At 46.2% G+C, this 71,497-nt stretch overlaps 2 protein-coding genes and 1 pseudogene across 2 annotated transcripts; 1 reads left to right on the forward strand and 2 right to left on the reverse strand.

The window, feature by feature from the left end:
• Positions 1-4,549: 4,549 nt before the first annotated feature.
• Positions 4,550-10,210, forward strand: RAX (retina and anterior neural fold homeobox). The gene is made up of 3 exons (XM_039840426.1): positions 4,550-5,906; positions 6,211-6,464; positions 9,256-10,210. The coding sequence occupies exons 1-3, from the start codon at positions 5,618-5,620 to the stop codon at positions 9,763-9,765; spliced, it is 1,053 nt and encodes a 350-aa protein (XP_039696360.1). The 5' UTR covers positions 4,550-5,617; the 3' UTR covers positions 9,766-10,210.
• Positions 10,211-29,756: 19,546 nt separating this feature from the next.
• GRP (gastrin releasing peptide) lies at positions 29,757-40,226 on the reverse strand. The gene is given in 4 exon segments (XM_039840440.1): positions 29,757-30,033; positions 35,189-35,254; positions 35,256-35,413; positions 39,989-40,226. Coding segments are annotated over 4 exon segments (396 nt in total). The 5' UTR covers positions 40,128-40,226; the 3' UTR covers positions 29,757-30,000.
• LOC120590431 (uncharacterized) lies at positions 36,540-36,658 on the reverse strand (annotated as a pseudogene).
• Positions 40,227-71,497: the final 31,271 nt, after the last annotated feature.

The raw sequence follows: 71,497 nt of genomic DNA on the forward strand, positions 1-71,497 counted from the left end.
TCACAGCACACCGGTGGCTAGGAATATCAGCTGTTTGCTAAGAAGCCCTGCAAATCTATTGCCAAGGGATTTTTTTTTTTTCTCTTACATAGAGGCTGCATGGATTGGCATCAACTGCAAAAGCAAGCTCAGGAGTATGGTAACAGTGTTGGTAAATGATTGGGGAGTCATGTGAAGAGTAATTTCATTGTGCTGTACAACAAATATATTTCTCTGGATTCATATACAGACTTATGCTAGGAACAGGCATGGGACATCCAAGTGTAGGATGGCGAAGCCACAGCAGCTTAACGGAGAGTCGGGGAGTCCAAGCCCTGCCACAGACATTCTGTCTCATCTTGGGCAAATACCTTAACTTCTCTGCGCCCCCATTTCCACATCTACAAAGGGAAGGTGGGGGCTAGAGGTGAGCGAGCAGACAAGATAATCTCCAAGGTTCCCCTTCCTACGGCTTAAATATACGATCCTTTGAAATAACAGAAAACTAAATCGGAGACTAGTTTTACGACATTCTCAAAAATATCCTGATTGAGAAACGGTGGGAATGCCGAAGGAAGAGAGACCTCTTGCTAATTACTGGATGGTCTGCAAATAACTGTGGCCCCTGTGCTTATACAAAAGGAAGTCTTTCAAATACTGTGTTACTGCCAGGAAACACAACAGCTCTCCGTTTCATCTTGTGATCAGAAGAAATGTCTGTCTCCACATGCCCATCCAAGAAGAATCTCAGTTCAGCCAGAAAAGTCCCGTATAGTCCCATCTCTTCATCGATTTACGTATTTTAGCCACAGTTATTCACTGCACCATCCTTTTATCAACACTTACTTCAATTTAGTCTGAAAATGTTAGAGAATATTCCTATTGTCATATAGACTAGTAAACTGGTGTGTAGGATGTATGTTTGTGCCAATTTTATAAATGTGGCCAAGGATATTCATTATTAGTTGTCTATTTGTAAAAAAAAAAAAAATTATCTTTCTGATAAGCTTCTCAAGAACATTTTCTTGATACCTTCTTTGATGCCGCAGGTAGGAAAATATTTCATCGATCAGGAAGATTTGGTAGTGAGAGATGAACAAGCATAGTGTATTTTATCCCTGGACTCACTGTCAGTATTGAATAAAGAATTCAGCTATTGATTTTTTTTTTTTTGCAGCCATTGTCAGCAACTTGCGTATCTTGCCCATGGCATCCAATACACAGTATAGTATATAGGAGAATTCCTAGCATCAAAGGCAGACACTTTAAAACGTATTATTTACAAACCACTGAGAGTGAATTGGAACTCTGGGAACAGAGCGAGACTTCCCTAAACTTTATAAGACAGCCTTAGGAAATTGAGTGGTATACCTAAGCATATCTGTCGTCATCATAATTGACCAAACAAATTATAGACTGCCCGTCACTCCCATATCACTCAAACTCTAAACCATATTATTCCTGGATCCTTTGACTCTCAACTTTTCTTACCTTATCTCCTAGGTCTCTTAAAGCTACAGGAGAATTAACAGTACAGATTACACCTTATTGGAAGGTGGTAAACATAGCAAACATTCCTGAAAAACTACCTGGGTTCAAGTCCTGGATCCACCTGAAACCAGCTGTGTAACCTTTGGCAAGTGGCTTAATCTCTCTGTGCCTCAGATTCCTTATCTGAGTGTAGATGATAACAGTGTCTACCTCATAGGGTTACTGTGAGAACTGATTAGGCAATTCACTCAAAGTACTAGAAAGAGTGCCCGCTCGCATAGAGTTAGTATTCTATAAAAATAACTGGCATATATTGTTTTTAACTCTAGACAATGGAATTTGTTAAACTTTAGTGTGTGTAGGTGTGTAATGATTATATGAGTTGTGTTTTATTTTGCCTAAAACTAAAGCTAAGTTGCCTACTCTGAATGAACATGGATCAGCTAGTGGTTTTCCAGTGAGGTATGAGACAGGGGGAGTTATTCCAGGATTAAACTACATCTACTGAGGGGATAGTCCACATGCAGATAGTCAAGTTGTTTTATACATAGGCCCTTAAATAGACATTTTACACCCAAACCTAAAACATCACTTCAAGGGGAAATGATTACCGGCTGTGGAACAAGACCTTGCCCACCCGATACACAGGGAACTCATTCCATAGATGCCCATTTCTCTAAAGTGTTGTGGGTAAAGCAATCCACCTGGAATACTTCCGGAAATGGGATTTCCTGCACACATCCAAGAGAAAAGGGTCACCTTGTGCTATAACTTTACGTAATTGCGTAATTGCTGCTGATGGTTACACATTGTTCTGCTAGGACTAAGCAGTCCCTGATCTCTTTCTCCCCCAACTTCAGTTGTAGCTCTGTATTGCCCTTCCCACAGCACACAGAGCCTCCCTCTCTTAAGACACCCCCACGCTCAATCACCCCATTCTCCTTACTTCTGGAAATGTTTCTCAGAGTCACGCCGGGTTTACAGGGGCTTTCGCTGTGTCTTAGTTCAGCCCATATGGGAAGCAGGAGGGCGGGGAGGCCAAGAGGGGGGAGTTTTCTTTGATCCACCTAATGAATTAATGAATTAAACAGAGGTGGAGTTCAGAAGCCAGGCTCCTTACTTTTGCTGAAGCCGGGCTGATTAGGAGCTTGCGTAACTGCTGGAAAATTGCTGCTTCTTGCTAGAAGAATTAGGGACATGGCCCAGGCCATTCATCTTCCCTAATCGAGTTCTTGGGAAATACACATGTAGATTAGCCCCTAACAATGACCCCCGGCTGATTGCTTGGAGTACCCTCCACCGTGCCCACAATAGTATTGACTAGCTCTTTATGTCTTGCACAAAGGAAGCTCCAACCTCCCCTTGTCCCGCTCTGCCCTGTTTCCCCCATCGTCCCTCACCAGTGGCTGTTGAAGTCTTTTCTGCTTTTCTCCCAAGACTCTGAAATAAACAGTAAATAAAAGCTAACCTCACCTGGACCTATTAGGGAGAGCTGGGCAGTTCCAGAGGGAATTAACTTTGGAAAACAAGGCCATAAGCCCCTTAGCGTGTGGGCAGGAGCTTAAGAAAACGCTGCCAGTCTTTGTTTAGCGGTGATTATAGAGATCCATTTAATATTGGAGAAGTTTACATAAAAAGCATTCTCAGTCAGAGGAGAAACAACAAACACCAATGAGTTATCCCTAAGGCTGCCCTCTGGTTACGAAGTAATCAGCACCCCAGCCACCTGATCTACGTACGTAACTGGTACGTGGGACCTTGTGGGGTGCCACCAGGTGGAGGCAATGCCTTTGGCAGCCTAGAAAGTCTGAGCGGAACCTGGGGGCAGGCTTCTTCACCTGGACTGTGGCAGGAACCTCCCCAGAGTTTGTTCAGTCCTCCTGGATGCACCCAAAGGTCCAAAGGCTTCTGCCCAGGGACTCTGTCTTCACTTCTTTCCATCTTAGCTTCTTAGGATTCAACCTCTGGAAAGAATGCCGGCTAAGAAATGCTTCGATCCTTTTCAAAGCATCACCCTCTACAATAATAATTACAAATGAGCCATAGCCAGAAAACACTGGATAAGAAGTCAGTAGATCTGAGTTCTAGTCCTGACCCCTTCACTTAATAGCTGTATGTATCACTTTGAGCCTCAGTTTCCTCTTCTCTAAAATGGGGACAAATACATTTGTCCTGCTCAACTCACGGGGCTGCGGGGATCAGATGATAGAAAGAATGCGAAAAGAGTCTGAAAATTATAAAGTGATCTGCAAACACTATAAAGCATGTATTGATTTTTCATTAATTTAGCTTTTTATTAAAATTAAAAATAATTTCACTTGAATCTGTAATTCAATTTCTATCTGCTGCAAACTCACATGATTGCTATTTTAATTTACCTGTTTATGGTTGTATTAAAAATAGATCTGTTCATGTAATGACCACAATCCCCATGTGCTCATCACAGAAAATTAACCATTTAAAGATCCTTGGAATAGTCACATGTCATTTTTGTCCCTCTGACATCAATTTAAAGGTGGTAGATCCAAAGATACGTGTTTTTCTTTTGTTTCTTCTTTTGTCTTGTCTCCCAGGCTGGACCTTAAGCTCCTCAAGGCCAGTGGCCCTGGCCTTTCTTTTGTGAGGCTGACATGACCCATGTCAGAGCTGGATCCTCAGAAAGGACGTAGTAAACGTCCTTTGAATGTAAAGGGGAATAAACGGGGGCTGCATGGATATCAATAAGGTGCCTGCTGCAAAGATTTTAAGAATCTGTAGGTCCTTTCCTAAAAGTCCTAGACTTTTAGGGAATTATTTCGGTTCAGAGAAGGCTGGGTGCCCGCCTGGGTTCCGGCATCAGATCTGAGAAGTGCCAGAGATCACAGTGCTGTTCACAGCACTGGGGGATGTGAAAAAAACACTCTCCCGTGGAAATCGTCTTTCCATTTGGCCTATGAGTCACTCTGGGCCACAGAAGCCTCGGGGTGTCCCCAAAGGGAAAAGAAGTGCAGGCGCGCGTTACGCCCGAAACCCTGGAAGGAGCTCCAGGCCTCTCTGCCGCCCTGACCAAGGCCCTTCCCCAGTCAGCCTGAGGCTGGGTCATCTCCTCCTCCTGGAGAATTGTTCGGTGGGGAGGGTTCCCGCAGGACACAATCTGTGATAGCGAGGAACCCTGGCGGGTCTCCCATCCGGCCTGAGCCCACCAGCAAGTAAGACTCGGACATCCCAGACTGCAGGGCTCTTGAGGTCACCGGTCCTGCGGGCACAGAAGGCCCCACCGCCTCCTGGGGCGGGCGCTGGAGTGAGGGAGCCTGGCCGCACGCCCGTCCGAGGGGACAGAGACAAGCAGTTAAAACAGATAGACACAAAGCAAATAAGGGCGGAATCCGGGGCTTCGGACCACGGACCGGAAGGAGGAATGCCCGTGGGCGCGAAAAGAGGGACGGAGAGAGGAAAATTCAAACTGGGAAGAAGTATGGACTGACTTCCAACGCCGTGGAGCCAAGAAGCCTTTCCGAGGGCCGCCCGGGGCGCTCAGCCCTGCAGAAGAAGCGAGCCTGACGGCAGGGGCGAGTCCGGGGTGGGGGGACAAGCAGGGGAATGGGAGCCTGAGGATGACGGCAAGTCCGAGGGGGTCGATGAGACCAGGGCGTCGGCCCCACTGAGGCAGGACCCGGGGGCGCGGACCTCGGACCCGGGTCCCCAGGCCTGTCGAACACCTCGCCGCCGGTCCCCGGTGTGTGTTTGGAGTGTTTGAAGCGGATCGAAGGTGGGAGGTGGAATCTTCGGAGCGCCGGCCCCGCCCGGGGTAGCAGGGCGAGGACCCTGAAGCTGGGCGAGCGAAGACCCGCCCCGCCGCGGGGGGAGGGACGGAGAAGTAGAGGCTGGGTCCGGGGCCAGGGGGGAGGAGCCGGGGGGAGCGGGCTCGCAGCCTTTAGCGCCCGGAGCCCCAGCTCCCCGGACTTGGAACTTCCGACTCCTGCAGTGATTCGGGCGGCCGCGGCCCGAGCGCTCGCAGCCGGAGCCAGTGTCGCCCGCCGAGTTTGACCTTGGATCGGAATCGCTCGCTTCGCACGGCCGCACCCGGAAGCGCCGACTTCGAGCCTCTTCTCCGTCTCCAAGCGAACGGCGCTACCGAACGCGCGGCCCCCGCCTCCCGCGCTCCCCCATGCACCTGCCCGGCTGCGGCCCCGCCATGGCCGACGCCAGCTTCTCGCTCGCCGGCCACCTGCTCCGCAGCCCTGGCGGCAGCACCTCGCGGCTGCACAGCATCGAAGCCATCCTGGGATTTACCAAGGACGAGGGGATCCTCGGCTCCTTCCCGGTGGACGCAGGCGCCCAAAGCGCAAAGGAGCGGGAAAGGACGCCCGGCGCGCGGGCCGCCTGCACCAAGGTGCCGGGGGGAGGAGCTGAGCCCTCCCAGCAGCCCGCCCCGGCTCCAGCTCCCGAGTACGAAGGTGAGTGCGCATTCTCCGCTGCTGCGAGGCCCTAGACCGCCCAAACTTAGTGGCTCTGCGAGAGGAGGGAGCCCCTGACTTAACTTTTACCCAAGCACCTGGGCGCGGGGTTGGGCGCTGTGTGCATAGCAGGAGCTTCCAACTTGAGTTCAGAGAAAAGCTTAGGGGGCCCTCGCAACCCTCACCCCGACCTCCCCGGGCCATCTCCCGAGCACGCGTCGTTCTGCCAGGGTTCAGGTGGGCGGGGTGATCCCAGTGATACTCCGGGGAGTGTCTCTGACCGTCCGGGGCCCCGTCGTCCCAGCCCCTCGTCCCTACTGCCCTAAGGAGCCCGGGGAGGCGCGACCGAGCCCCGGGATGACTGCCGGGCCCGCCTCTGGCGACGCGAAGTTATCCGAGGAGGAGCAGCCCAAGAAGAAGCACCGACGGAACCGCACCACCTTCACCACGTACCAGCTGCACGAGCTGGAGCGCGCGTTCGAGAAGTCCCACTACCCTGACGTGTACAGCCGCGAGGAGCTGGCGGGCAAGGTCAACTTACCCGAAGTCCGGGTCCAGGTAAAGCGCCCAGATCAGTCCCCGGGAGGGCCCGAGGCCAGTTGCAGCCAATGCTCCCTTGAATCCCCCGGCGTCCACGCATCTGTGATGGCACTTTTCCTGTTGGCCTTCCTCGCTTTGCTTGGCCCAGAGCCCCGAAGGCACGTTACAGATCTTCCATGTACCCCACGCACTACCCTTCTCACATTCTGTTCCAGTTTGTAGTATCATCTCCCCTTTGGGGTCCTCCTTTTCTGAGCTAAAAAGAGGAACTGGAAATGGCTGGCAAGGTGAAGAAGCGACAGCTCATTAGATGCAGCCAGGATTGGGGCAGGGGATCGAGGATAGAGGGAATGTAGACAGCAGTTGAGGGTAACTGGACCCGGGCCCCAAATGCCACCCTAGTCACCAACTGCGTGCACCGTGCTTAAAAGGAAAACCCTGTCTTCTTGCGAGGGGCCTGGAGCCTGGCAGTTGAAACTTTCAGTGGATTTGTTTAAGACGCTGACTTTTGCTTCTCTGGTGCACATCCAACCAAACTTCCCGCTGATGCAGAGGCCTTTTTGTTGTTGTTGCTGTAAAGGGGTTTTCGCTTTAATTAAAGCTGAATTATCTTTAATCCCTGATCATTAAAATATTTGAAAGCCTTAAATATTTGCTAGTCATCTGTGAAAAATCTGGGAGGATTTCCAAATTGGGAGAGTTTACAGAGTTCTGAAAAGGAGTCTTTGGGAACCAATTTCACTACATCTGAAAGACAGTGGAACGGAGATGGGATTTTTGTGTCTGTTTAATGAATTAGATTTCCAGGAAGTGAGATATTCAGATTTTGGGGGCTTTCAGTCTTGTCTTAAAAGTAAAAGGAGACAAGCTCTTGCCTTTGTCTTTTCTACTTAGTTTGGGGGTTTTAAGTAATGAGTAAATGTCATGGTTTTAAAATATGGTTCCCTAATGTGTCTCGGGATTAACTGCCAAGGACAGTTCAATTTCTCCTAATTTGGGGCAGTAAAGCTGCCATGATTTCATTGAAGGGGTGGACATATTAGCACTTGCTCTTCAGAGAGGGAGGCTGGGGTAGGGAGAGGAAAAGCAAACAAGCGAGAGTTGATGAAGAAAGAGGACAGGAAAAGGCTTCCCGTGCCCCTGCAGAAGAGAGGCACAGCCAGCTCAGGGGATGCCTTCATACCTGAGGCCACCTCTGTCCCACATTCTTTCCTCCCTCTTTACTTGTTCAGGGATTTTGGCTTCTCCTCTACGTTGTGAGCTTCTTGAGATCATTGTCTCTGTGAATTCTCTGTGACCACAGGGCCAGCACAGCACCCAGCATATAACCAGTTCTTAACACACAGCTGTGATATGGTCAGACGAAGGGGGCGGGGGCCGGGCAGGGTCTCTAACCGTGTTGAGGGCAGCTGACTTTAAGAGCTGACTTTCCTAGTCTTTCGCCCTCTGACTCTGGATGCTAAATCCTATGACTATAGCTGATATTTTCGGGGGGATGAAATGAAACATGCAGAGAAACGGAGGTGGCAGGGGGGTGGAAGCCCTCACCCAGGCCAGTGTTTCTCTTTTCTCTGTTACCCGCAAGTATCTAATATTTCTGTGAAAATCAAGGCCTCAGATATGTCGACGGATCTTTTGTGGGAAGGGGTCAGGGGAACTCGCATTTTAGTTCTTTCTCTTTTTTTCTCAAACCCCAGCCTCACACACACTTGCCCTGCTCAGCTCAGGTGCCCGGGGTTCTTCTCCCAGCTTAGTCTGAAGTCGCAACTGTTCTATTTCCCTTCACGAGTACAACCTTGAAACGACCAGTTTGGCTAAAGTTCTTTCAAGATTCTCCACCAAACTAGACCAATTCTCTCTGTTCTGTTTCTGACGGTGGGAACTTGGTGGTAGAACCCTAACTACACCCTTTCTTGTGCTTTTATCGACTCAGTAAGTGAAGTTTCATTGTTAAGAGCAGACTTCACTCTGGTGTGGACTTTCTACATGTAAAGAAAAAAAAAAGAAAAGGAAAACTTGAGCTCATTGAATTCATCTTAGGGTGATAATGTCAGAACTAACTTCATAAAGTAAAAGCAGATGTAATACACTCGAACTATCGTAACCATTGAAAGCCATTTATAAGACATATTAGGAATCCTAAAAGGATATCAATGAAATAAAAACGAAAATCTTATTAAAGCGGCAATTCAAATGTTTGGTATAAAATAAACCCACTTTATTTTATTCGTTATCATAACCAGTAATTCGTGGAAATAGCTGTATTTTAACATCCAGTGTGGCCAGTTACAGTACTTAGAGTATTTGTTTATACACGTTTATGATCGAGACAAAAGGTAGGTAAACCACAGAAAGTCTGAGAGAAAAACGTGGCCACTGAGAGCCGTACCACGACAGTCTAAACTGAAGTGTCAGGAGGGGCAGGCAGCCCACCAGCAGGTAAGACAAATTTGGGGAGATCTGGTTTCGAGAGCCCTACCGTCTCATTCCAGGGTTCACTTCACTTTTTTTCTGAGCACCTGCTCCGTGCCAGGAGCTGAAAACAGAACCACAGCTGTCGGTGAGATAAACAGGGACAAGGGTGGGAACGCCAGGAAGGACAAGGATGGGACAAAGAGACACAGAGGAAACAAGAGGGAAGGAGGGAAGAGACGAAAAGGAGAAAACGGGACGGAAAAGAAAGGATGAAGCGCGTGGGGGCGGGGCGAAAGGAGGAGGTGTGAAATAGCCGAGCCCCAGTTTTGCTTGGGGATGGGGGAGTCGAGCTGGCTGGCCTGCAGCCCGACGGCCGCTGTGCTGCCTTTCGCAGGTGTGGTTCCAGAACCGACGCGCCAAGTGGCGGCGGCAGGAGAAGCTCGAGGTGTCGTCCATGAAGTTGCAGGACTCGCCCCTCCTCTCGTTCAGCCGCTCCCCGCCCTCCGCGGCTCTGGCGCCCCTCGGGGCGGGCCCGGGCGGCGGCGGCGGGCCAGCGGGGGGCGCCCTGCCGCTGGAGTCGTGGCTCGGGCCGCCGTTGCCCGGCGGGGGCGCCACAGCGCTGCAGAGCCTGCCGGGCTTCGGGCCGCCGGCGCAGAGCCTGCCCGCCAGCTACACGCCGCCGCCGCCGCCGCCGCCGCCGCCGCCGCCCTTCCTGAACTCGCCGCCGCTGGGCCCCGGCCTGCAGCCTCTCGCGCCGCCCCCGCCCGCCTACCCGTGCGGGCCGGGCTTCGGGGACAAGTTCCCGCTGGATGAGGCGGACCCGCGCAACAGCAGCATCGCGGCGCTGCGCCTGAAGGCCAAGGAGCACATCCAGGCCATCGGGAAGCCGTGGCAGACCCTCTAGGGGCACCGGGGACCAAATCGAGCCAGACGACCCTTCTGGGAGCGGACCCCGAGCCACACGCGCGCGTCCCTTCTCCCCGGGTCCCCCCACTCGGCCACTTCTTCCCTGTACCTCCTGAAGCTGCAGCCAGGCTTGGGTGTTGGACACGCGTCTGCTCCTGACTCACCGGGGAAGACTGACCCTCATGCCCGCCAAGACCCCCTGGCCTCCCACAGCCCCCACGGATCCCCAACCCTGCTGCCGGAGGTGGAGAGGTGGCCCAGCGCCACTGGCCACGCTGCTCCTGCCCCCGCGGGCGCCGGAGCCTCCAGGTTCAAGGGACCCAAAGCTCTTGACTTCAGATAGCGACAACTGAGGGTAAAGGGAGGCGGAGAAATAGTTTGAAGGACTGTCTGTATACCTAGTTTCAAAGTATTTGGGAGGAGAATTAAACATTTACTTGTTTTGGTTTGACTCTGGTTAAGCGCGCTCGGGACTGCGGTAGCTGCAGGAGGAAGGTGTGTGCGTGAATGGGGGTGCGGGAGCGGCTGCGGCGCCGGATCGGGTGGGTCAGAGAAAGCACAGGGCTGTGCAGAGCGGGGGCTCCCTCCTGCGAGTCCTCCTGGAGGGCGGTTAGCTGTAGCGGACGCTGTGTCCCCATCCCGAACGCTGTGTCCCAATTCTGGATGCTACGGCGTCCTCGACCAGAAGCGCCCCTTCCCCGGCACGTGTGGGCGCTTGTGACTGTGTGCGGTTCGGGGGGATTTGGAGCCTCAGGCTCAGATACCCGTGCATTCCCAGTCCCCTAAAACCCCAACAGCTGAGCTGCAGCTGCTGCTTTGAAGGATCGACCCCAATAGAAAGCGTCTACACCACCTTTCCCAGGGCGAGAGCTGAACGTCCGAAGCCCTTGGCCACTCGGCCGCCCTCTTTCCAGTCTGCCACGGCCCAAGGCCCCTCTCGGATCATTGTCCAGGTCCCCAGCTCGGTGCCAGCCCCCTGCTACCCTGGGTCGATGACATTAGTTCTCCAAAGACTGGGACAGGGCGACTTTTCTTTTTCTGAGCCTGTGCCTCTCTCACCTCCCCAACTCGCTCCTCACCCCGCAACCCAGCGGTCTGGTTAATCCGTGACGGGTTAGCCGCCGCGCTCTGCCCCGCGGCACTTCCTCGCGGCGCCTCGTGAGCAGCATCTGCAGGTCTCTGGCGCCGGCTCTGGGGCGGGGAAGGCATGCAGAGAGGTCCCCGCGGGCTCCAGCAGCTCCCGAGGTGCTCGCGGAGTCCGCGGTGGGGGAGACCCCGTGGCTCCCCGGAAGCCGGGTGGCGGCGGGAATAAACCAGATTCCCGCGGTGCTTGTCGTCTGGCCCCCTCGCCACTCGTGCTCCCGGAAGACGCCGCTAGAGCCTCAGCATCGACTGGCTACCATCTGTGGGGTGGTTAGCACGTTTGTGGACTAGTCAGCACCCTTTCCTTGTCTAAATAAACCCAGTGCCCTGGAGGTGGGAAAGATGGAATCCGATCACCTGTAACGGCTTTGCGTAAACTGTCAGTGACCCGGCATGAGGCCACACACGCTGTGATCCTCTTTTCTGATTGCGCAGCACCCCAGCACCGCCCTTGGGTTCCTGAAACCTCTCTGGGAAACCGGTGACTGTCCCAGGGCTGCGGGTAGAGGGAGTGTCATCACAGGATTCACGTCTTGCCATTGGGGCCCTGAGAGGGCTGTGGCAATAACCAAGGATGTGTCCCCTAGACCCTCATCTGATGCCTTGCACGTGGCAGGCTGGTCAGTAAGCATTTACTCACTCGGTTATTTTCCCCAAGAGGTAGGGAGTAATACCTGTGCTTTCCCTCACAAAGATGTTCGTGGAATAATGGATGGAATGGCCAAGTGATATCAGCTGTTGGCAAGAAAAAATAGGCAAACTCAAGAAGAATGCGTAAGTAAGTTTCTTGCAGTCCGTCCTGTCTTCTCTTTGGTCCTTTAACACCCTCGTTGTACTAGGGATGATTTATTCAGAGAACTACCAAGTTCACGGGCTCAGAGTGAGCGCCGCACTCGCTCTGCCCCCTTTCTCCCTACTACATGCAGTTCTGGGCGCTTTCGACCTTGCCCTTCGCAGCATCAGCATCTTCACTTAGATCATTTCCACGCTTATTCATTTTGTCTCCTCTTTCTGCCGTTTTTCTTCCTATTCTTTTTTCCATCTGTGGCTTTCCATCACTTCTCGCTCCTCTTTCATTATTTAGTGTAGTCTGAGAATGAATATTCTAAACCAACTCTTTAGGCAGCAATAGAGTGAGGCATACCTGGATTTCAGGGTGAAGTCCCTGGAAAATTATCAAAGTACTAATGACTAATGATGATGACTGAAAGCTTACTGTGTGCCCCCACGCTTCTAAGCAGTTTACATCTGTTGACTTATTTAAGCCTCACGACGACCCTGCCAGGAAGATACAATTAGCACCGTTAAATGAGGAAACTGAGGCACGGAGAGGTTGCCCCACTTAAAATGCTCATAAGGGTTGGAGCTGGAACAACCAGAAGTTGGGGGTAGTTCACCTTCATAATGCATGCGCTGGAAACTGTTTGCTAAATAAGCGCTCCTTACTTCAATTCTCAAGAACAGCTCTTCAGGCCACTCGGGAATTGAGATCCTGAGGGATGGGAGCTAGCTGTGAGTGTCTTCCTGAGTCTCCTGGGAAGGGCTAGGTGAGGAATCAGCCCCAAAGCCTTCCCACTCCATCCCCAGGGCTGCCTAGAAGGGCAGCCCTAAGAGCCTGGGGGCGGGGGGATTCATGCTGCCGGCTCCAGGAGAAGGAGTGCAGGTCAGGCGGGAAGCCAATTCTTAACTTAGAACGGAAGTGATAATGGCTTGTGATACAGAGCATTAGAGCCCTCAGGCGACCCTGAAAACACGTGGAGCCGCGACTCTAACTCACGGCTACAGAAAACACTTCGCTGAGGCGCCGGCCAAGGTGAGACACAAGCTTCCCAAACCAGACTGTGCCGGCTCTGATCCGGGGCGGGCACGCGCCTTCCAGGGACTCCGAGGGGCGGGGGAGGCCTCCCCGAGAAAGCCCGCATCACGGGAAATGGTTCTTGAGTCTTCCATGATGAGCCTGAGGGCCGATTGAAGCGGAACGAGAGCCAGCTGGGAGTGGTCCAGGGTTCCGAGAGGAAAGACTGTGCTCTCGCGCGCACAGCAACCTAGAGGGAGGCCTTGACTCGGGCTGACTTGGATCCAGTCCATCTAAGAGGGAGTTCTTAGGGACCCCCTCCTCCCCAGAAAATGACTTCTGCTCTGGCCGGCCGCAGGAGGGAAGCAGGTGAGTCAGTAGAACCACAACTTTGGGGGCTCCTGAGAAGCGGTTGAAAGCAGGCCGAGGCGGGGCGCGGCGCTAAGACTGCGGGGGCGGGCGGGGCTCAGTCAGGCGAGGTCCCCAGGGGGGCAAGCGGATTGTCCCCAACGCTGTGGAACCCCTGCTGAGACCCTCCGCTGTCTCAGTGATCCCTGAGCTGCGCGGAGCAGGCCACCTCCTCCCCCGTTCCCACCGGCCTCCATCAGTCACCGCCCTCTCCCCGCTGGGAAGCAGCTTCAGGTTTTGCGTTTTTCCCCTTGTAGAGGAGTCTCTTCCTGCCCACGAGGGTTTAGTGTCCACGATGCACGCCACAGCTCTCGGCCTCTGGTGGCGATTTCTCTCTCCCGCGGGGACGCGGGGGACTTAGGGCTCCGCCTGTCTCCGGAGCCACGAGATCCAGAGGCGGCCGCAGCCCCGCGGGGCCCTCCTCGCTCTGTGTTCTGGGGCCCCAGGTCGGTCCAGGCTGTTCATCCCTCGTGGGTTTCCCGCTCCCGGAATCCGGTTCTGTCCCTTGCAGGCAAGAGCTTCCACCTCTACTGCTCCGCAGGGCGACCGGGGCTGGTGCGGGTGACACTAGGCGGGAGGACTGGGAGAGGCCCCCAGGGAGGGACCGGCTTTGCCAAAGTCAGCAACTGGAAGAGGCGGCCCCACTGTTTTTACTGATCTCAAACGTTTAGTTATTATTTGGGGAGATGGGACTCGTCGAATCAGGGAAGACCATCTCTAACCGTCCCTCACCGCCGCCTCAGCTGGAATCCCACGAGGGGAGGGAGAGACTCGCGGTCCTGCCGGATCTCCGCCAGATACGTCGGTTAATCGAGAGTCTTTGCAGAGCCCGAGAGCCCGCGTGTGAGAAGCGGGGACAGCCGCGTCCTCCCGCGGACGGTGTGCGTAGGGCCATCACCATGCGGGCCCAGCCGCTCCGGAGGCTGCAGCATTTGTCTGGTGTGTTGTCTTTACACCACTCATGACCCCCCCCCCCCCCCCCCCCCACCACACACACACACACCTCCGGCCCCAGCCTCAGCCCCAGGAGGCCGCCAGGAAAGACTTTCAGGGATGATAAGATGACTGAGAAGTTGGCACCTCCTCTGCGCTCAGGAAGCGCGAACCCCGCATCCGCCAGCGTCCTAACCCGCCTGGGAAACGGGAGGCCGACGGTGCGCTTTGTGCCAATGTCGTCCCCTTAATTGGGAACTGGCTCTAATAATCTGGCCTCAGCTCGTTAACTACATTAGTGGGCAGAGTTAATGACTCATTAGTGATTAATTCCTTAACTGTGCTTTAATTGCTCACTATAAAAGCCCTTTCGTAAAACTGGATTAAATCATCTAGATCCTTGGCCAAATCTCACAGCCCTGGAGGACCCCGGCGGTGCTGGGTTCCACCCCCACCACTTCTCATCTTGGGGAGGTCAGCCTCATATGCACAGGGGTCGCGTCAACCGTCAGCCTGGAAATCGAAAAATCTGTGGTCTAGTCGTGGCTGTGGCATTGCCTGGTCCTGTGACCTTAAATGGGACCCTCTGTAAAAGCTAGATCTCCAAGATCTCCCCTTCTCCCTCATCACCCCACCATTAACGCCTGAAATCTAACACCTCATCTTGGCATCCGCTTTCCTCTGCACTGTACTAGGTATCAGCGTGTGTTTGTATTAGTAGGTCCTGAATGAATTGTGTACAAGGCTGCCTTCCTGTCAAAAGTTGTCTGATAAAGGCTCTTTCCAGTCCTAACAGTGGCTGGGTTCTACAGTCTTTCCATTTGTACTTAAAAAAAAAAAAAAAAAAATTGGCCCTTAGCTTTTTTTCACCTTCTTAATTTCCTTGTGATCTTTATCCATTCTGGAGACTCACAAGGCCTGGTGGGCGTGTCATGATGGATAAACACGAGTCTCCACCCTGAGGAGCATGACCTAAGTAGAAGAAATAAGGACACAACCGTGCATATGTTTTCAAATGCCTACTGGCTTTCTCCACCTGGTCCCATATCCACCAAAACTACATGTGTTCAAAACAAAACGTATTAGTCTTTACTCTATGGCTCCCTGAAAACCTCCTTTAAACTCTTTTCCCTCTTTCTGCATTCATATTCACCCAATGGATATGATAAGAATCATTCTTGACCCCTTGAGGCAAGTTATTGTCCAATTTCCTTTGTACCTTATTCTTTGTACCTTTGTACCTTATTCAGCCACATAGCTTCCAAATTTCAGCTGATCACTTGGCTGCCCAGAGTGAAGTCACCTCCCAGCCTTCCTTTCAGTTAGATATGACTAAGTAATGACCAATGTCACATAAGGGGAAACACTTCTAGAAAGTAAGCTCTTAAAAGATCCCAGCATGCCCTGCTCTTGTCCCTATCCTGCAGTCTGGTGACTACAAGGCAGGTATGATGGTGGTACTGGAGCACCCACTCCGGACCATGTCACGAAACCAAATACGTTAAGTAACAGGATAGAAGGGACCATACGTGGCAAGTCCCTGACACTGGAGCAACATACTAGCTCTGGACTGCTGTCTGGGCTCTCCATTATAAGTCTAATTTTTTGGTCGCTGTCAACCAAACCTAAACCTAATTCACTTGTTCCTTTCCTTCAACCCTCTATATGTAGTTAATTACTTAGCCCCATCGAGTCGTTTAGAATCTCTTAACGTCATCTATCCCATCTACCTGCCAGTACTCTAGTTCATCTCTCACCCATGCTGCATGACCTCCCATGGCATACAGTGCTTTTCATATGCCACTTACATCAGATCCCCTTTTATGGTTATTTCTTCAATGAATGATTCATTTACAACCATTTACTGAGTCTCTTCTCCCTCCCTCCCCTCTCCTTTTGCTAAGCTCTGGAGCTATAAGATATAGCTTCCGTATTGGTCTCCTTATCCCCTCAATCCTTCCAATCTATCTTTCACACTACAGCCATAATTAGGTGCCTCAAACAATTCCACTGTTTAAAACAATTCCTTATGGTCTATGGGGCGAAAGCCAGGCTCCTGATGTATATGACATCTGAGGCTTTCTGAATCTGACCCATCTTTACAGGCTTATCTCTGGCATTGCCCCTCACCCCTCTTCTCCTACTCACCCTCTGTTCAAGTGACACCAGAATACTCAGCATTTGCTGATCCACCATGTGCCTTTTAAGATTGTGGCTTTGCGTATGAATATTCCTTCTTCTTGGAAGGACTTTCCACCCTCCCCCTCACAGCAGACTTCTTCAGGGCCTGGCCCAGGTGCCACTGCCTTCTGTGCAGCGAGCTGGTCCGTTTTCCTGCAGCAATTTCTTGACCTCCACCCCCGCCAGCCTCCCTGTCCCTGGCTCCCACCCCCAGCACTTTGTTGTTATTTACTTAAGAGCTATTCCAGAACTTAGCCAGTAGTGTTGTCTGTGACCCCCAGCGAGACTGTAGGACACGGTTGTCTGATTCTTCTCTGCATATTTGGCACCAGACCCAATGAAAGCGTTCAGTGACTGACTGCAATAACTAAGAAAGGGGTATGTGATTCCCAGAGAAAGTACCACATTCTATAAAGCTCTTAATAAGGAACCCTGCCCTAGCCTGCAAGTCACAGAAGACTTCCCTGAGGAAGTGATACTCAGAATGAGCCCTGAAGGGAACACAAGTTAGCCAGGCCAGAATTGTGGGGTGAGGGAAGGTCACCACATATGCAAAGGAGGAATGAGCAGGACCCACCTGAGGCTCTGAAACAAGGCTGGTCTGGCACAGGCCAAAGGACAACTTGGAGAAGCCAGAGCCTGTACATGGCTAAGAAACAATTTCAGAAGGCAGGTTCAGCATCCAGCCAAGACTCATAGAAGGGGAATTCTTCAAGCTAGGAAGGGTGTTCAGGTGCTGGACAGTCAAAAACTAATTAATATCTGCTACAGGTGGTGACATGACCATCCCAAATAAATCATTCTGTCTGCAGGATGGTGAAGAGCTTGGAAAGAGGTAAGAGAGCATTCTAGAAATATTTATATTTTATGTTGTATTGTATTGTATTGTATTGTATTGTATTGTATTGTATTGTATTGTATTGTATTGTATTGTATTGTATTGTATTATAGTATATTATATTATAGTTAGAAGGCCATTGCAGTAATTGAGGGAAAAGGCCAGGGAAGCTTGGTCTCGTGTGGTGACAAGGAGACCAGGTTTGAGGTTGAATGAGGAGATTGTGAGTTTGTGATGACGTGGACGCTGAGGAAGGAGAGTTTCAAAAGGGAAGAATGGGCGACAAAAATTGTTACTTAAACTCTGAAAAATTAGCCAGTGATGACACAATGAGCTATAATCCTTGCTTCCTACAGGGGGCTGCGATGCAGGCATTTTGGAGACACATCTAGTGTTTCCTGCCACCTGGAAAGTCATCTCAGTGGTGGCCCAATCCCCAGCAGCCACTTCTCCAAGACCGGAGGCCAGGGCAGGAACTGCCCAGACTTTGCCAATTTTTGTGTTTGCAATGACCCTATTCCTGTCCTTCCTGCTAAAGTTCCTCCATCTGTCTTCTGCGCCTACAGAAAGCCACTCATGTCACATCTAGGAAGAGAGTGAAATAACACAGTAGTCCTAGAAGTGGTAACTGACCATCTGAAATCCATTCCGCATACACTTTTTAGTTCTTTACACAATATGGCTCCAACGTACCTTTTTCCATCACTCAAACTCTCTGCCTCTACCCTCTACTCCTGCCACATTCAACTCTTTGCCAAACTTGCCCCACCTCTATGCCTCTACCCAACCTCTTCCTTCTATCTGGACTACCTTCTCCCACAGAGAATACTTTAACATGAATGAAAAGGAAGATGCAATATACTAAACCTCATGGGATGCAGCTAACGCCATGCTTAGAGGGAATTTTACAGCTGTAAATGCCTATATCAAGTCACTAACCTAAACTTCTACCTTAAGACGCTAGAAAATGAAGATCGAGCTCAACCTGAAGTGAGCTGAAGGAAGGAAATAATAAACATTAGAGTGGAAATTAATAAAATAGAGAATAGAAAAACAATAGAGAAAAATCACACAACAAAACACTTGATACAATGAGTCATTAGAAAAATGAAAAACAAAACCACAATGAGATATCGCTCCACACACATTAGAATGCCTAGAATCAAAAAGTCAGTAGCAAGAAACATTGGTGAGAATGTGAAGAAATCAGAACCCTCACACACTTCTGGTAGAAATGTAAAATGGTGCATCTGCTTTGGAAAAAAAAATCTAGCAGTTCATCAAATGATTGAATATATAGTTATGGATGATTGCACATATCTTTGACTACACTAAAAGCTACTGAATGGGTGAAATGTATAGCATGTGAATCATATCTCAATAAAGCTGTTAAAAAATAGCCTTCCCACAAGCTCTTGCAGCTTTCATCCATTTCAGGTACTCACATTGGAATAATTTTCCTATGTACCATTTCCATCATGTTGCTGCTCTCATGCCAGGTGATCCTTTTCAGAGTCAATAAAAATGTATCAATTCAGCTAACGTATACTGTGCACCTACTGTCCTAGGCACAGTGATAAACACATCCACACCATTTTTCTGCTCTTTCAAATCTCAGCTCCCCTTTCTGCCTTCAGGGCTCACCTGCATGACTTGCTCACCCACTTCCCTTCCCATTGACCTTCTCAGTAATAGAGACCCCTGCTCTAAACGACTGATTTTAACAGCGTCTCGATCTCCCCCATCACCTCCTGTATATCCTTGCTCAAGGTGGACGACATCTTTTTATCCAAAACGAGAAACCAGCCTAAAATGCCAGCTCTCCTGGGAAAAAGAACCAATCGCTTAAATTCACGCCGTGATGTCAGAACGCGGCTGGAGAACCTTTTGGGCCACTGATAGTTCAGTGAGGTGGGGATGGGGAAGGGGCGTTCCTGTGGAGCAAGTATGAGAAGAAAGAGGCCTCAGGCTGAGGGAAGCTGGGCTTTCGTGCTGCTTGCATAGGACCAGGCCTGCTGCAGTAGTGGGCTTGTTCCTGCTATTTCACGTGGGTGTATAATACACATCCTCTGTCCAGGTGGCTTTTCCTCTTCTCTTTGAAGCTTTCTTTCCCTAATTCAAAGCTCATCAACTCCCATATTTTCTCACGGTTTCCCCTACTCAGTGTTTTCTTACTTTTCCCAGATCAGTTCATGAATCCTTCAATTCCTGCCGCCATCTCCCACTATTTTTTTTTTTTAGCGCAATCAAAACCTCAGTATATGTGACTACCTGATAGTTGACCAACACTGCTCAAAGCTCAAGGGTTAGCCTGCAAGACGCTGTATTCAGATTGAAACAGCAGCCCTTCTGTCTTTTCTGTATTTTGTTTCATGGTGGGTAAGGAACACTCCTTTCAGATTACTATCATAGAGAGGCAATCGGATTCCGTGTCAGAAGATCACAGAAACCTCAGTTCTGCCACCAACTTGATATGTGGCTTCAGGCAAGGTAGCCTCACTCTGGCTGAAGTTCTTCGCCTGTAAAATCAAGGGGCAGGACCAGAGTACCATTCACAGCCTCCCCGCTGCAAAATTCTGATCCAGCCAATAAACTGATTCAGTAACTTGTCTGAGAGTGCCACCTGATGGCTGACTTCAGAACTTCACCTGCCGATTGTGCACTGGGAGTTTCCTAGTAGAACCCTGCTTCCCAGAATCGCCCTCGGTGAATGAGAAGGGTCTTTCCTCTGCCCAGTAATGCCCTCCTCCCAAGTTCAGGGGCTTTACACTGCCTTTTAGGTGGAAAGCCCCTCCTTTTCCACTCCGATTCGCCCCCAGGTCAAGTCAACCCGACCACGGGGATTCTTGGCCAAGGAAGCTTCTGCTTTTACCTTTTCAGGCCCCTCCATACTTGAGGTTAGGAAGGAATGGGTTCTAAATTCTGTACATGAATCAAACTGTGACTGATTTAACCTCTTAACCCTTTCATGAAGAAACATTTGCATTTTAATAAAATGAGCCTTAAAGTTGGCAATTCTTAATTCATAATTAATTTAAAAAATTCTACTAAGGGTAGAATTTTAGATGCCTGGGCAATACAAATAGTTGATACATGGTATTTCCTTCCTAGTATCCTTCAAATTACAGCAAACAGGTGATATATTTAGACCTTAGGTAGCATATGCTGTGGGATTCCCACTCAGGTCAATCTCTAACTTCAATACCTGATATTTATACTAAGGTATTAATGACTTAAGTATTTTAATACACAACCCATCTAGAAATATTTACATTTTGAAAGTAAAGTCCTGAGGATGTAATGACCATCCTAAAGAATAACTTTCCAATAGTAGAATTTAGGTGAGTGAGAAATCTGATGGGAAGATACTTTGGGGCTCGGTGACCCGTATAACCACCCTCCAATTAGCACACGAGAGACCGAGATGCTGGTGAGGCTTAAGGCTCAAAGGCAGGAAAGGAGATTAAGAACTGCTCTGTTTATTTACTTGCTCCATAGAACAGACACTAAATTGTCCCAGGAAGAAAATTATCTTTTTGATTCTGGGGTATTTGTAGGAGACGGCTGTAGTACAGTAAACTAGAACTTGCCTGGAAGTTAAAAGAATGGGTTTCTTTCCTGTTGGTTTTTTTTTTTTAATATTTATTTATAAGCCAGGTGCCCCTGATCTTGTTTTTAAATTATGTAACTCAATTTACCAATCTGTATAATTTGCATAATATCTATCTTAAGGGTTGCTCTGAAACAGTAAGTAAAATAATTTATTTGGAATTTCTAGATCTGACTTCTGTTCATGCTAAAGTGATATCTGCTCCTGTGTTATAGGAAGAGTCAAAGGCACATCTTTCTATCCTCTTTATTAAAGATTCCCATCAATTGTTCAAGTATAAACAGTTTTATGAGACTGTACCTTCTCATTTCCTCTTTACTATTCCTGGACATTATGCAAAAGAAGCAAAACCCTCAAATGCCAATGTCAGTAATACTAGAAGATAGTTATGACTTGAAGCTGAACAGAAAAAATGTATCAGTGCTGCCTAAAATTGCCGAGCTTGTCATGGAAGCTGTGTGGACAACTGAACATCTTTAGCATACTCAAGAAAAGATTTTGACTCCAGGTGGGCTTTCCTTCAAGAGCAGAGGCTATAGAGAAGTAGTTTTAGACAAGCAGGAATTCAGAGAATATTAATCCTTAAGAGCCCTTCTTAAGATAACTATTCTGGGTGGATTTCAGCCAATCAAGAGATAACTAAGGACACCACAGCAAAAGAATTGTGGACGAGCATTGAATATATGCTATCTACAGAACAGTGATGAAGCAAATGCGAGACTCAGTGTGACAGAACAGAAAGCAGATGTTATATGTACTAACAATATAGAAATGATGCAACCAATCAAAAAAAAATGAGAAATGAAGAAAAAGATCAGAAATAAATTTTCTGTGTAATAGCTCAAAGTCAAATAATACCACTTAAAACTGATAAATAAAAAAAGAAGTGTAAGTATACTTAATGATACAAAGCTAAATATTAAAAAAGGTAACTTTATTGACTAATATTGGATAACAGGGTAAAGAGAAGGAAGAAGAGGAAATGACAGTACCATTATTCAGAGTAGAAAATGACTAAATTGCCTATAAAAATAGATGTCTAAAGAGACCATATAGAGGTACAATTTTTAAAGGTAACCACTAAAACAAAAATACTAACTTTCCTTAATCTCTGAAAACTATGTGCACACAGGGAAAACACAAACAAAAAAAGATCCCACAGTGTAAAACTTTCAGAAGCAAATCTCAAAAAAAAAAAAACCTCCACAAAAACAAAAAACAAAAACCACAAAAGGGGGATTTATAATGTTAAAAAGAAAAATTCACCCTAAAATTTTTTTTTGAAAATCTTGTTTGAGATCTGCTACAAACTAAATCCATATGTCACCTCAGCAACAATGTCACCGCCCCGAATCTCCTTTCCTTGGTGGCACTCTGTAAACCCCAAGCTTACCCAGCAGTGCCGGAAATGAGGCAGGCTCAGAGAGCACAGTGGGCATCTTGTTGTCACCCGACTTGCAAGTATGCCTGTAACACAGTCCTTACAGTTTAAAGTATAATAACTTGCTTCTTGTTTAAGTGGCAGGTGCTTGGGATTGCATAGTTTGCTTTTGGCCAACCCCAAGTGAAGAAAGTCAGCCCACATGGTCCAGAGGAGAGGGAATACAACAAACATGAAGCCCAGCCCCTCGGCAAGCAGGTGAGGGAGGCAGGGAGGCCCTGTGCCCACCACCAGCCCACCAAGGTAGAGGTTGGACAGAGACATTTATTGGTGTCTTCAAAATATGACAGAGATTCTCACTTTACATGACTACTCTCTCTCTTTCTCTCTCTCACACACAGACACATACATGCGCACACACATACACACATTTCACCTATCAAAATCATATAGAATCTCTGGAGGTCTTCATGCAAGTTCAACTTCTCAATGTCATTATCCAGAGAACCATGGAAATTTCTATTTGTGACATTAAAGTCTCTAGGTAATGATTGGTTGGATCTGTGAGAACCGTGCACAAACATGTAAAGTGCCATAAAATCCGATGAAGCAGGGCAGAGAGAGATCGAACTGGGGTTTGATCGCACAGCCCGCAGGAGTTCAGCAAGGTGCTACTGGCGATCTGTTTCTTGGTTTGTTTCCAGAGACAGTGAGAGCTTCAGCAGCATTCTGCACTAGAATCCACTCCAGCTCTGTTCTCCAAGAACTGCTCACCAGGAGCTTTTCGGAGTCAAGGGCGCTACCTAGCAATGTCACCTCTCCTTCACCAGGCTCCCTTCCTCATTCCAGTGACCAGATGGGGAAGGAGTGAATCTTCAAAATTAGCTGGGAGAGCAAATATTATGTGACAAACACCCTTCTAACACATTGCACACACAACTAGAGTCACAAGCGTGAGTGGGAATTTAAATAACATTGTCGAACAAACTGCGGAGTAGTCCCCTCGCCCCTGCCATATGTAACCGTTCAACTGGCATCATCAACTCAATGCTTAGAGTTGAGTGGCAGGTAATGTAAACAAATACAGCAGGCAGGGGTGGACCCGAGGGTGGGGTGGGCGCCGTGGCGACGTGGAGCCTTTGAGCCCCACACAGGGACAACGCCAGGCACTGGTCGTCATCAGGAAAAGCAAGCCCAGTAGCAGGTCTTTCGATTTTGCAAATGCTCGCAACCTGGATTTGTATGTGAAATCCCTTGATTTCTAAGTGCCTGTGACTAATTAAAATTTTCAAGACACCGCCCAGGCAAGGAGTGCCTCTACAGGCAGCATCTGACCAGCAGGCTGCCGGTTCCTGACTTCTAAGATAAATGGTTTTCCACGTTATTCACTTTTCTTTTCTCCCTCCATCCCCAGGAATTCAGTGGGAAGAAAGGACTACAATGTGGTGTAAGCTTTTTTTTTTCCCCAAGTCCATCCCCCAGCCTGTCCATTTAGGCTGTCTCTAGCTGAGGCATCTTGAGAAATTGCCAGGCGGAGGAGAGCTCAATTGGAAACTCTCTATTATTTCCTTTACATCTCTTTATTTCAGCAGTGGAGTCAGAGGAGCGATTATGTCGTTACAGTAACAGCCACTAGTTTTCCAACGTGAAGAAAGGAGAAAGGATGAGGGAGGCCCCAACAAGAGAGGGGCAGCCTGCCAACTTCAACCACAGCATCGGCGCTTGGAGCAAGAGAAACGGACAATTGCTTTTTCTTGAGGACTCAGAATCTTAAAACTGTCAAAAGGACTTTATATGAGTATCTTAGAATTAAATAAAACCCAGCATGTTTACGCTTAATAGCAGTGACTAATTTTTGAAATTGCTGTACTGATAGATCCGGGGTTGTTTGAGGTCACAAGAAATGACTTCCGTGCTTGCAGATGCTATGGGACGTCCGTCCCGAATCAATGCCACACTCCTTCCCTACTGAGAGAGCCCTGATTTTGCTCAGGTCTCTGTCCGCCTTCCCACATGACTCATTGGTAAATTCTAATCAGGTGAGGTCCCAGTGGTCTGATTCTTTCATTAGTTTAGGACAAGCCTGTGACTTACCTGGTCATTGAAGTGTAAGAGGTTTAGGGGCCTCTGGAAAAGGACTCATTACCGTTAATAAGGTGAAACCTAAAAAGAGGTGACCTCTCTTCTTTCTTTGAATGTTGTTTTGTCTGGATGTGATACCGAGAACTCCAGCAGCCTTCTTGTGACCATGAGAGAAAAATCTGAACCAATGTTGGGAAGACAGAAAGACCATAGACTTGAAGATACATTTGAGTTCCTGAAATAAATCGAACTAAACAATCCTGGATCCCCCCTCCTGCTAGATTTCTTGTATCTGAGACAGCACATTTTTTAAAAATCTTCTATTCTAATTTGAGTTGAGTGTTTTCTGTTACTAACAGCCAAAGGTAGCCTAACTCATATAATGTGTATTCCTGAAGGTCTATAAAATAGTCTGTTTTCTATCCAAATGACGTTTTGGTCAACTATGGACCATATGTATGACAGTAGTGCCATAAGATTACAATGGAACTGAAAAATTCCTATCACCTTGCAACATCATAACTGTCATAAAGTCAAAGCATAACACATTACTCACGAGATTACGGTGGTGCTTGTGTTAACAAACCTACTGCACTGCCAATTGTATAAGAGAATATTACATACAATTAGGTATAGTTCATAACACTTGATAGTGATAATAAATGACTACATTACTGGTTAATGTATTTACGATATCATATTTTTTGTCATGATTTTAGAGTATGCTACTTCTACTTATAAAAACAAAGTTTCCAGTAAGATAATATCCCAGGTTATACCGACAACAGCCTCATACATCTCGTGTTTGCCTCGTCTCTTGATCGCATCATTTTCTCTTGTGCTTGATTTAATCTTGTGTTGTTTGAGGCAGGAACGTGCTGTACAGCTTTGTAGCTGAGGAACAATAGGCTGTACCACGTAGCCTAGATGTGTAGTAGGCTATTCCATCTAGGTCTGTGTAAGTGCCCTCTATGGTGTTCACAGAACGATGACATCCCATAATGACGAGTTTCTCAGAACGTATCCCCGTCATTGATAAGTAGCACATGACTGTGTTCAGGAGATATCACAACTTGTGTTTACTTTTAGAAATGAAAGATGACATCCAATGAACAAAACACGATCTCTATTGCAGTCCCTTGTTTTCGAATATGAAGGGTAGGCGAGGCTATGAAGAAAGCATACTGTGTATATCATGGTTTTCTGTCACTCAACATTCAGAAGGGACACGGGGAAGAGAAACTCATATTGAATTGGAGACTAGTAGTCTAGGAGTCTTCCAGTCATGTCAGGTTAAGACCGCCTAGGTCCAGCTTGATTCTTTCCCAGATTCAATCTTGTAGTAGATGACATGGCAAACACTGCCTATCCGGCATCTATCTTCTTATTATTAAGAAAAACATGGTTTTGGGGAGAAGGTATAATGGAAGGGGGGATGGTTAGCAATGTCCCTAGCTGTAAATGCCTCAGCTTCTTTTGCTGGTCATGTGACACAGTGTGACACAGTTCTGACTAAAGGACAAAGACTATGGATTTCTGAGAAAGTTTGCTTTCATGATATGGGTAGGCCCATCCTTTTTTGTTTGCCTTTCTTTTTTCTGGATGAAATTGGGGTGTGTTGGCTGGACTTGCAGCAGCCATCTTGTGATTGATTACTGAGGAATATTTAAGAAAATCATAAAGATCTTGGCTCAGAATCCTTAGATCACTGCATTGGCACTGGACTGCTAGCCCCCAGACTTCTTATGATATGAGGGAAAATTCAATATCTATCTTCCTCAAGGTATGGACATTTTATTTTGTTCATTACATGTATCTGAGTGCAATCACTAGTCAATATAGATACAACTCACAAGTACCCCATTTTCCCAAAGGGGAGTGTCTATTTTGTCTATCATTGGTATAAGCCAATAGGGAAAATCCCACATTTGGAAGTAATAAACTAAATAATTAACATCAGAGTAGATTTTTATATTTAAAAATACATGTTAAGAAACTCTTAGAACTAAGTAAGTTAGGAGGCAGAAGAGAATTTTTCAAAATATGAGTGGTGTAATAATCATGCTCAAAGTATAATTTTACTTTTATTTAAATATCTCTTACAAGATGAACTAAAAAAATCCAGACAACACTCTCAGGAATGACAGAAAAGAGCTAGAAAAATAATGATTTTTAGCTGGATTACATTGAAGAAGCAACAAATATCATTGTTCCTATTTTAGGAATGAAGAAACTAAGAAACCAGAAAAGAGATGAATCAACACTTATAAAACACATGCGCTTAGAGAACAAAAATCCAGCTAATTGACCAAGGAGAGCAAAGCCTTTAAGATAAAGAAGAAAAGACCCAAGAAAGAACCATTTGCTATTGCTCCTCTGGTTGTATAAACATTTCCCATGTGGATACAAGCTCTGTTTTAACAGTTTGACAACAAAATAAAAACAAGACTTAGACTCTCTCCTTCCAGCTGATTTACAAATTAATCTACGTGACTCCATGGAGAACTCTGGTCTTTTCAAGGAGAGAGCAAGGATGGAGGCTAGTATGAAAGAGAAGGGCTCTTTTAGGCTCTCCTACATTTTGCACCTTGATAGATGGCCTTCCGTGAACCCGGGTGACCTCAATTTCCTTGTCTGTGTCCACTCAATCCCCATTCATGATGATAATTTTTATGCCTTGTTTGATTTCACCAAGTAAGCCAAAAGTGGAACATTCACTAAGAGTAATTGAATGACGACAAGAACCAAACAGCAAGTCCAAATATCAGGGAACATGTGTTGTGTACTCTAGTAAGACAGCCACTGCGGAAGTGTGAGAGAGTGGCTTCTGCTCCTACAAGGAGCAAGAGAGCAGCCTGATCCGGAGAGGAGAGGCCACCCCTGAGGGTGTCTGGAGACAGAGCTGTGGGAGAGCCACCTGGTGGAGAAACCAGGGCAGGGCGTGGTTACTGTGTCCAAGTGGAAGGATGAAAACACGCCCGTCTCTTGCTGGAAGCTCCTTCAATCCACCTGCAGTGAGATCTATCTCTTTTGTCAATCAGGCTACACATTATATGGGCCAAGCAGAGTGGAAGAAAAATGAGGAGGGAAGTAAAGAGATGTTTCTGTGAGTCTAATTAAGGAGGTGACTAATTGAAAGAGCATTTTCAGTGCACGCAATGACCGTGGCCTTCTGCTCTGGGAATGGCAATAGATCATCGTTGTGGGATCCCCTTGAAATGCTATTTCACAGAGTCGGATTAAAGCAGCCTGTGGCTGAGAAAATGAATAATGTAAATCTCACGTTTTACTTCTATTACTCTCCACACATTGGAGCTGGGTAAAAAATGCTCTGTGATCATCAAATATCTCCAGCAGGAACAAAACGGTGGGAATTATGGGTCTGGAAATGGTACTACAGTGCTTGAAATGCCTGCTTGGTGTGTTACCGAACCTCTGATCATAAGCAAAGATGACCAAATCACCCAAATCAATCCTCCCTGCAGCACTTATAAAAATAAAAATAAAAATAAAAAAGACTGTGCTTTTAAAATAACAAATTCAGAGGCAATTATTGCTTTCTTCCCTTTTGGATTTTCCCTCCTGATTTTCCTGCTCTGCTGCAAGGATTTCTAAATATTGTCACTTTTTAAAAGCAATCGTCTCTTTGTGCTGTATGTACACACCTGGCTCGTATGCTGTAAGAACAGACAGACACGAGGCTCTTGCTTTCCCAGAATCCCAAGCTGGATGTTAACTGGTCTCTAGAATAGGAATGGGCAGAAGTAAACAAGGAAATTCTTTTGGGGGCAAGAGGTGAAGGGGACATCTGTTATTTGTGGCTGACCACGTCTTTAAAACACCCTTCTTCTTTTTGATAGGTTCCCCTAATTTTTGTCCCATATTTCCAAAGTAGAATCTTAGAGACTACATTTCCCAGCTTTCCTCATTGCTAGATACAGACATGTGGTCTAGGTTCCACCAATGAGACACAGACATTCAAGACTGATTCGGAAGTAAGCCAAGGGCGGAAGAGTTTTCACAAGGGCATAATGCTGTGGGCACAGGTAGTGAGAGGCCCTGGAAGACAACGCCAACACAGGCAGTTGTGCAAAATGCTCTAGGGGTAGCAATGTATGCAGCTGCCATCTTATCAACCCCATCAGAGGCCTGGCTTTGAGCATTGAACCTGCAAGTTCAGCCTTGAGACCATTTCTCTGGTCTCCCCTGCCTACTATCCTCTCCTAAGGTCTTCCTTTCCTGCTTCACCCAAGGTGGATCCTGTTATTTGCAGCTAAAAGTGACCTGACCCGATATGCATACACAGATATGTGACGAGACTCCACTTGCAAACAAGGGCTCACGAAAGCTCTTAAATAAAGGGATTCTCATACTGACCTGGCCTTGATACCGAGGAACCCTGCCAGGGTCAGGAGGTTTGAGCGAGCTGCTCTGGTCTCCCGGTCAGAACTCATGGAGAAAAAGCGATTGCAGCTAAAATACAGGATCATGTCTCTCACGAGATAGCTAGGCAAGTGACAGTCTAGGTGGGGCTATTCCAGGAGCATTGTCTTGCTCTCCCTGCTGGAAATGCCACCATCGTGAGTGTCCTATCGGCAGGCAAATCCTTCTGATAGGGCTTACCCCTTTGTCATTATCTATGTGGCTGACTGTAGTTGACACAGCTCAGGATCAAGTTCTTGAGAAAGAGACCCAAGAGGGTCTCAAGAAGTGCAAGGTGGTCAAACATTGAAATACATTTCACATAGATGTTTGGCTCTGTATCAATTGTGAATGGACACGGTTTGGGAAGAAATTAGAAAAGAACACATCACATCTCATGTGGTTCTTCGACAATCAAAACAAGAGCAAGATAAATCTCTTTACTGTTTCAAATGTGGTTTCCTTACATGAAGGAAAACTAAGCATATGGCAAGAAGCTTTAAAATCTGTCAACGTGTGAATGTCATGATAAAAATGGAACTGGTGAGTGTTACGAAACGCCAGGTCACGTTCTCTGAAAATGGAAGGTGCTCTCTTAAATTCGTGTCCTTTTGCCATGAATCCGACTACATCCGACTATGGGAACTACTTCTCCTCCAAGACCAGAAATGAGATTTTGAAGACACGGTGCTACTTAAATACACTGAAAGGGAGGTTTAAAATTAGGTGATGTAGAAACTGTTAAATGCTTCAGAAAAATTGGTGACTTTGGATGTTTGAATCCTAGTTGCATCTACTATGTGACCTTGGGCAAGTCACTTGACTTCTCTAACCCTCCGTTTCCTCATCTATTAAGTGAGAATGTTTATTCTCAGTTTGTCAAACTGCTCTGAGTTGAATATCAATAACATTGGCAACTATTAAGTGATGAATAAGGCTAGCCTCTACCTTTGACTTAATCCATCTGATGGTAATGATAGAGTGAGCTTCTAGTAGTAACTTTTAGAAAGGCTGTAAGGATTCAGAGGAGAGAATTAAAACTTCAGCCTGCCTTCATCAATAAGCACACAAGTTCATTATCGAGCTGTTTGTTAATCTCTGCCACACTGTCCTCTCATTTGGACTTGAAATAAGAGAATCACCTGCCCATTGGACAATATGTTCAAACTTTTATTTGTGACTGGTAGCAGGTCGGGGACTGGAATATAATTGACAAATAGCCTAAATATAAAGAGCATTAATGGGAAGACTCTTTATAGACAATTATTCACAGCAAACAAGTTCAAATGAGACAAAGCTGCTTGAAAATCATCAATTTAGTCAAGGTTGAAAGATACAAGAATAGTTAACTATTTTGCACAAAGGAAATCTTGATGATTCTGTAGAGCTGATGCCCGTGGAACACAGCCTCTTCAAGAGGCTGTGATGGCCGCTGTCAGTTCAGCTGGAGGCTCCTTCCTTCACGTTGAGAACCTGGAGCAGAGAGATCACCAATTTAAAATATATTAGAGTTAAGCAAATGTAGCCAGCGATGCCAAAGTCCAATACTTGAGTAAATTCATTCTCAACAAACCATCAGCATCCCAAGGAGCTTGTCAGGAAAGTTAAGTCCTAGGTCACCCAGACCTACCGAATTTGAAACTCTGGGGGTGGGGGCCAGCAGTCGGGGCTTTCACAAGTCCCCCAGGTAATTCTGACTCGGCACGTTAATGCTCAAGAATCAGAGCTATCCCCAGAGAAAAATGAATTTCCTGGGTTTTTTTTTTGGTTTTTTTTTTTTGGAGCTATTACATTTTGGGGTCTTTTCATTATATTAGCTTAATTTGTATCCTGATACGACTCAGGTATATTTTGACTAATGTTGGAAATGAAATGTATTATCCCCAGGAACTTGCCACCGAAGTAGCAGCTGGGTAGGAGAGCTACTGGGGAATGTGGAATCGTAATTCTTCCTTCGCTTGTTTTGGCAATGCCTCATTACACAAATCAGAGCTAGTTTATGAATTGCACAATTACACATCGTAAACCCATGACTGTAAATGGTAGCAGTGTGAGCCACTTGCAAAGAGAAGCTAATTTGGATTCGTGCCAATTCTAAATTTATTGTGGTTTGCTTGTTGTGGCTTCTGTTCAAATTAACTAAGGCTGAAGAAAGAATGAGGAGCTGTAATTTAAAAGTACTTCTTTGTTCCCATACAGCACCCTTTACAGGCTGAGATGAGAAAACACTCTTCACCCGGACTAGAGCTGAGTCCTCTTTCCTACATTCTCTGGTAAGTCAGGTTCCCCAATATCCAGACCAGCCATTTGTTCACAATAAAGAATTGACTGATCCTCGCAGGCCAGTTTTTACCTGTTCTGTGGCACAACTGTTTCCACCAAGGGTTCATGAGGCCAGGGCCTGGGGTTCAATTCCCATAAAAGCCGATTAGCTCTGCTTTTCTCTGCAAATGCAGGTCATAAAAGGGGCCAGTTGAGGATGTGGCAAAGGGTCCATAGAAATCCCCCATTGGCTCAAAATATTGAATCCAAGCAGTTGGGTTCCAGGGAGCGGAAGTAAAGGTACAAGGACAAGAAGAGTTGTGTATCCCAGGAAGATCGAGGCCCAGGAGGCAGGATGGGGCTGCGGAGAAGCTGCATTGGAGGCGGGGCCTGACCGTCCTCTGTTCCTTCACGGAATCCGCCAGGTGGTCAGAGGAGTTTCACGTATTCTTGATTGCATGTTGCTTTTTTTTTTTTTTTTTTTTTGGAGCATTTCATGCATTAAGAAGTAAAACCTTTCTATTCTCTATACTGATTTGATGGGACAGTGAGTGAGATCAGTTCTTTAAAAGTGAGGGCGAACTCATTTCTCCTTCCTCTCCGTAACACCCTTGGCAATGCATTCCCCAGGGCCCTTTCCTCAGGTCCTCCAAATAAGAGGAAAAAACCTAAGGCTGCAAGGAAAACAAACTGGCTAAATTACAAAAGGAACCCAAAGGCCAACTTCAACCTTTATTAAAACCGGGGCCAACCACAGCCACATTCAGGATTATGGGTTAGGCCCTGGAGCAGACCCAAACGCTGTTTCGTGTTTAGAAACCTAGGATCCAAGTTCCATTAATTTTTGTAAAAAGGGTACAGTTAAAAGAAATAGTAAGGTTAACCTTGAAAATGGCCATAATTGCTGATTAAGTTCTGGAGCTTGTTTGCCATGATGTCGTAGTCTGGATTCAGTACACGTTTACATAAGTCTTTTCTGAATTAAGTCAATATGTCTGTCATCAAAACACTGAAGGATGCTCAGCGCTTCTGACTACAGCTCTGGGACAGTTGGCAACAGGACTCGCTGTCTTCTCACCGAAGTGGGAGAGGGGAGCATATGTGGACAGTTTTTAATTTTAAGAAAAGTCCTTCAGGCAAGGACGTGGAGAAAAGTGAGGCCTCGTGCATCGATGGTGGGACTGCAAATTGGCGCAGCCGCTATGGAAACCCGTATGGAGGATCCTCAAAAAATTAAAAATAGAACTACCTTATGATCCAGCAATACTTCTGAGTATTTACCCAAAGAAATCCAAAACACTAATTCAAAAAGACATATGCACCACAATGTTCACTGCAGTGCTATTTACAATAGTCAAGATATGTAAGTGACCTAAGTGTCCATCAAGAGACAACCAGATAAAGAAGATGTGGTACATATATACAATAGAATATTACTCAGCCATAAAAAAAAGAATGAACTCTTACCATTTGTAACAATGTGGATGGACCTGGAGGGTATTATGCTAAGTGAAATAAGTCAGACGGAGAAAGACAAATACCATATGGCGTCACTTACCCATGGAATCTAAAGAACAAAATAAACAAACAAAACAGAAACAGACGCATAGATACAGAGAACAAACTGATGTTTGCCAGATGGGAGGGGCATTCAGGGGCTGGGTGAAAACGATGAAGGGATTAAGAAGTCCAGATTGGTAGTTACAAAATAGTCACAAGGATGTGAAATACAGTAATAATTATAATAACTATGTATAGTGCCAGGTAGGTACTATACTAACCACGATGCCGTATACCTGAAACTAATATAAAATAATATTGAATGTCAACTGTAACTGAAAAAAAGTTAGAAAAAGAAAAGGAAAATCCTTCAGGCTTTGAAAACTGCTGCTTATTTTGACAACGCCTAGCTAAGTTATCAAACTTCTTTCTGACATCGAGAGAGATGTGGATTTCCAACAGAACTATTCTCTCAATGTGCCTTCTTTGTGAATAAGACAATCGTAAGATTTTTTTCAATTTTCATAACATATTTTCATTGAGGCAGACTTTCCAAAACAAAAGGGAGTGATAAGCTGTTTTGGTTTATGCAAATACGAAACTAACCATTGAATATAGGAAATATATTCAAAAGAACGGTACCGTGTGGGCGATAGCTAATTATTCAACATGCGATGGAATGAAATGAGATGGGCTCTCTGAACTCGTAAAAAGAAAAACAAGGCATAAAAAGACATAATAGAAAAGCAAGACCTAATTACAAAAGATGACTTCTCAAGTCACATCGAATACCGATAAATATTGTCTCCTTGGAGCAGCCGCTCTCTGTGATGGCCCACTCAGTCTATCTATGCTACTGCCACTCAAATACCTTTCTGGAGCTATTCTTTTGTAACTGCCTTCGAACTTACAGAACATTCTTCTGAATATGGTGGGAAAAATTTTGATCTTTGAGGAAGGAAGTGAATTCTTCAAAACATTCCAAAGTTATACAGAGCCAGATTTGGGGTGGGGGGAGAAAGCAACTCAAAGTGGATATTGCTATTTAGTTCAAAAGCAAGGCACTAGAGATTAATACCATGATTGCGTTTTTTTTGGGAGGGGGGGAGTATTTTGTGAATGGGCTATAAGGGTAAGTCCATTTCAGTGTTTGTAAAATGATTTTAGAGGGTTTGTGGTGGTGATTGGTGTCACTCTTTAGACGAACAGAAGGCACTGCCTGCCATTGGACAACCGCCAGCAGGAAGTCCCGCAAAGCACTTGACCGAGAAAAGGCCTGGCCAGCCAGAGGCTGAGAAGGTAATCCCAAATTTCTGGAATTCTCAGAGCTGTGTGATCCACTAACAAGAAAGGGTGCTGGTCATATGCACCGGTAACACCTACCATACAGTGTGAACGAGAGAATCACTCAGGACTTCGTACAGAGTTGGTACTTATTTCTCTATTGGTTGATCTTTTCCAGATTTTTTTTTTTTTTCTGAATAAGGGCATCTAGAGCCCTTAATCTCTCTAGGTGTTTAATGCAACAAATAAACTTTTAGTTTAGATTTAGCCTAGAGAATCTATAGTGGGCCAAAGGGCTGTGGAACACGAAGCCTCTCTCCAGAGGAGCTGCTAAGGCTTGGCAAAGCCAGCCTGATCCTCTGCGAAGGGGCCGTCGATCAAAGAGTTAACCACCATGAAAAAGTGAAGAAGCCAGCCGCTGAAGCTCTGTGAGTGAAGAGCAGTATTATCTACTATCAGAAACAGGGAGAAACGAGGCTGCTACTGCATCCTGCATCCTTCATGTTCAAGATCAATGTGGACCATTCCCCCAGAAGGTGTCTCACGGCAGCTGACTGTCCAAGGTAGACAGTGCAGGCTCTCATCCTGGTTTCACCAGAGAAAAATTATGTGATCATCTCAGTTTCCTCACTGAGAATCCAACATGGAGAGAATAATAGAATCTTCCTGAAACTTCCTTCTCAGACTGCTGTGAGCATTAACTGACAAAAGGAGGTCAACAGCTTCACCTAGGACTTGAAATAGAGTAGACACTCAATAAAACTAGCTGTTATTATTATTGTTATTCCTACCATTGCAATCATTTTTTTCTTTTATCATAAATTTCATGAAAACTTCCTAAAAGTTAAGGAGAATCAGTTCATTTTCAGCTGCCTCATTTTATTCCTATGCATTTTATTCGTTCCTTTTTCTCGTTGACTGTCTTTGTGTCTAAACAATGCCGGTTTGGTCTAATTAGTTTTCCCTATCTTCCATAAGATCATCTACAGGACAAATCAGTTGCCCTAGGATATGTTCACTTAGTTTTGAAATATTAGGATGAAACCTGAACTAAGTAACCTTGGAACAAAATAAAGTACTATTTTGCATAAAAGGTCATAAACTGAGAATGCTCTCTCCTAAAAACATCTGTGAAGAGGCCCTTCCCCGAGTGCTCGTCAAAAGTAAACATATCTGTAGACCCACAGGGATCAACTCAAATAATTTGTGGCCCTACTATCAAAATATTCTGGAAGGGCCTGGCAGATTGAAAAAGTCCATCAACGCACAATTGCTAACAAATAACACAATGGCTAATAAAACCCCTAAACTGGAGTTTTGAACCAACACCATTTTAATGTGCGAAGAAGAAAAATAATCTATGATGTTGAAAAGAAAAGAACATAGAAACTGTTGACTAATTTCCTCGGCGTGTATTGGCGTCAGCCGTGAAGGCTTATATTGTAAACAACTTCATTCTTTCCTGCTGGGCCTTCTCCTCCAACTCTCCCCAGACACCTCCCACCCCCGCTGCACCCCATCCCACCCCCAGTTCCCCGGCAGGTTCCTTGTGTCTTGAACCTACTTCATGTCTTGAACCTACATCTTCAAAGCTGCTTCTAATCTTGAAATCCCAAGTAGACTGGCGAATCCCCAGGGGATTCCCTTGGAGGTGACTGATGGCTTCTGGTCCCCTTCGCTTCTATGAGGCTCAGCAAATTCCTTGCAGCTTCTTGCCACAGAAGGTACTCCCGCAGCTGCTGCCTCAGGCTCCCTCCCTCGTAAACATGTGGGGTCTCTCCTGTGCTCTTTTTCCCCATTAAGTGCCCTGTAAAAAAACAAAAACAAAAGCAGAATGTCACAGACTTAACCCAGAGGAATGAATGAATGAGAAATTTGAAAGGACCCCAATTATGTTTCTGCTGCTTCCTCCTAAATGCAGAATAGATAGCATTTTATCATTAGGAGCTAGTTCATAAATGACTGACAGATTTTGCTCTGTGTTCAAAACATTCAATGAACTGGACAGAATTCAGACCTGCAACTCAGAAGCCTTGGGTTTGCTTTCAGCCTCTCTGCTAACGAGCTAGGCGACCTCTGCCAAGTCGTTTAGCATCCCCAGTCTTCAATTTCTCAACTATAAAGTGAACAACTTGGAATAGATGAAATCTAAGGAATCTTCCATGTCTAAAATTCTATCACCAATTCTGTGTGCACCGAATTCCATTCCCAACTGAATGGTGGAGTTTAAACATCCTCCCCAACCAATTTTAAACTGCTACTGAAAAGTCTTGATGCTTTTCTTTGTGTGATTAAAAAAAAGAAGGGGTTGCTTGCCTCTTATCTGTAATACAAATGTACCAAAGGAATTTTTCATTTAAACTTCCTCAGAAAGTTTAAATTTTAGCTGAGATTGAATCTAGGAAGCATCACCTAGAAATTACAGTTTGTTAGGATGTAATAATAATAATAAAAAAAAACAGTTGAAAACAAGTTCTGACCAACAACGCTTCGCAGCCACATAAATGCAGAATTTTCTCTTGGATGTCTAAAATGATCAGTGAAAGTCTATCAGTGGCTCCAGGGATGTGCACCTGTTGTGTAAATAAATAAAAATTGCTGTGCAGAAGGCCAAACCACTGAAAACATGGACATTCAAGTATGCAAGTGGACATAGCCATAGAGTCAGAATGAGGTAGGAATTTCAAGGTCTGCGTTCTTAACACTTAAGCCCATTGCTTAAATATGCTCACATTATCTTATTTACCTTCTTCATTTGACTTTTCCCATCTCTCTGTTATTGGCTTTTACAGCATTTTCACATTTGTAATATTAATGGTGCTTTGGATTTTTATTTATTTATTTGTTTGTTTGTTTGTTTTTTAGGTGAGGCAACCTTTGGTTGACCTCACAGGTTGCAAGGACATTGTCAGCTTACAATCCCTTATTTTTTACACGTACAGCACCCGGTCTTCCTAGGTGGTCTCCCATTCAAGTACTAACCAGGCCAGACCCTGCTTAGCTTCCGAGATAAGACAGGATCGGGCTTGTTCAGGGTGGCATGGCCGTAGATGGTACTTTGGATTTAAAGCTCACAAAGAAAGAGCTCTTCGTGGCTCCAGCGTTGTCTGGCATTAGAAGTGTGGGAATGATGTTGGAGAGACCTCAGTCACTCAAAATAGAAAAAGGTCCCTTTCCAGCAGCTCTATCCACCAAGAGAAGCCCTCACTGTAACTTCGATGCTGGCATGTTTATTGCGATGGACAGTTTCCAGGATGTTTAAATGCAGATTATTTAATTCGATCCACCCTATAGTACGTTTGATGAAAATGAGACTTGCCAAGGTTAACACACACATGAGCGAAGATTCTAAGATTAAAATCAGCTCACAGCCCAGACTCTACTATATTATACTGCTTTGAAGTCTTTGAATTTCCTAAGACTATAAAGCAGTTAGAAATCATTCTGGGGTCTGGAAATAAAAGTAAGGTCCACAAAAGGCTTTCTAGTATAACTTTTTAAAACAGGGATCACATATCAGTATACCATGACTCATTATGTGACTCAGAAAATTAATTCTGTGAGTATTGGGTAGCCTTAAAATGAGCTGTTACTGCATTGCAGTGTGAACACTTGTCAAGGCACTTATGACACTCCACACAATTCCAAGAACCTGTTGAGGACACCGTCCTAACTGAAGGGTTGGAATCCTGAATGATCGGCTCCTCACTTATCTGCTTGGTCAACACGGTACCTAGATATCCACTAACTAGCCTCGCATGTAGCCAAAACAGTGATTATGTTGCATAGCTTCCCAGGATGTGGTGAGGCAATTGGCTTTATTTATATGGAAGCAATTGAATCACTATGATGAGAAAGCAGGATTAGAACTCGGTGCTCCCAATATGACCTCGGTCACTCCCGCCTTCTGTCATTGCCTGTCATCTCGTTAGGATACCGGAGAGGAGAAAGGCATTATTGCCAATGAAGCAGAGGAGTAAGGAGATGTTTTTACCAATAACTTCATTTTCGTCATCATGCCTGAATAATTTTGTCGACTTTTCTGAAATGGGAAGATAAAGTAGTCTTCCATTCTGTGATTGATTTAACACGTAGACCCTTGTGACATTTTTTGGAATTTTTAAATTGCATATTTGGTGAGTGGGTAGTGTTCTGACTTCCACCCCAGGGATCCACAAGCTGGTTATTAAGGAAAGTGCACACTCCCCGGTCCTGTTTCACTTTTGAGCTGGCAACTGTCAACCAAACAGTCATCTCCATGGCAACAAGGATGATATGCCACTTCCACCTCTTCTCCCATCATCTTTTGTTATGTCCATATCATAATAATGGAGATATCGGCATAGACAAAAGACAAGCACTTGAAATAATAAAACTGTGCCCAGAGGGGAAAAAAGCTTTGGTCCTTTTAGTCATTTAAAAAATACCACTAAAATAGTAGTTTCGACACATAAATGAATTTTTTTTGAATTCAAAACTTGGAGTTAGGAAAAATACCCGTTAAGACACAAAGTGTTGTTTTTTCTCGACTCTGCATAGCCAGCCAAAAGAGAAAAAGGAAAAAGAGTGTGTTTGAGAGCAAATAAGAAAATGTAAGGTTGCCACTGGTATGTTTTGGGTTAGGAATGCCCAAGCACCACCCTGAAGGGTGATTAAATGCCAGCGCCCTAACTACCTGGGGACAGCTGTGCTCCGGAATTACAGTAATCAGGGCCAGAAAGAACATGATTCTAGCTTCTCGGCAAACTCTCTTGTCTTCCTTTGGGCCTGCAAGAGTTATCTAATAATAGGTCTTTTTCGTACAAAAATATGGATGAGCAAAAAGAGGTTGGAAATCTGGAAGTTTCACTTCGCCTTCCCAGTCCACCGGCAGGTGGCTGGACTGGACAATGGCCACTAGCTCTGAGCTCCCAGAAGGTCAATTCTAGATATGGCTTCTTCAATACCTAAATGTCCTCTTCTCTTGAGGGTACGTTTTTTTACCTTCACAATCCCAATGTCTCCTCTCCACGCCTGACTCCTGGGTTCTGAGTGTATTTCAGAGATCGCAAATGCTTTCGTCCCTGAGGCTGCAAGACTTGGCAAATGATTCTTTCTGCAGTTATGAAAACTACTCCGTTGCAACCAGGAGGCTCAAATTCTCTGACAGGCACAGACCACCCAGAGAGCTGAGCGCCTGACAGTCCCAGCCTCACCCGTTCACAACAAGAATCTGTGTTTTGGTTGATATTTGAATTAGCAAGTTTCTTTCCAGCAGATGACTGAGGAAATAGACACACACACACACACACACACACACACACACACACACACACACACACACACACCACCACCACCACCACCACCACCACCCTTAAATCTGTTTAGAGGCTGACCAGATTCCCAGGAAATGCTGGGGTTGCTGTAGTTGGCTTTATGGGGAGGTTTCTGAGGAAGTTAGACGCTTTATATTTGCCAGAAGCTATGCTCTGGGGTGACGCTGGCTGAGCCCCAGGCTTCCAGACACTACCTGCCTCCCAGTTGAGGGACAGCTGTGGGTGCACAGCCTTGCCCTCGCCGCTTGGTGGTCCGGGAGCCGGGACTAGCGAACCTCCAGCCGGTGCCTGGAGAGCGGGACTTGGCAGAGAGACCGGGAAAGGAGCTGGGGGAGGAGGAGAGGTCGCAGGTCTAGAGAGATGGAGAAAAGTGGGGCTCAGGGTACAGAGAGCCCGGGGTCAGCGAGGAAGGCAGGCGCGATGCCCGGAGCGCCAAGCCTGCTGAATGGAGAGGAGGAGTGTTGGCAGAGAGGCGGATTAAAAAGGATCACTGCACAGGCAGGAGAGGACTGAGAAAATTCGGGAATGCCACAAACAGAGCAGGGATTCAGGCACTGCTAGCTGAACATATTTGAAACGCAGGGCAGGCGCGCACGCCCCGGGTCCCCAACCTGTGGCAGCCCGGGTTCACGCCAGTCAGAATCAAGGCCGCCGCCGTACTGGACCAGGGCTCAGAGTCGCGCTCGGGGACCCAGCTTCCCAAAGTTGTTCAAGGAGAGAACCGTGCGGGAATAAAAGGAGGTGCCGGGGAGGTGCGGAGGGAAAGTGAGCTCCTCCGCGTAGGGCTGGGCGTTTTGGAGAGCTGCGCGCTGGCTCGCGTGCGCTGGGGAAGAGGGAAGAGAGCGGGAAAGGACCAGGGGACCAGCCCGCAGCTGCCGAGGGACCCCCGGCTTCTCAGGACCGGGAAGGGTGGAGTGGAGTTTTGGGCGAACGGGGATGACGCTTGGGTAGAAAGGTTGGAGCAAACCCAGCCCCCGAAGCCTGGCGCCCGAAACGCTGAGAGCTGGGGAGACCGCGCCCTGAGGCTGGCTGGTCCCACCGGGGACTAGCGCGCGCCGGACACTCACCCACCGCCCAGTGGTTGCCGCGCGGGTACATCTTGGCCAGTACGGTGTCTCCCGCCGCCGGCACCGGAGCGGCCGGTCCCCGGGGCGCTTGGCAGAGGACCAGCGCCAGCAGGACGAGCGGCAGCTCGCGGCCGCGCATGGTCCCGGCGGGAAGCCCTTGGAGCGCGCGGCGAGGCGGGGCGCAGAGTGCGCTCTCCCCGCGGTGCAGAGACCGCAGGAGCGGGACCTCGGAGGATCTGCGCCGCCGCCGCCCGCGCCGCCGCTGCAGCCTCCACGCGGCCCCCACTTTATACGGAAGTCTAGGCAGGGGCGGGGGGGGGGCGGGGGGCTCCTCCGCCGCAGACCCGAGCGCTCTGACGTCTTCCTCCAGCGAGCCGGGGCGTCGGGACAGCCGTCGCCGAAAACCATCCATCTTCCCGCCGAATGATGGCAAGGCTGAGTGTACATTGTCCCTCTCCCTTTCCCTCGTCGTCCCGCCCGCCTTCCCCACGTTGGATTAATCCTTCCCATCCTCGACGCCTTCGCTCCCACGCTATTTAGAGATCTTCCCCCAACCCTCACTCCGGCGGGCGCCTTCCGATCCTGCAAAGGGAAGAGGCGCCCCGCGGCCTGATCCCAGGGGCGGAGGGGTGAGGCGGAATGAGCACAAAGGATGGACACTTTTAGGTCCGGCTTTTCTGGAGGGGGTAGCAACCGGGATTTCAAGGGACTTCTGATTCTCAGAGCTGTCCCCTCCAAGGACCATCTCCCTCCTCGCTGTCCCAGCCCTAGGCCTCCCTCTAGCAGACCCACCCACTGTGACCAGCACTGCCATCAATACCCTTACCCCACCTGCGTTTTCAAAGGCACCCCTGCCCATTTGAGTGGTGAGATGGAGGATGGAGCAGATAGGATATGATCTGTGAGCAGAGCTAACAATAGTTTTACTATACACCTGGCTCCTTTCACAAGCATTCTGCTTCTGTATAATAGATGAAGCTTTTATGCTAATCTCCTAGGCTGCGGCTACCAGAAAGCTCAAACTGTCCCCAAACTGCTATTCACACACTTCTCCAGAGTTGCCCAGCTTTCCCCTGCTCCTTCTGTTCTCAGACGTGAAGATGGTCGCAGGCCCGCTTTCTCCAGTTCTCAATGCCATGGATACAAAGGGGATGAGCGCCATAGCAATGGAACAATAATAGAAGCTGGTAGGATGCTGTGGCCGCCTTTCGGCTGCCAGAGCTGGGGGTGTATTTGTGTGTTTCTGCAGGCCTGCTCCTCACCACCGTTCTGGTGAGCTGTTTTTCTGGTGAGTCCATGGTACTGCACGTCAGCACCGATGTTGGTACTGATGAAGTCGAAATCGTACATCTTTCTCTGTATCCCTGATCGGTACATTTATGCCACGCTTAGGTGATTACACGTTCACATTGCATGACTGAGTAGTCTTGGGACTGGAAGAATATTTCCGTGCATGTGTCTGGCTGTAAAGTAAAAAAAAAGAAATTTGCTAATTTCAAGATTGCTATGAGTAGCTAAGGAAAGACAGTAATCCTATCCCGGGTAAGGCTGGGAGGAATGATCCAAGTGAAAATCAGGAGGAGAAAGTCCATGATCCGCCTGTACTCCATCCCTCTGGGATCCCCGCCTCTGCATCCGATACCAAGGCTCAGTAAGCAGATGTTCCACTGTCACGTGACCGTCGTAGGCTTGCTGCCTCTGACTTGGCAGTGAGCGTGCTTGGACTTGGTCTTGTTCCCCTGTGTGCCTGCAGACACCCTGGATCATGGTGCTCGGTAAGTATTTGACGAATGAACAACTAAACTAAGAAACACTCGGGTCTAAGTGCCTTCTACAGCCCTGGGTCTTTGCAAGAGTATTAAAACCTTTTCTCTCCAGATAAAGTTGTAGAAAAAATGTCGTCCTCTCTTAGTTTAATCAAGATTATTTTATATAGTTAATAATACTATGTATAGGGCCAAGCGGGTATTAGACTAATCGGGGGGGATCGCTTCATAAATTCTATTAATGTCTAATCACGATGCTGTACACCTGAAACTAATGTTGAATGTCAACTGTAATTGAGAAATCATTTTTTAAAAGATCATTTTAGAATCTTTAAATGAAGTTTCTCCCCCGTGAGACAGGAAAAACCACTGCACATAAATTAAAGTTTGGGAACATTCTGTGGAGAGTCTGACTCTTCTGCAAATTCAGGAACTCACTGTCTCTTGTGTCTGTTGCAGGCCAGGGGGCACCTGGGGCCCTCATTCACCCCAGCTCTTGCTTTAAGCACCCGGCCCACAGGCTTTCTGCATCCAGACTCAGGCATGGCCATGTGACTGGCTTTGGCACCCATAAGGGCAGTGACTATGTCACTCCTGCTCAGAGTTGCATCCACAGTGTCTGGGGAAGTCCTAGGCACAGAGAAGGGACTCAGTGGATGTGAATGGATGCATTGTCCTGAAGGCATAGGAGCCTGAGTCCAGTCCCCTTACCAGACCAGACACTAAATTGTCATCAGTTAGAAAAAGAAACCATTGCATGTGTGATTCAGCCAGCATTGAACGAGCCCCAAAAGATCCCGGCTGGGTATCCTCTCATGTCCCTTTCGAAATCTTCAGCACGGCCCTGCCAGACAGAGAAGATTAACGCCTCTGACTCAAGGGAAAGCTAAACTGCCATGAGAAAGACATCTCACAATGCAATGCAAAAGAGAGGTTTTTTCTCTTTTTTATTATAGTCCAGGGCAGGTGTTCTGGGTTGGCAGATAGCGCTGTTCCACATGCATATTCAGGAACCTGGGTTCCTTCTGTGTTCACTCTTGTGCCTCTACTGTTCCCTAGGGCTGTTCCTTGGGAAGACTGGGAGCTTGCACCAGAATGTAAATCAAAGCACCACTTCCTTCATCGAGACACCTTACTGTGGACAAAAAAAATGTCAGCTGAACTAAACAATGTGCTTAGCGATTTGCATTCTGGAATAAACTCTTTATCTTGTGGATGAGTAACAAAAGTTTGAGAATGAGCACCTGGTGCACTGTCCTCAAGTACTGTCCCTTTTTGCATAACCTAGGTGGCAGCTGCCAGGAAGGCGGAAGTGACATAGCAGCACATATGTAGCACTTATCTCTTGTGCTCATATTTCGGTCATAAAAACTCAGCCACATGCTCCCAGGTAACAGGGGCCAATTCTTCAGTCCATCACAGTGCAGAGAGCAGAGGGGAAGCGGATACCCATAATAACTTCCGACGAAAGAACCTCGCCAGCAGGATGGTGTGTATTCATCTTTGGCCTGGCATCCCTGTGGGACATTGCCTGTGCACTCTTTTTTCCAATCCCAGGTGGCATTTTTCAGGAAATTCCATGGCTATTTCCAGCAACGGGCTCTCTACTTCACAGGGCATGAAATATACATCATTTTAAATTTGTAAAGAATTCAGGTCAGTTTATATCTTATGCCTTTTCTCTTCCACAGAGCATGAGTCTATGATGTGATTTTCAGGGTGTTTCCCCAAAGGCTTGGAGGGTCTGGTCTAATCAGGCCCGTCTGTGTGCTGGGAAGAGAGGCCTCTTAAACTAGCTCAAGTGAAGTGGGATTTGTTGTGAAAACACAATGGGAATTTCAGGAAATTCAAAGACAGGAACCATGTGGGTCACCTGGGTCTCATGGGAGCTAGGACTAGCCCCAACCCCCCAAAGCTATTCCATGAGTATTTCCTCCTCTCCACATCTGCGCCATTTCCCGCTCTGTGGACTGACTTTCTTGCCCACACGGCTTCGGCTGATAGGTGACCACTGCACCCACCCCAGCACCCGCCGTAAGGGGGCAACTTTTCACATGGCCTCCTGTCCTCTGCCTCTGCTGGAAACTGTGTCCTAATTCCTGATATACAGGACAGAAACTTCCACCCAGCTCATTATTTTGACCTGGTCACATGGGCTAGAGATTTCCCAGCAGCTTATATGAATGAGTAAGTCCAGGATGTCCCATCAACTCCTGTCAGGGGCTAGGAGCACATGGTGACGGATATAGCATGTCCACTTCCCAGGGCACCGGGCAGAGTCGTGTTCCCTGGGATGGGGTGGCCAGGGCGGGCACCCAGACATCTTGTCCACAATGGCCTCTTCCCCAGTTCCTCAGGCACACGTTGTCTCCTGCCTGATAGTTCATGCTTTGGGCTGTTTCTTTTTCAGTTAGTGACCCAGACATCTCATCACAGAGGGCATATTTTGTTACTTTCTCCCACAGAGTTCAGATTTTGATGAACTGAATTTTTACTGTGAAACGGGCCGTACTGTTTAGATTTCCCATTTGCATTCAACAAAGACAGGTTGAAATACCCGGTATTACCACAGAGAGTCAAGTATGTAATTCCAGCTTAAATCAATGAAACATTGCATTTTAGTTAATCTTTTCAGACTTCATCAGGAATGAATGTATGTTTTCATTCATAGGGTGGCTTTCTGAAATATGGAAAATAGCTCACGCACCTCTATCATTATTGCCCAAGGGGACTCCAGTTTGGGAATCTTTGCCTAAGGTTAAGGAGTTGTTTTTGCTGTAACTGATCACTTAGATGTTGGTTCCCATGAAGCTCTGAGGGCAGGTCTTGCTGCAGTGAGATGTCCAGGTTCAGGCCAGAGCAAAGGAAGCAGGATGAGAGGAGAAATGACAGGGCACAGGAAGGTGGCGGTGTCCTGCGCAGGTGTGGCTTCTGATTCTGCCTCTGCCCCGGGGTGACCTCAGACCAGACACTGAGCATCTGCTTCTCTGTTTCTTCATCTGTAAATCGAGTTGGTAAAACCTTCCTCCCTAGGGTTCTAGGAGAATTAAATGAGGTCACATGTATCTACTGACTGGCAGCTACTTATTTATTTTAATTAATACTAATAGAGAAATATAATTAAGGCAAGCTAATTTCTTAGATTGCGAGTTTCAAGATGGCATAATTTCCTTGTTTGGTGCCTAATGCAACACCATGTGCTATTTAGACCCCTTGGGGAGATAATCATACAGATAATAACTGCCACTTGGCAAGCATCTATTATGCCCCCGGTGTGGGGTGTAGTTGTCCCTGCATTCGCTCTTGTAATCTTCATGACTGTCCATGAAGACGTTCTTCATCCCATTTTATAAACGAGGAAACCGGGGCTCAGAAATATTAGATAACTTACACGATGCCCAGATGGTAATAGGCAGAGACCACAGTGGACCTCAATTTCATCTGATTCTCAAGTTCTGAGGGCAGTAAATCCGGCGAAATTAATTTCTTTGTAGTTTCAGGACTTTTATGAGGTTTGGTACATTTCATCGCTCAGAAGGCATACAAACTATATTAAAAATAATTTTATAAGAGATACTAGGAATAACTTTTACCGTTGGGTGAGATCTCACTGTGGATTCCACTGCTTGTTTTCAGCTGTTCTCCCCCAACCCCCTTCCCAGCCAGTCTGGCCTCTAGATTTGTGTCCATTGCCTTCCAACTTATATGTAGAAGTCACAGGAAGTGTTGGAAACATTTAAATTTGCTTTTTTGGAAAATGACAGGCTCGTAGTTTTGGCTACAGTAGGGATGGCTGGACTCTCAAAATATAGCTCACAATGTCTGAAACTGAAAATATATTTCAGAGATTTGTGTACTTGAATATCCTACTGTGCAATCCTTGAAATCTGGGTGTTCCTGGCATTTCACTGATTACCTTCCATGGTCTTCTAAGTTACTGGACAGACTGGAGGAGGCTATTACCCTAGACTCTGGCCTCACGGTTTGCCTTCTCCAGGGCTTCTCCACCTCAGCACTGTTTATATTTTGGGCCGGATAATTCTTCGTCACGGGGGGCTGTCCTGGGCATCATAAGACGTTCAGCAGTCTCCCTGGCCTCTACTCAATAGATGCTGATGGCACCCTTCAGGTGTCACAACCCAAATGTCTGCAGACATTGCTAACATCTCCTTGGTGGGGAGAATCACCCCCCAGTTCAGAACTTCTGGTCTAATCTAATTGCTCATCCTCCCTAACTACTTCCTTGCCTGGTGCTCCTTGAATCCACACTTGAATATCTCCAGTGCTGGAGAACTCACTCATTCTCATCTTTGGAGAACGCCAACATTGGAAAACTCTTCCTTAGAATGAACCTAAATGTGTCTCTTAGCTTCCTCCCATCATGTGGTCCTCGTCTGCCCAGCCCAGTCGCTCTGCCCCTCCCTCAAGTGTTTACAGACACCATCGTGCCTGCCCTGATTCTGCAATATAACAGGTTATTTTCTGTGCCATCAACACGTCCTCAAGTGCAATGATTGCTCTTCCCCTCCCCATTCTGACAGAGACAGAGGTACTGAAGCTGACCCAAAACTAATCACTTCTTTGGATCACCCCCCAAGGAAGTTGAGCTTTGATCAAAGGATCTGGTGAGCAAGGGGCATTATTTTCTAGAACTTTCTACAGGTATATGCCTATTTCACTTTGCCGCCTACGAAAATCAAAGCCACTGTATAAGCCGCTGCCTGCTCCAGGTCAACCCCACCTGGGAAGCAGGGAGGCTTCAGATGTCATCCCCGCCCCACAGCTGGAGCAGAGAGGGTGATGGGGCCGGCAGAGTTCTGGGCCTGAGCAACTCTGGTTCTTTCTTCTGAGGACATCTAAGGCCATCCTCGTTATCCTGTCTCTCCCATGGGATATTTGTAAGGACGAAACTAAAACAACACCACGAAGATGAAACCACTGTATAGACTCTATGTGAAGAGCTGACTGCGCAAATGGAAAGCATCGTCTTCAAACCATCACCCCTCCCGCCTGAGCCAGCTGGCTTCCCCTGGCCATGATCGCCCCTAGCCCGGCAAAGTTGCAACCGAGTTTAGTAGTGAGTTCCTAAGAAAAAAGATTATTCAGAAAAATCTCTGAAATGCCATTAGTTTAATCTGATTTGACTCATCAAATCAAAATGCATCTATCCATCTCTCGTGCTCCTTCTTGATGGCGCCCAGCACTGTAGCACTCAGGCATTCAGATGGGTATATTACATCATGGCAGAAACGGAGGGTGTCTGGTGGGCCAAGTACACACATGGAGCCTTCCGGCACGGCCTCCTGGGAATGCTGAACTGATCCATGGGTGTTTGTCCTGGCAAAGGGACGGCTTTGCAGAACCCATTCCTATAGATTTGTGATTTAAGTTTCCTTAGAAATACTCTATTGAAAGTGAATGGGAATAGGCGCGTCTTAGTTCCCTACTGGCTCACACTTTAACCAGAACATGTCAGCTGCTCAGATCAAGGCACTGCAGGAATCAGTTTGCTTGGCTGAAGGGAAGAGAGGAGAGAAGGCCACCATAGATACATTTAGTCGCTTACCGAATATGCCACTTCTTCCTTTTTCCTTGCTAACTCCAGGTGCAGCTTCAGGCAATGGATCTTGACTGCTTCAACTCAATCAGAATAATCCTGTTTCCTACTTTCCCCATCTCTCCCCAAGCAGGGGTCACCATGAGACCTGTTTTGACCAGTGGAACCTGAGTGGAAGTCAGCTTGTGGTGGCTTCTGGAAAAGTTTTCGACTTCATGATAAAAGGAACAGAGATGGATGGCATCAGCCTCCTACCTCCTCCCTCCCCAGAATGCAGACATCTGCCCCGGAATGCAGACATCCGCTGGCTCTAGCAGCTCTCAGGCAACTATGAAGGAAAGGCCACAAACTACACAGAGATGGCAGCCCCCCACATTGCCAAAACGGTAAATCATCACTGGCACCTGCCCACCTCTGTCTTCTTGTCACATGTGACAAACCCCTGTTTGTTTAAGCCACTGTTAATAAGGTTTTTTTCTTAGAGCCAAATAAATCTCCAAATAAACACAAGGAGGTTCTGAAACAGGAGGTCTGAGCGTACTGAAGGCAAACGTTGTGTTTCTTTGACTAGAGCCAGCAAATAGTTTGCCTACAAATAGAATTCATCACGTCTCTCAGATTTTCTAAGAATCTTCCAGGTTTTCTCACTGATTCCCCTGCTGCAGTTTGTTCCCCAAGGTACATGGCTTGATAATCTCCTCTCTGCCATTTACTGTGTGACCTTGGGCAAAACACTTAACTTCTCTGTGTCTCAGTTTCCTCATTTGTAAAATGTGGGTAATAATACCTGGTTGTTGTGAGGATTTTAAAAAATAGCTAAAAACTACTTAAGCATTTTAAAGTTTTTTTTTTGTTTTTTTTTTTATCTTATGTTATCAGGGAAGAGAAGTTTTTTCTGTTACACTGATCTTTGTCTTTCCCTTGTACATTCTGTTATGAGAGCTCCATTCTTCAATACACATGTATGTGTCACAAGAACAAATAAATCTTTGTTATAGATTTTTTTGTAAAACCTAAATAAACTTTTTATGGCAGAGTCTGGGCGGTGTGGGAACTCAATAGGTGATGATTATGGTGGTAGAACGATGTTTTGCAAAGTACTGAACGCCCCTGTAGCCAGACGAGGGTATCAATTTTACCAGAATTCCATTTCCTGGTAGCAAAACTCTACCCCCCTGGACTGACACTGCAGGGGGAGCAGGCTCTTATCGGCCATTTTCCACTTCCCTGCTGCAAAATCTCCTTAAAACACAAGGTGACAAGTTATTAAGCCAACCTTCCAAGATGTGTTGGAAGAATACCAAGCTTCCCTTTAGCTTATCTACCACCACCCCGACCTCCCCCAGTGCTATCGGATTTCTTGGTCCTTCAAGGATAATCAAACCCAACCAGGTACTACTTCCCTTTCTCGTTAAATTCCATTTTATTCGGCTCTGACTAAGGTTCTCAAACGTTCACGTCCTTTGGGAATTTTAACTTTATCTTCTCTGTTTGCCATTTCTCACTCATTTTGCATTTTCTGCAAATTTAATCTAAGTCGAATTTACTTTCTCCTCTGGGTCATTAACAAACCCCGTGTGTTGGATAATCCGGTTTCCTGCCAAGCCCTATGGGATCCTTCTTGATTCTTAGTCACGTTCAGATCTAATTTAAGATGCCACTAATTATAACTTGTACTGACCATTTGTCAACAAAACCCAAAACTACATAACTGTCAAATCTTCCAGACCCCCCCCTTCTTTAATTGCTCTATGAATTGCTTGGGTCAGAGGTTTCACATCAAATAAACATGGAAATGATTTTCACTGAACTCCCCTGTGGGGTCTAGAATCTGTAATTGTGTTTGAAATCGCTGTGCTGATATGAGGGAGAATAATTTGAGGCTTTTGAATCTGCCTGGTTGGTTGCTCATTAGATTCTCTTTCACCATATGCGGACAGATCAATTTTCTTATTAAATTTCTTAAATTCTTACCTGGAAGGGCAGGCAGACCATGAGGACGTTCATTTCCTGAGTCACCATGTTGATGAATGTGTTTCTGCTTCCGGAGTTTGGAACCATCCCAGACCCCAAGGTTCCAGATCTCTACATGGTGTGTACAAGAGCTTTCGGTACCCCCGAAAGCCTGCAATGCCCCCCGCTTCTGCTTCGGCACTGGAGTTCAATTATTTCTTGGCTAGTCAGTAGCAGTCATCATGTTATCTTCCAATCCAGTCATTCTCTAACCAGGTCAATTCTACCCCCACCTCACACCTCCAACCCCCACCCCACCCCCAGGGCCCACTTGGCAATGCCTGGAGACATTTTTGGTTGTCACAACTCGGAGGCAGAGAGCAAGAAGAGGGACGTTGGTTAATCATCTTACAATGTACAGGACTGTCCCCCGCAACGAAGGATTTTATGGCCCCAAATGTCAATAGTGCAGAGGCTGAGGGACCTTGTACAATCTAAGCTCCTCTCAAAGCTGCTTCCTCCTCCGTCATCACCACCACCAAGGAGGAGTGGATAGTTAACCTGGTCAAGGATTAAAGAGCCCTGCTCCCCACGGGCTGGTCACTGACCTCTCAGGACCAAGAGAGTAGAGGTAGGAACTGAATTAGAGACTATATTTCTAAAACCCATTAGAGGTTTTTTCCTTCCTTCCTTCCTTCCTTCTTTCCTTCCTTCCTTGCTTCCTTCCTTCCTTCCTTTTTCCTTCCTTCCTTCCCCTTCCTTCCTTCCTTCCTTCCTTCCTTCCTTCCTTCCTTCCTTCCTTCCTTCCTTCCTTCCTTCCTCCCCTCCCTCCCTTTCTCCTATCCTCCTCCCTCCCTGCCATCTTCCTTCTTTCAACAAATACTTACTGGGTACTAACCATAGGCGAGCACTTTCATGGACACCATTGATATAGACATTGACAAAACAAATGAACTCTCTACCCATGGGGAGCTGATGTTCCAGCTGGGGAGTAAGTCGATACTCAAAAGACACTTCAGAGGCCAGGCACTATGAAGAAAGGATGCAGGGTGCTGTGATTTGAGCCATGGCTATTCATTTCAGCGGCCACATGCCTAGTTTTGAAGGAATAAGGCTGAGTGTTTTACCACAAAGATGTGTGTTGTCGTTACTGTATTAGTAAGGCCATTTTGATTACATATACTAAGACATAGCTACTTTCCATGGAGAAGAAACTTTCCAGCAATAATCAGTGAATTTAAGCTGTCCTTCATTTATATAGCTACCAAGGCCATGCAAAATCTTATAGAGACAGAAACGAGGGAATTTGACACCTGGGCATTGCTACTTATGAGCTATGTGACCTTGAGCAAATTTCTTCATCTTTCCAAAGTTTAGGTTCCAAGAAAATAAAGATGTCTATCTCATAAAGTTGCTGTAAGGATTTAATGAGATGCCATTTACTGAGAGTTTAGCATATTCCCCAGTACTTGGCAAAGAGCTCAGTAAAGGGCTTATTATAATGTTCGTGTAGGGGGAAACCTCTTGCACATTTCAGTTGTCTTACATGGTGAGCCACCACTGCCCTCTTCTTCCTCTGGTGTTTACTGGGAAGCAGAGATTTAATAAATATCACAAGGATGAATGCCAAGGGCTCCCTTCTCCATGGTCACGGCTTTGCCCTGGACCAAGTCCCCCGTTACCAGCGGTGCCAAAGACAAACAGAGGTGGACAGCTCTTACAGGTGGCAGGATTTTATTCAGACTACTGCAGTAGGGGAGAGAGATTGCAGAAAAGAACTGCGCTCAACTCCACTAAAATAAAAGGCAGGAGACTTTTAAAACACTGGGTTGTGCCAAAGGAGAAGTACTGAAGGACATGAGAGGGGGGTGGTCATGTGATTAGGCCATCTGTGTTTGTTAATTGGCTCTTATCCTGAGGAGAAGCAAACTTCTCATATCTTTAAGACAGGAGGTAGTTTTGCAAATTGGAGCAAGGCACCCACCAAGATAGGCTCCTGCATTCCCACAAGACTGGGAAAAGCGGGAGCTCTCTCTCTCCATGTTTGCATTCCATAAAGATGACTCCCAGATCCTTGAGGAGACACTTCTGTTCAGCAGAAGATTTACATCCCAAAGGAGCAGAGAAAAGATTTATAATTGCAAGTTTTCTAAAGTAACTGCTCTGAGAAAAGGGGTGTCAGGGACCTACAGTCAGGTTTTAGCTGGAACAAACTAAATTCTTTTGACGGTGTTCAGCTTTCTTCGATGGGCATGTTAAGGGGGCAGAGGCCATCCTACGGACATTGTCTTGGGCTGATAGGAACTACGCTAGAATTAGGTCAAGCCTTTTAGTGTCAGGGGCTGGGCGGAGTCATTTGTGCTAAGAGTTTTGTGCTTGGGGGGCAAGGCTTTCTTGTAAACTGAGGCCTCCCTCTCTGGCAGGAGGAAATCTCAGAGCATCTTGAGGACCTAATTAAACTGATAAATATCTTCACCCTCAATCCTCAGTCCACTAAGACCGTGTTGAGAGTTGGCATCTGTTAACATCTGGTTGTCATCTAGTTCAGAGAGAACAGTTTTCTAAAAGTCTATTTAAACATCCTTGTAAAAAAAAAATCTGGAAAGTGAATATGGTAAACATTAAAGATCCCTTGTCTTCCACGTCCAGCTCCCCAGAGTTGGCCATTGCTAATAGCTTGTCTGATATTTGTCTGAAAGCCCATCGTGTGTCTGTGAGGTAGTCATTCTACTGTTCCCATTTTACAGATGAGGAAAGCAAGGCCCCTCCTGCAATGCTCACGGTGACCAGCTGGTAAGAAATGGAGCTAGGTTTTGAACCCAGGCAGTGACGCAGGGTGTATATGCTCTAAATCACGACGGCTTGTGTCGATGCTTTTATTTTTTCCTTTTTTCTTTGGGACCCCATTCTATTCTGAAGCTTGCTTTATTCACTAGACAATCCACCAAGAATGTTTTCCTGTCACTACACGTACATCTGCTCTCTTCGTTTGAAAGAATAGCACCCATTCGTGCAACGGTATCATTTATTTAATCTGTTTCGGATCGATGGTGATTTAAGTTACTGCCCATTTCTTGCTATTGCGAATAACGTGATAAGCATCATCGTGCGTGATCTTTATTCACATTGGTATCTCTGTATGATATAGTCCTAAGAATGGATGTGCTGTATGTGAATATGTGCGCATTTGGAATTTTCTGCTCATTTCCGAATTGCCCGGAAAATACTTTTAAAATAGTGTCGCTGGGACCCGATGATGCCTCGCTCGTTTCACTTTTGCCTGAAATAGTTGACTTTTCACTATGTATGGATTTTTCAGGTAAAAGAGCTGGTTTCTGACTGTCCATAAACTAGTGTGCCGGGCCCAGCATGCCTGGGGAGGCTCTTGGGAGTGCTTGCTTATACCGATGTGTAATTAAAGTTAGCTGTTAATCCTTACGAATGGACCGGGGGTCATAAATCTAGCCTCACTTGGCTAGAAGGGATCCCAGTCACCTTCCACAATTTATGAATACAAGCGTAAATTTAATCACCATTCGAACTCTAACTCACCCTGGGGGTTGTTTTATTCTTTATCTGAGGCTTAATTATCCTAACAAAACAGGTTGAATTAATAGTAGAGCTGGTCAGGAGGAAATTCTTTAATTTGGGCCAAAAAACTATGACCTCTTAACCTTCTTATAGTCTAAAGCAATGGTCCCCAACTTTTTGGCACCAGAGAGGGTGCTCCTATGAGACTCTAATGCCTCGTGATGATCTGAGGTGGAGCTGAGGCGGTGATGCTAGCACTCGGGAGCGGCTGCAAATACAGATGAAGCTTCTCTCCCTCACCCTCCCGCTCACCTCCTGCTGTGTGGCCTGGTTCCTAACAGGCCACTGACTGGTACCAGTCCATGGCCCAGGGCTTGGGGACCCCTGATCTAAAGAAATCAGATAAGCCAATTTTAATTGACTTTAAAATATGAATACCAAGGAATATCCCCGTAATTTGAAGGAAGATGCTTTATTTACTGTTTGTATCTTTTTTTTTTTTCCCCCAACCTCAGGCAAAATGGTCCAGGAATGATCTTGGGGACAGGAAGGCATTAATGGCTTTAATGTCGGTAATCACATTGCTTTGCCATTAAAGTAGTATGTATGGAAATAACAAGAACGAAAGATTAAAACTGCTACATGTCTTATCATCATTCAGATTTCAACACGACTTCCAAAGGACGGGACTGATAAGATCTGAATATCCTAGAATCAGACACTGAAGCAAGGATCCCCAGTCCCTGGGCCGTAGACTGGTACCGGTCTGTAGCCTGTTAGGAACCGGGCCGCACAGCAGGAGGTGAGTGGCGAACAAGCGAGCAAAGCTTCATCTGTATTTGCAGCCGCTCCCCAGCGCCAGCATCACCGCCTCAGCTCCGCCTCAGATCATCCGGCATTAGATGGTGCCACAAAGGTTGGGGACCATTGCACTAAAGGACATGACCGTCTACCCACGCTTGATGCAATGGAGGGAAATAGCTGGAAAATAGAGTCAGAAAGCATAGCAGCTCAAGTCTTTTTTTTTTTTAATATGTGGATTTATTGCCTGACTTCCCAAAGGTTTATAACCTTTATGGAGAGTTAGATTAAGTTATAGTTTTATTAGCAGTAGAATTTGTCAGCCCTTTAAACAAAAGAGGAGCCAACAGGTAATAATCCACTCCACCTGCCATTTCCCCAACTTCATCATGTTGGCCCAATTCAAGTGCCAACTCTCATGTGACATGACCCACCGCATCCACCCCCCTCCACAAACTTCCTGCTTGTCCTTGCATTTTCTGAGGTGGTTCTTTCTGCCTGGACGCCCTGCTTTGATGTGTCTGCCCTTCCAGCTGTCATTCCTTCCCACCCTCAGGAAACCAGCGTGTCTCTCGCCATCCTGGGAACTTGACTCTGTTTGAGCTCGTTCCCTGTTAGAGCCTTTCCTAGGTGTGGCCTCAGCAGGGACTGGCATGTCCCTAGTGTCTCCAGACACACACGTGATTCTAGGAGAGCAGGTCTCCTCACTGTCTTATCCAGGCTCCCTGTTTTTATTCTTGCTATTCTGTCAGCAGAAATGCTTTTTCCATTCTCTCTGGTTATGCTCTTCAAGGCTCCGCCCAAAGCGCCACTTCTACAGGTGGGCTCTGGCTGTCCCAAACCTCCTTTGTAAACCCAAACCTCCCTTCCATCTGCATCCAAGATTCCTGGATACCAAACATGCATGCGTGCGTGCGTGCACGCGCGTGTGTTATTCCACATTTAGTGATTATTCCCGTAGTTCCTAACACACAAACACACACGCACTGCCCTCCTCACTCTGGCTCTCCCTTTGCCCAGATATTTCTCAAAGGGCAGGCTGCCTGGCAGCACAGTCTACTCATCAGTGAGGAAGCCCGGCATTCCTCCTGGGTCCCCGCAGCAACACGAGGGGAGCCGAGCACGGGCATTGAGTGGAAATCAACAAATACCGCCCAGCAGCGAGACTGGCCGCCAGACCAGGGCAAAGCAGGTCTCTGTTTGCTACTGGCAACACAAACGTAAAATTTTTACACAGATAGCCCTGGAGTCCACAGAGAAGCAGGAAAAAGCCAATAAGAAACATATATTTATCTCACGTAACCGGCTACAGCACTATAGCTTGTCTTCCTGTCCCCAGACACAGCCCAGGCCAGTCTTGTCGGTCTCCTCCAGGCTGTTTCAGAGGCTGCATCCACGAGAGCCCTTCCCCTGACTGGCGTCTCCAGAGGGTCTGTTTCTGGGATTGATTACCAGCCTGGCAGCTGAATAACTTTCATTTCTTTCCTGCCTATAAACACCATCTGTTTGGAAGAAAACGTATCAGGAAAAGGAGAATGTGCTAAACAATTAGAAAAAGGCAAGCCGTGTGTGTGCGTGTGTGTGCGTGTGTGTGCGTGTGCGTGTGCGTGTGTGTGTGTGTGTGTGTGTAGGGGGATCTACTTCAGTTAAGAGGAAGCTCCAAAGGGCGCAGTTGGGATGGGGTTTTTCCAAGCTACTTGAATTTTACTAATGAGGCAAAGGTGGGGAGGAGCAATGGCAATGAATAACCTTCAGTGTGACCTTGAGCCCGGTCTGTAATCAATTAGGGGGATGATTTCATATCAGGAGAATGTGGGGGATGCTTCCAGGTGAGTCTCATTCCTCTCAAACCTGTCAACCTCCCCCCACCGAGTCTCAATCTGTGAACGTATCTCCAGGGGGGCCGCTCCCCTCACCACACACCCACAGTCGTCCTAGTCACGGTGCGGTGGTGGCAGTTAAACAGACATTGATTTCCCTTCCCTTCTTCAGGACACTGTGCTTGGAACACACACTCTGGGGCTCATTGCTCAGCCTCGCGCTTTCCCCAGTGTTTTCAACAACTCCAGGACGAGAACAAGCAGGTGCTTGTCAAGGGTGCCAGTTATCTGGTTCTGACTGGAGTGGCCACCACAGCGGACGATGCAGTCATAGTTCAAAATACTCTCCCAACCTGGAACTTGGGATCGAGTCTATTGGGATGGAGGAAAGAGGGACTTTTGTAAGGATCGATGTAAACTCAATTGCAGAAAGAGGCTATGATGTCACAGCAGCTATTGTAAAGCAGACAGAAAGATTTGGGGCAGGGGTGCGGGGTGCGACTCCTTACTAGCAGAATCTACATAAGGCAACAGCATCAAAGGCTTCTGGGGAAGCTAAGGCCATTTTCGGCTGTGTAATAAACAATTCTGATTCTGAAATCTTGGTTAAGCGGGTTGAAAGGAAAGGTGCAGGTCTTGATGCTGATGAGATTCTGGATCACAGAGAGGCAGCTCGGCACAGTAGAAATGACTGACGCTGAGTGTGAAGATTTGGGTTTGCATCCCCGTTCCGCTTAAGGGTTGTTGATTTCCATCTTATGGAGCCTCGGCTTCCTGATCTGTAGTATGAGTCCTAATGCCTTTTTTTTTTTTTTTTGCATATTTAGAGAGTTGGAGAGAGGCTCCAACAAAGAAAACATTACAAAGGGCTATTAGACATCATGACGTCATGTCCAGTTGTCAGCAGCTCATCGTAGGAGGTCCATGTCTGAGCACGTAGGAAGCAGGAGCAGGCAAGGTGGGCTCCAGTGTCCTAGAAGGACCACACGACTCACAAACAGCATGGAGCAGCAGGAAGTCCATGGGTTACTCAGGTTCAACTAGCTCTGCTGCTTTATTAACCTCATAACTTTGGCTAAGTTACTTAAATTCCAACTCTCAATTTCCCTATTTGTGATGTGGATAACCACAGGAAATTTGGGGGTTATGTAAAATCCCATATATAGAGCAGTCGGCATACGTACTAGGTATTCAGGAATGGCTAGATTCTCCCCTTTCTGAAGGAATTGAAGACGTGTTACCAGGAGGAGGAAAGTCAGCAAAGGGACCAGATTATTGTTTTCCAACATTTAAAGGTTGTCATTTGGAAGTGAGTAAACTTTTTATATGTTGCTTTAGAAGCTGAAAGCAGTGGGTGAGAGTCACAGTGACTTCTGTTCGATAGGATTTTGAGCACTTTCCAGGCTGTTCCACAGAACATACTGCTCTGGGAAGGAGCGAGCTCCTGTCACTATTAGGTACAAAAGCAGGGCTTGATTCACCACCTGTCAGGGACATTGTAAAAAGCCTCCCAGCCGTGGGAGAGACGGTGAGCAGGAATCTCCTTTCCACCTTAAAACCCCATGATTCATAATATTATATTCCTTTAATTCCCTTATGTATGTTTTTACTCACAGAGATAAACCCTATTAAACACAATCCCTTTGAGGGCTATAAACAGCTACTTTGGCATACACATGGCTTTAGAAAATACAACTCCCTCAGCTCTCCTTAGGAGGAGTGCCAGAGTGAGGCGAATGTCATAGGCATTTTGATGTAGTGTTAGGATAATGTGGACCTTCTGATGATGCTTCAGAAGGAGGATCACCTGCTTTGGCTGATCCCAGATCATCGAGCATGACTATGTTCACTGTTTTCGAACTGTGGTTGACAGCAGGTCACAGAAACCGTGGAAAGCGGAACCGCGGATAAGTGGAGAACACTGTAGTACCATTTCAGGCATGAAGTCATCCATGGTATTCACGAATAATTTTTGAAATCACTACTGCATCCGTTTTCATTCTTTATATTGTTTAGTTTTGTCTCAATTTTATACTTTATTATTTTGTTCAGTTTTTCCAGAGATTTTCCATTTTATTCTTTTAAAGAATCGTCTTTGATTTTGTTGACCTTCTCTACTACCTCTTTGTTTTCTACTTTATTAATTTTTTTCTCTTGATTTTATTATTAAGTTTCTTCTATGTTCTTCTTTGGGTTTACTCCATGGCCCTTTTTCTAGATTCTTAAATTTAAAAATTCATTGATTTTTCATCTTCTTTATTTTATCAATGTGAGTATAAGCTCATAAATTCACCTCTGAGTATCACAATGTGTGGTTCTATTGTTGACATCCAATTCTAATTATCTCGTCACTTCCATCATGGAATTATCTTTAACCCATGAGTTCCTTCGGAGTACATGCTTTAGTTTCCAAGTATGTTAAAAGTTTTAATTGGTTTTTTATTTAATTGCTTTTAATAATATAAATTGGTTTGAAAATTGTATCCTAACATGTGATCCTTTTCTTTATGTTCCTATGTTCCTTAAAGGAGTACCTATTATCTATTTTTACTGGATGCGGACCTCTATATCTGTGTCCTTATGTCAAATTTTTATCATGTTGAACAAATATTCCATAGACTGTCCAAATATTATTTACTTGATCTAGCAGTTTCTAACAGAAGTGTGTGACAATCTTCCCCTCTAGCTGTGGTTTAGTTAATTTCTAATTCTTTTAGTTTTTCCTTCATCTATTTCAGGGTTTTATGCATACGCAATTATGCTTGTTGTATCTTGTGGATTGTTTTGTAGCATGTTTTTATCCTTAGCAACTCTTTTTTTTTTTTACTTAAATTCTATTTTACTTGGCCTTAATATTGTAAAAGCTTCAGTAGATTAATATATGCCTTCAATATCATTTCCCAAACTTTGCTTTTTAACCTTTTACTGTTCTAGAAAATTTATGGATTTGGTTTGTTGTTGTTCATTTGTTTTCATCCAATTTGATGGTCTCTGTCTTTTAATAGGTAGTTGATTCAATTATATTAATTGTGATTACTGCTAATACAGTTGAACTTATTTCCACCATCTGGTTTATCTTTATCAGCTTTTTACTGATATTAGAGATATTACAGAGCTGGCCGCAAAGTCAGGCAGCAGTTTAGCTTAGGTCCTACTTGGAAGGATGTGTCTATGTCCTCCTACCTTCCTTCCTAGGCATGCAGCTATGAAAAACCAGAAACCCAGTCGACCGTTGTTACCTTTTATTTTTCTTAAGGGGGAAGCCCCACCCCAGCTCTGCTTTTAGGCAGAGACCCTGGTCCCATTTCCCTACCATCTAGTGCTGTTAAACCCCTGTGGTTCCCTAGAGACTCTGCCCAGCCCAGGGCTGCTTGCTTATAGCCAAGAGCCCAACGGGCCAGCACCGGCTCGTGTTTGGCGTTCGGTGGTAGCGAGGGGCAAAGTCTTCAGAGTGTCAATGATCGGTGCCACCAAAGTCTGCCCCCCATTTTAGCAGACTCTCCCCAGATACTCAGATGGTGTCGCGACAGCTCCAAATAGCACTTCGTATCAGCTGTTTCCTCCCTTCCTTCAAAATATGCCCTTCTTATATATATTCTGGAGCCTTACTCTTCTCTGTGCAGAGTTAACTGGATTCCCCTAATTCTACCCATACCCAGCTACAAAGAGTTATACTAAGGGAAGGTGTAGTCACAGATGCGACTTTATTTTTGTAGTTGGCGCTGGATTCCACGACAGAGGAAGCCATTCTTAAGCAATATCAATGAGACAGAATCTCTGGTGTCATTGCCATTCTCCGCCGATATCTGAGTTGTCATTTTATTTCATTTCATTTATTTATCTTATTTATATATTTTATGTCGGCTACTTAAATGTCATGTTTAACAACATTAGCCTTTGTCTAAGACTGAGAAATTTAAAGATTACATTTCTTAATTAATGTCTGATTCAGACATTGTGACAAGGGTATACGCATGTCTCAGGCAAAAGGTTTGGCGTTTATGAAAGTCATCGCCACCCCACAGCGAGTGAAATGTATTTAAATGCCCACGTAGAGTCTTCACTAGCACATAATGCAGGAAGTGGGACCAGATCTTACTGAGTACTGACCTTTAATTAATCCACAAAGTCACGGGAAGACCAGCTGAAGGCCCTTTGCACTCGATGATAAAAATAGGACATGATGGATGGATTTATTTTTTAAATTATAATAATGATATTTATTACTGTTGTAGTCATGCTCAGTCTTTAAGGATAATGGATTATCATCAAATGTGCACGTCACAGATGTCACTCAACCGAGGAGGTTACCAGAGAAGGTTCGTGTCCACCATAGAGAGCCTGGAAGCCTCAGGCCAGCAAGCATTAGACAGCAACCTCAGTATTCACCATCCACATTTTCCTCCATTTTTGATAAATAAGCTCTAAACACATTGATTTGAGTATCATCTCCCTTCATTTTTCTCCATTTGCCTATCTCATCAGCCAGAAGCAGGCAGCAGAAGAATTCAAATATTTAGACCATTTACAAACTAAACATGCTACTTCCCTGTCTTTTTACAGGATGTAAAAGTGGAGATGGAGCCAGTGTTTCTGAAGGAGAATAATGTAAGAAAATTGTAAGTGTGATATGTTAACCTATCATAAGCAAAGACTTATGAAACGACCAATCGAAACCTACTTTCGCAAAGTCCAAGGGACAAAGGCACCTGACTTTCATAAAGACTTTCGATCCGGTTTTGCAACCTGCGATTTACTGCTCTGCTCTGGCCTGATACTTTGTCTTAATGTTCCAGTTTTCCTGGTACAGGAACTCCACTCCATCATTCTTAATGTTTCTGCTTTCTTTGGGCCTGTCAGCAGTCATTTCCTTGTGGTTAGAGATGCTAATAGCCTCAGCCTTCCTCAGAGGGTCGCCAAGGCCCTGCCTAATTCCTAATTCCAGGGGACAGGCTTAATGAAGAGACGCTGAAAAGATGACAAGACATTGAAAACTCAGCAGCCGAGCAAGGTGGTGTTTGGGGAAGACATGAAACCAAAGAAATCCTCCTAGCGGTAGGTATTGTGCAGACGTTTGCGACATGGGGCCCTGCTTAATATTTCCTGTTCAATTTCCTGTGTCCTGACGCCGGTGCTTTGGAAATACTGCGTGGAATATTCGAGCGAATTATTTTATTCACATTCATCCAATGAATGCGTTTATTGAACACCACCTCTCAGCTTGAGACTTTAATATACGCTGCTTCCTACCGTCTCTCCTAGAGCTCTAAGGAGACAGTAGGAAGTGGCATGTGAGGGAAGCACAGGTGAGAGCAGGTGCTTGCTGTATAATCAGGTGAACGTGAGCACCGAAGGTGGCCTTAAACGGGCAGTCAGAAGACATGGACAGCTGAGGGACGATCCTTCCGTGTTGCCTTGAGGTTGAGGGTGAGTTTCTGTGGATAAGCCTCATCGCTCCGTTACCTAGCCAGGAGAGGACACACCTGGGACACACCTGGGCTCTAGTCTTAGTGTAGTGTCGAGCCCGCAGCCTTGTCTGAGCCAAATCAGCAATATACTAGTCACAACCTACCCCAAGCAAGGATCCCAGGTCCCCCTCATTCCTGGTTCTCTCACCTATGAAGCCACTTAACCCATCTGGTCCAAATTTAAAGCCTAAAAGCTTTTGAGAAAGGGGTGGAGGAAAATAGCATTTTAGCGCCTTGCTATTCCAAGTGGGTCCACCGAGCAGCAGCATCAGCACCACCTGGGAATTTGTGAGAAATGCAGGCACGCAGGCCCCACCCCAGGCCTCCTGAATCAGGAGCACAGTTAAGTTTTGAGAAGCACTGACTTAGAGGTACTTACATGAATAGGGAGAAAAGTACCAACCTTTCTCCTGTCTCCAACTTCTCCTTACACTCCTCCCTCAAAGCACCCTTCTCAGATACTGCATTGCTGTAGGCAGAGAAGGATTTGGTGAGATCGCCCCAAGGGGGAGGTGAGTGAAGAAGGGGGCTCTCAGAAAAAGGCATTTGCCACATGGCAAAGGCCAGGTAGGTAGATCAGATTCTAGAAATTCCGGCAACTGAGAGGGCTGAGGATTCAGGGATCTCTTGCCCTGGAAATACCGCCCAGTGGAGAGCGGGGAGAAAGCATAATGGACGCTTTTCTCCCAGGCAGGGAGGGGGAAGACGCCCTCATGTCATGCATGAGTCACAGGCCTGGCTGCCCATTAGAGTCCCCTGGGAGCTTTACAAAACTGCCCTTGTCCAGTGCTACCTGCAGACTCTGAAACGGTGTGGGATGGAGCCCAGAAACCCTGATTATTCAAAGTGCCCAGGTGACTCTAATGGGCAGCCAGGGCTAAAAACCAGATGATGGGGAACTTAGAAATTAAATATAGAAAATTATGTTAGAAAACTCTGGGCCCACTCTAGCTGTTTCCTTCCCACTGCTGGCCTCTTTCCTCCCCTCCCTACTTTCCCCCTTGGCAAAAGCTGGAAAGGAGAGATGGAGGGAGGGAGAGCTGTGTCTACATAGCGAAATGGAGGCTCGAATAGTTAAAGTCCTAGTGGCAGACGTCATGTCACATCTACCATGGGCTCAAGGACTGGCTGCGGGTGAGAGGCATTTCTGATAGGAAAAGCCATCATAGCCCTCTGGGCCCGGGGGTGGCTCACCTGCCCTCGCTGGCGCTGGCGGGGAGCCACCAACCTAGAGCCAAGAGGAATTCCAGGTGCTGTCAGAGCCCTCCTCCCACACAGTCTGTCCCTTATCTTTTTATCTTCGGCTCTTTGTTTTTTCAGATTTCCTCTTAAACCCCTTAATCTCCACTTTACATCTTACCCGTCAGAGTTCCCCCATGGGGTTCTCACTTGGTAAGTTCCTCTCAATTGCCTGAATGATACGAACTTGTTGCTTTTTTTACTTAAACAATTTGGACTGAAATTTTAAACTAGGCAATCCATCAAATACCACTTATATGCACACATGTGGGGTGTGTGTGTGGGGGGGCGGTGGCCGGTGGGTGGGCAGCAGCATTTGCATAAGTGAAATTCCAGCGGAGGTAGGAAGCAGAGGTTGTGGGCAGGCACGTGCCATTGTGCCAGGCACTGCAGAAACTCCGTGAACTAGACACAATCTCTGTTTAATCAAAGCAAATGTGAGATTCAATAGATGTGGGGAATTCGCACTTCCCCACACCCCTGATTTTTCTACCTCAACTATCAATTTATCTGTAGTGACCCCACATGTATTAGACTCCTGGGATGCTGAAGGCCTGGAGCTTTTTTACAAGTTCACCACTAAAACGTAAATACGCCTGAGAGGCAGACATTAAGCCCTTATTAATTACTACTATTTTGCATATTAGTTTAAGAGCTATGTCCTCAAGGCATGAGACCCAAGAGAGGCAACCTGGGTCCCAAAAGACCTGAGGGGACCAAAGAGTATTGAAGAGTAGGGTAGAGAGGCCCAAGGATTTTTGTTTTATCTTATTTTGTTTTCATTTAGAGCTGAATCTGGATAAAGCATTAGTCTCCAGCCTGGGGAGTCCTCACCCAGCTGAGAGCTTCCGTGAGGAGGAAACCTTGTCTTAGATTTCCTTCATTCCCCCACAGCCCCAGCAAAGTGCTGGGGACATAAAGGGTAAGTGAATGAACGGTCGGGAATAAATGGACAATGACACACTGAACAGGTGCCGAGCGGGACAGGTGAGAGGAACAGCCTTCGACAGCCCTGGCTGACAGCCCCCTCTTCTGTGGCTGTCCAAGAAAACTACAGAGAGACTCCCTGCCACTGAGTCCCTTCTTTCCACTTGGCGCCCAGGCCGATTGGGGCTGGGCAGTGAGACCTGAGACCTTGTGACCACACAGCTTAATGATCAGGACGGAGAACTGAGGCCACGAGTGCTGAGGTCAACATGACTTGGTTTCCGAAAATCTTTCTGACTTCTGGAAAGAGAAGGGGCAGAGGCAGCTGTGATCCGGGGGATATTCCTGGTACTTACTCAAAGCTGACAGAGGGAGCCCGCTTTCTTAGGGATCAGGGTTGCTGCGAGACCGCAGACGTGCTCTGGTATAGAAGTGGCAAGAACACCAGAGCATGTCTGAGACCTAGGGTCCGGGTCGAGAAGAAGCTGAATGTGGCAGACCAGACTCCAAACCCAGGGTCTAGAAATCTCCAGGTTTCTATGAGAGGAACCAAACTGGGCTCTGCCGTCACACGGTGCCGTGACTCGTCTTCCCTCAACGATGTAACCATCCAGGACCCTCCAGCTGCTGCTTTCGGAAATCTCCAGAAGACCTTTGTTCCAAACAGATGCAACCCCCTAATATATGGGAGACCGATAACCTAAAGCGTCGGTAAGATTAAAATATCTGTTAACACGAAATTGCTCTGGCACGAAAATCACCCCAGATGAAAGCAGTTCCAGAGACACGGCATTATGAGCTTTGACACCAATCGGAGGGAGAAGTGAGGGGAGCCACCACACTGAGTCGCACACGGGCCCAGGCCGGGCGGTTATGTCCCTGCTGGGTAAGAATCTCATGCTTGTAGTGATGCTCTCAAGAGCGGGCCCGAGTGTGAGTGAGGCTGCTGAGGACTGGGTCCTGTGGGTGCTGATCGCGAGCGAAAGGACCTGCCTGGTATCGTAAGGCGGAGGCCCAAATGGCTGCTCTTGCTCAGACCTGTGTTTATAGTGACAGGTCCCGAGAGGGCAGCCTGAGCTGTCCAGCGTCTGCAGTCAACGGTCAAGAGCATTTCTCTGAAGATCCTGAACTGTGAGGAAGCCTGAAAGAAAGCAGGGCACGTGACATGGCCTCTATTTCTTGGGAGCTTCTCCATGCTGCAAGCTTGTCCCAGGTCCCTGGGCCACTGTCCAAGGGCCACTAGGCACTGCTACCCTGGAGTCATTCTGAGCCTCCTGCTGAGGGGTGATGTGTCCCCCAGAATGTCCAGCAGGATGATGCAAACTTACCGAGGTCCGTCTCATCCTCGGGGCTGTGCCTTTGGCATCCAGGCAAACAGGCACATCGGCGCGGTCAGAGCACCACGTAATGACTGGATGTGGCAGCAAAGCTCTGGGCTATTCTCGGGGGACACACAAAAGAAGACTCCATCGTGTTCTGTGACCTTAGCAGCGATAGAAAGAAAGACACTGAAAGGGAATCAGCACGCTGGTATTTCTGGACGGCCCTGAATTAGAAAGACAATAGAATGAAAAGCAGTATCCTCCTTTTGTAAATATAAAATACGTTCATAAAGATCATCTCATTGTGTCCTCTTCACACCCCTATTAGCTTGAAGAACAGGCTGCGTGTATGCGTGCGTGCGTGTGCTGACGTGCTGTGTGTGAGGATGTGTGTGTGTGTGTGTGTGTGATCACCAAAACCTACATCTCTATGTCTTCCTAGGACTCTATCTAGCCTCAGTCAATCACATGTAATCCAGTAATCCATCTGGAATTTTTGCCTCTGGAAAATTAGAGACAGAGAAACGTGCCCAAGTCAGCCACATCTAGGGTCCAGAGATGCTGAGGCTGCCGTGCCTCTGGCAGCATGCATTGTCCGGAGCCGTGGTTAGTCACAGGACCATCAGGGTCCTGGGAGCCAAGGTGGTGGACGCTGTACACTCACAGGTCTGTTCACTGGCAGGATATTTTTTGTGTGTGAGGTTCTGAAGATTTAACCACCCTTTGTTCCTCTAGTTTCTATCCTTGGGTGTCCAGCTTCCATGGCAATTTTATGAGCTACTAAACAATCTTCCAGAGAACTGCTTTTCCAATGGAGTGAGAATCAGCTCCTGTTATTTGCAACTTAGACTAGACAGATACATTGTGTAACATTTGACAATAAATAGGTGGCAATAAAACTAGGATTAAAAAAATAATAGTATCTAATTCTAGCCAAAGATGGGACAAGATTTATCTTCTCACTTTAAGCAACTAGAAAACTGGACAAAATGCAGGGAATGATGGTTTTCAGATACTGGATGACAGGCAGTACAAGCCTGAGGTCCCAGAGAGGAGGGAGATGAGGTCAGCCTTATAGCTGGCAGCTTATTGACTGGGCAGTTTCCAGGTCACAGAGGAGAACATTTACCATAGAACCAACTTATTCCATTTAGTTTCATAATAGCCAAGATGACTCATGATGACTTCTAACGCAGCAGCAATATCGCTTCTGGTGGCCAGAGGACACGTAACAAGCAAGCACTTCGAACACTGGAACTTTCTGTGTACATGTAAGGAAGCTCTTTCATGGGCCTTTGCTCAGTTTTAAAATGTTTCACAGTGGTTTATTCCCTTAGCCATTAAAATCAGAAAGTATAAAATATCATCTTTTAATGCTGTTTTCCAATTTTGTGTCCCATGTTGAGTTGAAAAGCAATCTGGCCTGTGTACAATGCATGAAGCAGGACCATGAGGCATAGCTTTGCACTCACAGAGATCAAACTATCCCATCTTAAGGATGATTTGCTAAATTTGAGAGTGAACCACCAGACTCCCTTTGGGTCTTTAATCCACTACTGAGATTAAATCCACCACTCCCAGCATTACCAGGTAGGAGCCCCAAATGGCAGCCTGATTCTGTTATGATCCGTTTCTTCCTTAGTGAGAAGTCAAAGTCAATGTCTCTGCCTTTAAATCCACTGATCTAATCAAGAGCTCTTGCAATTGATAACCAAGTGGGAGGGAGAATGTATACCCAGGCACAACAGATAAACCAGAAGCTGTGGAGGGCGTCAAGCACGCCAGCACGAGACGGAAGAGTAACAGGGGAGGCTCCCGGTGAATCTCAGAGGAGGAGGCCCAGATGTTTCTATACCAATGTACGGACCAGGGAAGGTAGATAAAAATAAACTCGAGATTTTAAAGAAGGCAGGGATTCTCCTCATAGAGGGGCATGGGGAAAAAATTTACAAAGGAATACGGCAGTGAAAAGTTGTATGCTTTTTCCAAATATAAATACCTAATAAAAATCCTGCAGTATGGATATTGACAACTGATTCTAAAGTTTATATGGAGAGGCAAAAAGGATCCTGAATAGCCAGCTCAGTATTGAAGGAGAAGAACAAAGTTGGAGGACTGACATTAACTACCGAAGACTTACTATAAAGCTACAGTAATTAAGACATGTGGCGTTGGTGAAAGAACAGACAAATGAATCGATGGAACAGAATAAAGAACCCAGAAATAAACTCCCCCAAAACATAGTCAACTGATCTTTGAAAAAGGAACAAAGGCAATAGAATCGAACAAAGATAGAACAAAAAACAGAAAAAGTGGAGCTGAAACAAACTGGACACCCACATGCAAAAATAATAATAAATCTAGATACAGCCCTTACACCCTCTATAAAAATTAACTCAAAATGGATCATAGACCTAAATGTAAAATGTAAAACTATAAAATTCCCAGAAGATACCACAGGAGAAAAATCTGGATGACATTGAATATGGTGATGTCTTTTTAGATACAACACCAAAGGCATAATTCATGAAAGAAATAATTGATAAGCTGGGCTTCATTAAAATTAAAAATATTTGCAAAGAAACATATCTGATAAAGAACCATTATTCAAAATATACAAAGAACTCTTAAAACTCAATAATAAAAACATAACCCAATTTAAAAATGGACCAGAGACCTTAACAGACCCCTCATCAAAGAAGATGCACGCATGACAAATAGCATATAAAAAGGTGTCCCACATCACATGTCATCAGAGAAATGCAAACTAGAATAATGAGATACCACTACATCCCAATTAGAATAGCCAAAATATGGACCACTGACAACACCAAATGCTGATAAGGACGTGAACAACAGAAACTCCCATTCATTGCTGGTGGGAATGTAAAATAAGACAGTTTTTTACAAAGCTCCACGACAGTTTTTTACAAAGCTTACTATATGATCATTGGCACTTACCCAAATGAATTGACAACATGTCCTCGTAGAAACCTCTATATGGCTGTTTGTAGCAGCTTTATTCATTACCAAAACTTGGAAGCAACCAAGATATTCTTTGGTAGGTGAATAGTTAAACTGTGATATATCCACACATATTTTTCAGTGCTAAAAAGAAATCAGGTATCAAGACACGAAGAGATGTGGAGGGCCCTTCAATGCATATTTAAGTGAAAGAAGTTCATCTGAAAAGGCTACATGCTGTGTGATTTCTACTATGCGACTTTCTGGAAAAGGCAAAACTGTGGAGACAGTAAAAAAGGTCAGTGGTTGCCAGGTGTGGGGGTGGGAGGGATCAGCGGGCAGAGCAGAGGCTGCTCAGGGCAGTGAAACTACTCTGTATTATGCTGTAATATGAACACGTGTCATATACGTTTGTTAAAACTCATAGAATGCAGAACACCAATAGCAAACCCTGATGTAAACTATGGATTTGGGGTGATAATGACAGGTTAATAAGGTTTATGAACTGTAACAAATGTACTACTGTGCTGCAGGGATGTCCATAGTGGGGGTGGTTGCGCATTTGTGGGGACAGGGAGTATGTGGGAACTTTTGGTATTTTGCAGTTAATTTTGCTGTGAACCTAAAACCACTCTAAAAAGTAAAGTCTAGTAAATAAACTTCCTGCCATAATGCAAATGCCAGCCACCTGTGGGGAAACCATTAACCTGGCAAGAAGCATGTGGTGGGTAGTATCTGGGTGATGCCTGCTCAGGAAGCTTCGCCACAGAGAGCACGTGAAGGACACTGCTCGGGCCCGTGCTGGCACAGGACCGGTGCAGAGGCAAAGTCAAGCGTAGAAGGGGCTTCTTCGCTCTCCAACATCATTGCAAAGCTTCATGTGGCTAAAAGCAGAGGCTCCAGGGGAAATGTCCCTATCATAGATAGGTCTGCAACAACATAGCAGATTTAAAAATTCAGAGAAAATCAAGGTATAATTTCACAGCCAGAGATCATAGGGAAAGAATTTCAAGAGGATTGGGAGGCTGGAAAAGTAAATAAATAAATTCCAAGTGTTCCAACTCAAGTGATCTTGAGGAAGAAAGGGTAAAGCTCCATCTGATTAAAACTGAGCATCTAATAAATCCTTGACCTGCCTTGACACTAATTCTGGAGATAAGGAAACTGAGTCTGAGTTGGTTATACTTAGACTACACATCTGGTAGGTGAAGGGAGGGCTTAAACCTTGGCGTTGACTCCAAATTGCTTTTTCCACTGCACGCCGCACCCCGTCATGCCTCTCAGTGAAACACAGGGAACCTGCCGAACCCGAAGAACGAGGATGGATGGATCTCTGCCCGGAGTTTCAGGATGAGACTCCCCGAGCGTCTGGTGCGCTGGGCCGATCGATACTTCGTATGATGAGGTAGGTGCTCGAGCATCTGTCTGGTGTGGGAACTGGTGGCAGAAGGGTGGTGCAGAAACGTGGCGTGTTTCTGGTTTTTTCCTGTCGTACAATCTGAAAATGATTTCATGAAAATGAGAAGGAAACTATGAACAATCGAGCATCCTAATCACATTGACTCCCAACTAATTCGTATAAATGTTTCTCGGTGGTTCTGGACTCTGGCTGCATGAGTCACCTGGGGAGTTTTTTTAAAGTGCGGATGCCCAGGCTCGCTGCCCCTAATTTAAAGGTTCTCATACCTTGCTTGTTCAAAACAGACAGACTCCCTTCACTTCACAAGAAGGTTTCATTTGCCCAGTCTTGCTGGGGACAGTGGCAAATCCAACGTTTTCATAGAGGAGCAGTTTGGAGCCCACAGTCCGGCTGTTGCAGTGTTTATGCCTTCACACACACACGTGGAGCTGTGTTTTGTCCAGTATTTGCGTCACACTGACATATCCATCGTCAAAGGGGAAAGAGTAGCACTAAGGCCTGGGGGTTGGAAAATCAGAGGTCCTGCCACTAACCTTTTGTTAAAAAAAACCTAAAAACTAAAAACTTAAAAAGCAAACGAACAAACAGAAAAACACCAAAGCTTATCCCCGTAGTAGAAACCCTCATTTTTGATGGAAACCTAAATCAATCTTAAACACAGTATAGCAAACACCATTGAACGTCTTTGTGATACTGCGAGGACTTTGTGGGCTGAAACTTGGGTTGGCCGTCCCTACACCAGGTGGCGCCTTGACACCCCTGCAGTGTTCTCACACTCTGTCCTCTCCCTCCTCAGTGGGTATTACTTGTCTGGCCCGTGTCCACTGATGCTGAAGCTGTCGTGAAGTGGAAAAGCGGTGAGTGATGTCACGGGAATACATGAAGGCTCCCAGCAGGAGCGCCCACCTGACGGAGAAACTGCAAGGGACTTGGATGTTGTAGCGCTGACTTCATCTCCTCAGATACACGCCTGACTCTCGTCGATGTGTTCCAGACAGTGAGGCTGCAACTGAGACCCCCAGATAAAAAAAAACCCTCAACCCAGCATTAACGCCCATCATCTATTTAATAAGGACCAATAGCATCTGAGAGGCCAAAAGAGAATGTGCTTTCTAACTAGCCACAGTTAAGTGGCACTGGCTGAGTTACCTTAGGGTTCTTAGGGGTCTCTGTGAAGTTTATTTCAGAATATTGGGCATCTTCCAAGAATTACCGAAAAGCTTACCTATGGTAAGTGCTTCTTAGAAGTCTGTATTGACCAACTATAGAACTTCAGGAAGATGATAGTTTTGCCTCAACATTTTTAAATTCCATTTTTAGTTAAGGAAAGAAAAATCTATTTTTATTGTTTATTAAAAGGGACGAGAATAACATTTTCAGAAAGTATCCTGTAAATTTTTTTTCTTTCAATTTTGCTGATTTCATCAGGATGAGGGCCATTATTGTTGCAATAGCCTATTTTAGTGGAGATAAAGGATTACAGGGCAAGCGGCCCCCCCGCCGATCACTCCCGCTGATCCTTACCTAACCAGGAGCTCACTTGGAAAGCAGCTGCACAGGTGTGTAAGGAGGCACAGGTTTGCACTAACGGAAGACACACACAACAGTGCGTGACGCTTGCGGTGTGCGTACTGCGTATTGTGTATGGGTGAAGCACTGTGCTAAGAGTATTCAGTGAATTATCATTACTCAGGACAACCAGGTTGGTAAATGCCATCCTTACCCTCCATTTGACGCCGAGAAAAGTTAAGTAACTTGCTCAAGGCCCATCGGTGGTTAAGTGACTTTCAGGGATTTTAAATTCTTAGATCAGGATTCAACAGACCTAAAAGCATGAGGTAGATTTGAAAGTTCGGACTGAAAGGATGTCACCATCATATTGTCCGGTGATGAGAACATTTTTGTAAAACTGAAGAGAATATTTAAAAACATCGCTGGTCTCCTGTTTCTCTAACGCTTTGCTACGCAGCGTGGTCCAGGCCCCAGCAGCACCGGCACCTCTGGGCGTGCTGGGAATGCACCTCTCAGCCGCCCCCCGTCAACACCTGGGTCAGAGCCCAGGTTGACAGCAGCCAGGTGCTCTGCGCGCTCCCTAAGCTCGAGAAGAGCATTCCCTTCCGCGGGGGCCTCGTGTTCGCTGCAATGCTCTCCCCCGAGACTTACACGTCTCCTTCCCTCTCGTCTCCTACCTCTCCTTCATGTCACCCCCTCAGAGGTCTCCCCTGACCCCCCGATGAAAAGCGGTATCCTCTTTCAGCCTCTATCAGCTTACCCCATTTTATCTTTCCTCATAGCAACCGTCACTGCTGAAACACGTGTCGGTTTATTATCTGTTCTTCCCACTTGGCATCAAACTCCATCCGGCCTGGGACGTTGTATCCCCAGCACCTGGGACAGCGGCTGGAACGTAAGTGCCTGATAAGTATTTAATGAAGGACTGCTTTACGGGCAGGACTGCATATGACGTAAATGACTACGCTAAAACATGGACATCCCAGGAAACTGAGGAAAGAGACATGCCCACTTGACCCTTCTGCACTTTTTGCAAGTTTTCAAAGGAGTGTGCACTGTTTTCACAACTTAAATATTTTTTCAAATAATTTAGCCAAACCACAAACCACAAAAACAAAGCAGATTACACCTTTTCTCTAAAAAGGTTTCGGCTTTATTAATGGTCTTAATAAATAAGAAACCTTCCTCTTTCAAGGGCCTGTTTGTTTCCCCCAGAAATGTCAGCATGT

Source organism: Pteropus medius, unplaced genomic scaffold (genome assembly GCF_902729225.1).
Source record: "Pteropus medius unplaced genomic scaffold, Ma_sr-lr_union100, whole genome shotgun sequence".
Classification (NCBI taxonomy): Eukaryota; Metazoa; Chordata; class Mammalia; order Chiroptera; family Pteropodidae; genus Pteropus; species Pteropus medius.

What these genes read in the sequence shown, in the direction of transcription:
- RAX (XM_039840426.1), top strand. Translation starts at nt 5,618, where the DNA reads ATGCACCTGCCCGGCTGCGGCCCCGCCATGGCCGACGCCAGCTTCTCG. An exon ending in TCCAGCTCCCGAGTACGAAG is followed by an intron (nt 5,907 to 6,210) that starts GTGAGTGCGCAT and finishes CCGTCGTCCCAG; the next exon opens with CCCCTCGTCCCTACTGCCCT. An exon ending in TACCCGAAGTCCGGGTCCAG is followed by an intron (nt 6,465 to 9,255) that starts GTAAAGCGCCCA and finishes TGCCTTTCGCAG; the next exon opens with GTGTGGTTCCAGAACCGACG.